The sequence below is a fragment of the Cibotium barometz genome, chromosome 11 (assembly GCF_041138505.1).
Source record: "Cibotium barometz isolate CiBa-2024 chromosome 11, ASM4113850v1, whole genome shotgun sequence".
Lineage (NCBI taxonomy): Eukaryota > Viridiplantae > Streptophyta > Polypodiopsida > Cyatheales > Cibotiaceae > Cibotium > Cibotium barometz.
Window position 1 is genome coordinate 4,578,275 of NC_141056.1, and position 72,089 is coordinate 4,650,363.

A 72,089-nucleotide genomic window follows, 5' to 3' on the forward strand; every position below is an offset into this window, starting at 1 on the left:
TACTGCTCATTCTAGGTAAAATCTTGCTCTACGCACTTTCAATCACATCTAGGGTTTGCCTTCTATTGTACATTGGCATTATTTTTCTTAATACTATTGTACATTCAAGGCTTACCCTTGCACTAGCTCTTCACTTAGCTTTCAACATAGGTTTTCAACTGATACGACTCTTGCTCTTTGCTGTTGTTCAGTAATTCAACTTTCTTTTGACATTTGACTTCTATGTCCATCAGCTTTGAACTATCAACTTCTCGCATCCTTCTTAAGCATTTGACTTTTACATCAATTGATTTTTCTTTGTTAGCTCATTTAACTGCATCGGCAATATTACCTTATCTATAGCTCAGCCCTTTGATTTTTACATTCAATGTCTGGCTATCAGTTTTTAGCATTCAGTGCTTTGCTCTACCCTTTTAGTGCATGTCTTTTGGCTTTCAGCATTCAGCACTTTGCTCTACATTTAGAAATTTTTTATTTTGTCTATGATTTCCTATCTTCAGTAGTCAGTGCTTCGCATTTCAAATTTAGCAATTGGCCAGGTTTACTCTTTTGATTGGGGTTTACTTTCAGCAAAGTCAGATTACACATCTGCTACCGATTCAGACCTGTTGACTCCACCACGTCAGCTTTGGATTTGCTAATGCTACATCACCTTTGAAATTGCTAACTCCACGTCAACATCAGACCTGCTGACTCCATGTCAGCTTCGGATCTGCTGACGCCATGTCACCTTAAAAATTGCTGACTCCACATCAACATCAAACCCGTCAACTTCGAAGTTTCTCCTTCCAGCCACCTTCGGACCGCTAACTCCATGTCAGCATCAAACCTGTCGATTCTACGTCTTCTTCTGTCTAGCTAATTCCACGACACCTTCTAGTCAGCTAATTTCAATCTGTTGCTTCCCCATCTGACTCCGCACTTGCCAATTCAGCAACTTGCTTTCTGGTGAGTTTGCACATCCCTCTACAAACATTTAAAGTACTTCCACTCCCAGGTAATCCCTCTGTGTTAGATACACTTCAGTCTGTATATCCTTTGGTATGCAACATGTCCAAACACCAATGATTCGGCATGATGTCCATTAAGGACAAGTTGGATGGAACCAACCATTCCATATGGGTATAATGATGCATCATGTTCTAGTGGCAAAGAACATGTGGGTATATGTATCTGGTGTTGACACGCGGCTTGCTGGACCCACATCCTATCAGCACATCCTCTGGATCTGCTGTTGGAACCACTGAATCTACTTCTAGTGGCAATATACAACCTGCCATGTTCCTCCTACACCGAAACAACTAAGATGGGATGCCAAAGATGCACAAGCATATGCACTTATTACTCTCTCCTACAAACGGCAAGTTATTCCTCGCATCCTATCATGTTCCTCTGCTAAGAGTGCATAGGATGTCCTTGTCTCTCTATATCAAATCCATAATGAAACCCGAGTTGCCTATCATCTGAAAAAGCTTTGACTTGGAGCATCTGACAAAGGATGAATCTATGGATGCATTTATGACCCGTGTCAAGGATCTGTGGGAACAGCTGATCAATATTGATGAGGTTATTCCAAATAGTTCTCTTGTCTCTATCGTTCTCAATGGCCTTCGTAAATCATATCACGGATTTGCTACCACACTCCACCCCTCCTGATAAAGAGCAATTCAGAATTGTATACTTTTGATGAGTTAGTGGCTCTCCTGCTTCAAGAAGAGTAGTCTCGTTCTAATTAGAACAATATGCTTACTTTCGATCAGGCATTTGCTTACTTGCTTACTTTCGATCAGGCATTTGCTGCCTCCTATCGTGGTGGCAAAGGCAAATCTGGGGCTCCCCCTTGTGTTAAGCCTAAGGGCAAAGCATGAGCCCAATCAGATAACCCTAAGACGACCAAAGAGAAGCTAGTTGAGAAGAAGAAGAATGCAATTACTATCGAGAACTTGGTCATGTTTTAGAGGACTTTCGGAAGCAAAAGAAGAGTGAGAAGCAGTAAGGAATGGTTGCCACCACTACAAGTGATAATGCAGAGGAAGCAAATTTTGCACATGATGGTTATGCACTAACAGAAACATGTAGTGATTTGCCTATCTCCTATTTGTCCTTGTCAGACGCTGACTGGTACTCTGGTTCCAGTGCCACCAAGCAAGAAGTTGTTTTCTACCTTGAGAGATGTTCCGTCAAGTCAAACAATTTTGTGTGCTAGTAATGCATCCTATGCCATCAAAGGTATTAGAAATGTGGCAGAGAGAAAAATATCCCATTTTTGGATTTAAAAAATCAAGTAATCATGAAGAAAAAAGTGCCTCCTTGAGGTGGCATTCTCCCCTTACTAAGGTGTAAAAAATGCATCATTTCTCTTAAATATCTCATTTTTTAACTAATATCTCTTAATTTTTAACTAATAAACCTTGTACTCAGTCAACTCTTCATCTTATGTGAACATTTACTCATTTTTGGGTATTTTCTTTTATTCTTTGGTTTATCTTATCCCAACACTTGGATTAATCCTATTGGCCCATATTGGAACCTTAATTGGACCATAATCTAATTTTTTTTTAAATGTAGACCCTTAGGCTAAGGTCCCTTATACCATTTTTAATTGATTCCTAATGCGCATTGGAGAATTTATTTTGAACATCTGTTTCAGGGAAATATATTTTAGATATAAGAAAAAAAATTTATCCAAAAATATCTCAATATTGAATTCTCTCTCTCTAGAATTTTTCTTCTCTCTAGGCAAAAACAAGGAAAAATAATATTTTCTTACATTCTGAAATAGGGAATGACTACAGGGGATTGAGCTAAAAAATTATTCATTATTCGGGCTAAGGAGAAATCTTACAGGAACAATTGTATCGCGGCATGTCCATAGCCCACCAATATTGCCGTCTCATACATTGAGGTATTGATTTTCTAGAGCCATGTTGCTCTATGTATATATTGTAAACCTTATGTAAATAAAGAATGTTTTGTGAAAAACTTCCAGTTGTCTAAGTGATTTTAACTATCACTTTGCACCTCCTAAAAGACATCAAGGTCCCAATCACAGAACCAGGAGATGGGAAGTTTCAGAATGGAAGGAAGGCCTTTTCCTCGTAGCACATTTTCTGGAACTCCGGCTCTTTCCAGGATGCAGAAGGATGAGCTTTGAAGTGAGAACAAGTGTTTTGGACACAAGCTCAAGGATTACCCAACTCCTTCTATGACAATGGGCCATGGAAGCCAAGGTCCTAGGATGCCGAGACTGACTCCTTTGTATCAACCTAATCAGGGTCCCTCTTGCCAAAATCAAGGCAACCCTAGAAGAGTGCCAGCTCAACCTGTAGCCTCAATGTCAAGTAGTCTCAAAACTCCCTCCCAAATTTGGGAAAGCCAAAGAGAGAGAGTCCCACCCCCCAGACAGCAATTACCATAGCAGTCACAACAATAGCTGATGCGATGGAGGAAGAAAGAGGACAGATTTATGCCGCCATTGAACATAGGGCAAAATCATCAGTTCTCAGTCCTTCAAACTCTAGCAGAGTACAAGGGTAAGCACTTTAAGCTTTTGATTGATTCAGGCAATACACATTCTTTTATTCCCCCTGGATGCTTGTGTAAGTTAGTCCTAGATTAGAAAACAGGGAAACCTATGCAAGTAGAATTGGCCAGTGGGAAGATTCTTTTCACACACCATGAGATAGACTGCATTCAATTTAATCTAGATGGGAATGCGACAGACTACCAGTTCAGAGTCTTACCCTTGGAAATCTACGACGGAATCCTTAGAATGGATTGTCTCCATAAGAATTAGGCTGACATTCACTGTCACAATGAAACCATCTCATTCCTCAACCTTTACGGCAATCAAGTTCAAGGAACTGAAATTTATGGATCCCCAGTTCTGCAGTTAGTAAAAGCTTCTAAATTGCTGAAGGGAATTAGAAAGAAGCAAACTGTCTATGTCGTTAAAATGAATCCAGTAGACAGAAAATGCAAGGCTAAGGAACAAGAATGGCTAAGTGAGTATGCTGATGTATTCCCCAGAAGAGCTGACTGAGATGCCTCCAACTCGTGAAGTAGATCATGAGATAGAGCCAACTCCCGGAGCTCAGCCAATAGCCCAATGTGCATACAGGATGCCAATTCCAGAAGCCATTGAACTAAAGGAGCAGTTATAACAGCTGCTAGAATAAGGATTCATAAGACCCAATGTTTCACCTTGGGGTGCACCCGTTCTCTTTCAGAAAAAGAAAGATGAAACGTTAAGACTCTGTATTGATTACAGAGGATTAAATCAGTTAACAGTCAAAAATAAATATTCTATTCCTAGGATTGATGAACTTTTGGATCGGCTAAGTGGAACCTAAATGTTCACAAAGATAGCTCTCAAATTTGGATATTACCGAATTAGAATTAAAGATCAAGATATCCCCAAGACAGCCATCAATACTCGATATGGACATTATGAATTTACAGTCATGCCATTAGAATTAAAGATCAAGATATCCCCAAGACAGCCATCAATACTCGATATGGACATTATGAATTTACAGTCATGCCATTAGGACTAACAAATGCCCCAGCAACATTTAATCGCCTCATGCAAGACATCCTCAAAGAATACTTGGATGAATTTTTTCTTGTCTTCTTTGATGACATCCTGGTATACTCTAAGAATGCAGCAGATCATGAAGATCATGTGCGCAAAGTCCTGGAGATCCTAAGGAAGCACCAACTCTCTGCAAAGAAGAGCAAGTGCACTTTTTCTACTGACCATGTCGAATACTTGGGATTTATAGTATCTAAGGATGGGATTTCTCCTAACCCTGCTAAGATTCTATACCACCTGATTTATAGTATCTAAGGATGGGATTTCTCCTAGCCCAAGACAGTGAAAGAAGTTAGAGGATTCCTAGGATTAATCAGGTGGTATAGAATCTTTATACCGAGGTATGCTCAAATAGCATCCCCTTTGACTAACCTTCTCAAGAAGAGCACCCTATTTCATTAGACAGCTATGTGTCAGAGTGCTTTTGATAAGCTGAAGATAGCTTTAGTAACCAACCCTATCCTAAAATTGCCAAGTTTTTCCTTACCCTTTGAGGTAGTGACAGATGCCAGTGGTTTTGCCCTAGGAGGTGCACTTATGCAAGAAGGTCATGCAGTAGCCTATGAATCCAGAAAACTCAGAACGCATGAGAGGAATTATGATGTCCATGACTTGGTGTTACTCTCAGTAGTTTATGCTCTAAAGTTGTGGAGACATTATCTCTTGGGAGACAGAGATTCACCTTGATGAATAGATTATCAAAGTCTGAAATGGATCTTCACCCAAAGGGATCTCAAAATGCATCTAAAGAAGGTGGATGCAAACCCTACAGGAATTTGACTTTGAGATAAAGTACCGACCAAGGAAAGAAAATGTGATAGCTGATGCGCTCAGTAGGAAGGCCTCCTTGCTTGCAATAACATTAGTGTCAAATCCATTAATCAGTGAAGCAAGAGAGAAGACCGTGCAGGACAGATTCTTTTCCCCTATTGCTACCCTATTGATGTAGGAAAGCAAGACTCCTCAGGAAATGAGTCGAGTTCTTGGGTACAAATTGGATGAAGGATGCATGTATTACAATAATCGCATATGCATTCCTATTGAGGAAACAAAGGAAAAAATTCTGAGAGAAGCCCATGATAGCCCGATAGCTGAACATCCAGAGTTCATAAAAACCTACATGTCTGTAAAGAAGAGATTCTTCTGGCCAGGACTCAAAAGGGATGTACTCAATCATGTACGTCAGTGCTTAACATGTCAAAGAGTCAAGGCAAAAAGGGTTAAGATGCCAAGAAAGCTGCATCCCTTAGACATTCCATAAATGAAGTGGGAATGTATCATTATGGATTTTGTTACTAGATTACCATCAGTGCAATCAGGTTATAACTCCATTTTTGTGGTACCACGGTTGCCCATCTGATTCCAGTAAAAGAAACCTACTCTGCAGAGTGGATGTTGCCATAGTCTTCCTCAAAGAGATTTTTAGGCTGCATGGCTTACCCAAAAGAATAGTGAGTGACAGAGATTCTAAGTTCACTTCAAGGTTTTGGATTGCATTCTTCGAAGCAGTGGGGGAACTTCCTTATATCTCACTACAGCTTATCATCCTCCCGAGATAGATGGCCAGACTGAAAGAGTAAACCAAGTAATTGAAGATATTCTTCGGTCATGCTATGGCAGAGAACCCAAGAAGTGGCTAAGCTACTTACATCTAGTGGAGATTGCTTATTTATAATGCCTCTTATCACCGAAGTATTGGGATGTGCCCATTCAAAGCTCTATACTACGGACAAGATTGCCTCACACCATTAACTTGGTCCAACCCATTGATCAGGGTCAAGATGTACAGACAGATGCTTGATATGGAGCAACAAATGCTGGCAATCCGCAAAGATATTAAGGCTGCTCAGGATACACAAAAGCAGTATGCAGACAAGAAAAGAACGGAGATAGTGTTTGAAGAATCAGATATGGTCTTCATTCATGTACGATCCAAGAGAAGTTCTTTATCTCTATGGAAGTACAAAAAGCTATCTCGAAGATACTGCGGGCCGTACGCCATTACTAAGAAAGTAAGAGATCTAGCTTATGAACTTCTTCTACCTCCCCATCTCAAGGTGCATAATGTGTTCCATGTCAGTTTACTTAAAAAGTATGTACCCAGCTCGAGTCATGTGCTGGATGATGAATAGTTGACTTCTCAGTCGCTAGATAGAACTCCAACCCAAAGAAATCCTTGATGTTCGGGAGAATGCTCTCAAGAGTCCTTAGAGAGTTTCTGGTTAAGTGAAAGTTCTATCCTTTAGAGGAGGCCACTTGGGAGAAAGAAGAAGAACTGGTAAAGGACTACCCCCACTTTGCTACATGAGGATATCTCACGTTTTTCAAGTGGGAGAGGATGTAAGGTTCCTCCTCAGCCCTAAAAGATGTATAACCTATCCTCTTAGTTCCCTGTAACCATCCCCTATTTTAGAATACAAGAAAACATTATTTTCCTTTGTTGTTTTAGTCTAGAGAGAGAAAATATTCTAGAGAGATATTATGCAATTTTGAGATTATTTTGGATATAAAGTTATCCCTTTTATTTAAGATGAATTCTCTTGAAACAGAAGTTCAAAAAGAATTTTCCAATGTACATTAGAAATTAATTGAATATGTGTATTAGCCTAAGGGTCCACATTTTAAAATTTTTTTGACTAAGATCCAAAGAGTGTTCAAAAGGGCCAATAGGATTAATCCAAGTATTTCAATAAGAATAATTCAAAGAATAAAAGAAAATCTCCCAAAAATGAGTAAATTCTCACATAAGATGAAGAGTTGACTAAGTACTAGATTTATTAGTTTAAAAATGAATTTTTGACACCTCAGTAATAAGGAGGGAGGGGGCTTATGAAGGAGGCGCCTATTTCACATCATTAATCCACATTTTTAATTCAAAAAAATGGGATATTTTATCTCTCCTCCTTCAAACTGGATAAAAAAAGTGAGCTAAACTGGTCTAAAACTTGTCCAAAATGGATCAAACTGAAGCTGGAAGCCTCTAGATCCCACTTGGACTTGGTTAGTGGCCTCCCTCACCTTTAAATAGACCCTCATTCCTTTGTATTTTCATCTTTATGTACATGCCAATATAATCTTTATGTATTTACATGCCAATATAATCTTTAAATTAGTGTAATTTTATTATCCCTCTATTTTGCCTCTTCTTGGGAAGCTTTGAAGCTTCATTAATCTTCATCCTCTCTTGGAGATTACCCTCTACATCGTGGTCATTCTAATGTAAACATTTTCTACTTATTTAAGAAAAACATTATGAAAAACTTGATTTTATCCAATAATCATTCATCTAGGATAAAGAATGGTTGGATTTACTAAAGAAGAGAGGGGAATGCCTTTTTTCAATGAGGCATAACATCATAATCATTTTAGAGAAGACAAAAATCATAAAAAACCATAAAATGAAATTGAAAAGAGAAGAATCTCCAACTTACAAGGAGAATTTGAGAGCTTTCCTTTGGCTTGATGGTTTGAGGGACCTACTCTTGTTTGAAACAAGAGTGGCCACCAATCTTTAGAAAAGGGAAGGTCAAAAACTAATGAATTATGAGTAAATTCACAGTTTTTGGCTCTTGGGAGAAGCAGGGTAACAGTGCAAAAAACACTATTAAGCTTCAACAAAGGGGGAGGCTTCTATTTATAGGAAAAAGTGAGCCTCTAACCAAGCAAACTGTTTCTAGAATTTTCCAGATCAGTTTGGTCAATTTTTGACCATTTTTAAGTCAATTTAGCTCACTTTTTGGATCTAGTTGAAACAGGAGAGATAAAAATATCTCATTATTTGGGAGTTTAAAACTCTCCCCCACATGTGAAATAGGTGCCTCCTTCATGAGGGGAATTCCCCCATACTGAGGTGTCAAAAATGCATCATTTCTTCTAAATATCTCTCTTTTTTAACTATTAACCTTGTCCTTAGTCAACTCTTCATCTTATGTGAGTATTTATCATTTTTTTGGGAGATTTTTCTTTTATTCTTCCATTTATCTCCTCCCTACATTTGGATGAATCTTATTGGTTCATAGGAACCTTAATTTAAAATTTCGAAAAAATCTTGACCCCTAGGATAAGTCCTCTTGAACAGATTATACTTGATTTCTAATGCACCTTCTGAAAATCTTTTTGAACTTCTATTTCAGGGAAACTTATTTTAATAAGAAGAGATATTTTTCCATCCAAAAATCTTTAAAAACTGAATTACCACTCTCTAGAAGTTTTTCTCTCTCTAAGCCAAAACTGGTAGAAACAAGATCTTTTATATTTCTGAAGAGGGATTTGACTACAAGGGAAGATACTGGACATCCTGAGAGGCTAGGGAGGAATCTTACATTCTACCCCACTTAAAAAATGCGAGATGTCCTCATCTCGCAGGTGGAGTATGATCTCTTTCATCTCCTTCTTCTTCAATCACTTCCAGCGTTACTGCCTTGGAGTGGACGGCCGATTTGGGAACAACTCTCTTTGACTTCCCCTATTCTGAGGTGGAGGTCTTGCATTACTTTGGATTGAAACTGCAGGTTAGATAGAGGGTCTACCTCTAGGATTTCCCTGACTTTGGCAAATAGAACCCTGATTACTCTGGAAGGAAGGGACTGGAGTCTGGAATCTTGATCCCTGATTTCCCTGCCCTGAAAACCTTGATCCAAAAGGAGTTGGGCAATCCATACTGCGATGTCCAAATCCTTAACAGTTATAGCATTTCACTCTCTTGTTCAAGGGTGGAACTTCTGAAGTTGAAAACCATGGGATTGAGTTTCGGGAAAAGGATATTTCTTCCTTTCTGGAACTTCCCATATCCTGGGTTTGACCCTGATGTCTCTTAGGCAGAGGAAGGTTGGAATCATCTTCTGGGAATAAAAACCTTTTGAAAGTGATGGTGCTGGCTTTGGCGGAATTTTGACATCAAAGGCTTTGGCGAAATCCTTCGCCATCCGATCTGCTTCGGCCATAGAAACTGGCTTGGCATTCTTCACTAGGATATTCAAGGGTTCGTTCAGTCCCCGAATGAACCTGGCCATCAGCTGTTCTTCATCCAATGGAGGCGAGTATCTGAGGAGGAGGGCGAATGCTTGGTGATATACCTCAATAGTTCTACTCCCCTGGGTTAACTCTAAGAATTCGTTCATCTTTGTTTCTAAAAAGTTGGGAGGACAGAACCTCGTCCTTAGGTAAATTTTGAGATTAGTCCAAGTTTAGGTATTTCGGTCGAGACGATTTGTCTCGCAGTGGTTTCTCCATGCCACTCTAGCTGTCTCCACTATCTTCAGCCTTGCAAGAGCCATTTTGCTCTTCTCATTGTACCCGATGTCATCGAAGTATTCTTCCATTGATTCGATCCACTTCTCCACAGCCTTGCCCAAGTTTTTCCCTTCACCCTTCAAAGGTCTAGGCTGCAAACTATGAAGAGTTTTATGAACATCCAGGTCGAGCTCTTCTTCATCGAGTTGGGGGTTAACATTTCTACCACGACGACCTCGATCCATGTTCCTATCAATACGAAAATTCTTGTTAAGTCTCTTTATTTATGATTCAATCTGATTTTTTATTCAACTGATTCCGGGGTTCTCTAAATAGGTCGGCTCCCCACAGAATCAAGGGATAAAGATACTCATATAGAACGTATTATCAGTTAATAATTCATTCATAATATCTCATTCATATCTTTAACACAATAATGGTCCATCAGACTAATTTTTTCTATCTGAACAGTCCATGGGGATTTCAAATTTTTAGATTTTTAATTTATCATCCCTTAACTTGATCAAACAGTCATTTACAAACAATTCACAAATACAGTTTCTATAATGAACTCTCATCTTTCCAGATTGTTCCACAGCAATCCATATTACTTAACCTAAATCCAAATCATATGCGTATCCATTCTTAACCAGATACATCATTTTCCATCCCATCACATCATATTCATTCACTTCACATAACATCCATTCCTATCTTTCTTAAATTACATTACGTCTCATCACATCCATTTCTCATTACATCTCATTCATTCATATCTTATATCATTCATTCACATGACATCTCATCTCATCCATTCGCTCATATCGACGTCATATCCATTCACATACATATTTGCATTCATTATTCCACACACATCCACATTCGTACATCCACATCCACATCTACATCCATACATCCATTTTCACATCCACATTCATACATCCACATCCACATCCACATTCATACATCCATATCCACATCCACATTCATACATCCACATCCCCATTCACATTCATACATCCACATCCACATCCACATCCACATCCACATCCACATCTACATCCACATCCACATCTACATCCATACATCCATTTCCACATCCACATTCATACATCACATCCACATCTACATTCATACATACACATCCATATCCACATCCATACATCCACATCCACATCCACATCCACATTCATACATCCATATCCACATCCACATTCAAATCTTAGCCCCTAGGATAAGGCCTCTTGAACAGATTATACTTGATTTCTAATGCACCTTCTGAAAATCTTTTTGAACATCTGTTTCGGGGGAACTTATTTTAATAAGAAGAGATATTTTTTTCATCCAAAAATATTTAAAAACTGAATTATCACTCTCTAGAAGTTTTTCTCTCTCTAAGCTAAAACTGGTAGAAACAAGATCTTTTATATTTCTGAAGAGGGATTTGACTACAGGGGAACTGGACATCCTAAGAGGCTGGGGAGGAATCTTACATTGCCCAAATAACTATGCTTTATGCCTAATCAATCCTACCCATAACTTCTTCTTATGCTCAACACCTATGGATCCTTGCCACCATCAACTACCACTCCTATCAACTACCACTCCTATCAACACACGATCCTAGTCCCATGAGCTACGGAAATAGAAGAAGACAAACCACTAGAAGAAAAAGAGAGAAATTAGAACCCCAATAAATCAACACCCACGGGAGCCACGATGCTCATTAAGGTGTCTTTATGAAGATGCTAGAGCTACATGCACATCACCATTGAAATATAGCATCTTGATGCTCATTAAGGTGTCTTTATGAAGATGCTAGAGCTACATGCACATCACCATTGAAATATAGCATCTTGAAGTGCAAGCAGTATCCATGCGAGTTATCTCCTTATCTCCTTATCCCTTGAGAATCCCCCCTCTTACTAATGCCATTGTTTTACTAACCCCTCATTCACACCACCACCTAACACTTGGATATACTGGTTATTAAGTATTCCATGCTAGTCTACTCATTCAAGTACTCTGACTTCTCTTAAGAGGATGTCCAGGTGCAAAAAAGGAAATGGAAAATCAAAACAACATAAACAAAATAAAGAGTACAACTCGGCACATACAAGAAAGCAAATTCATAAGAGCCCATATGACTAGATAGAGACTTAATCGCAACACTCCTCTAAAATATTTCCATCATACTAACCCCCCACCCCCCTCTCATTTCTGGAGAGACAAGAGAACCAACCAAGTGCAACACTTCCCAGTGTGCCTCTATAGCCTTGTACCAATCACGAGGGCACGATCAAGTTTAGGAAGGGGAGTATGTTAACCACATATGATTAACACATCTCTATGACAACGAGGGCACGATCAAGTTTAGGAAGGGGAGTATGTTAACCACATATGATTAACACATCTCTATGACAACTATGCCCGCACACTTATGTAATGGGCACCCACACTATATTGTACATCCCATCATTTGATGATGGAAATGCCTTAAAGATGCTCCCAAGTCTTGAGATTTGAAAGACATACAAGAGGATCTTGGTCAGTGGGCCAAACCATAGAGAAAAACCTTATCACTATGTTTTGGGCACCTCAGGTCACTTACTCTCGGACGGCCTAGCGAAAAAAGGCTTGGAACTATAAAAACCAATTTCTCTTATTTTTAACTCATTTTCCCATTTGTGAAATAGAAGTGGAGTGTTCTCTCTCTCTCTCTCTCTCTCTCTCTCTCTCTCTCTCTCTCTCTCTCTCTCAAATCTAATCTTCGTAATCTATGAGCTTTTCTACCAGAAGGTGAATGTGTGGCCCCAAAGTATGATATAAATAAAAGGTGCATCCAAATAAAATATCCCAAAATAAAAAAATAGGCATCCCCATAGAGCTTATGACTAACATTCCCTCTTGCTTAGGTTGCAATTTACCTCAAGTGTGTGGATAGAGTAAGAGTGGATGAGATTTTGGTAAGAACATAAAAACTTTTATGTCATCCATGTAGCATCTTCAATAGGATGGTTCTTGAAAGTCACAAGACACTTAACATAAGTGTTACCTGTGTGTGTAGTGGTGGTCTCATGGTCAATAATAGAGTCAAGCATAATATATTCTTCTTCATCTACCAATTCAGGAGGATATTCTAATGTAGAATGAGATGGTAGAGGTCCTCTAAAAGCTCTCAAAAGACTAATATGAAAAGAGTTATGAATATGCCAAGTAGAAGGTGGCTTCAACTTATATACATTATCATTGATCTTTGCTATTATCTTGAAAGGTCCATAATATCTAGGACCTAACTTAATTATAGGGTTGGTCTTTATAGATTTAAGTCTTCTTTTCTCAATATGAAGAAGCACATAATTGCCTTCATTAAATATAACATGTTTGCATTTATGATTTACATACTTTATGTATTTCTCTTGAGCTTTTTGAATATTCAACTTTACTATATTCTTCATGAATTTGGTCAAAGTCTCTAACAAAGGAATTTGCAGCCTCTATAGAATGTAAAAGTCTAGTTGCAGAAGTAGGCAAAGCCTTACCATAGACTATCTCAAATGGTGCTTTCTTAGTAGCAATATGAGGATAATTATTATATGCAAATTACAAAAATGTAAATATTTATCCCATTGCTTAGGCTGAGATGAGACATATGATCTAAGTAAATCAAGTATTGTGCTATTTGTCACTTGAGTTTGTCCATTAGATTTAGGATGAAAAGCAGTAGAGAAGTTAAGTTTTGTTTCAAGATTATCAAATAAAGTAATCCAAAAATCACAACAAAACTTTCTATCTCTATTAGAAACAATAATCTTTGGTAAACCATGATGTACAACACTTATTTAATAAATATGTGAGCAGCTTCATAGGCAGTCAATGTCTTTTTGCAAAAGGATAAAATAAGCTTGTTTGCTAAATCTATCAACTATAGTCCAGATCATATCATTCTTGTGAGGTCAAAGGAAATCTAGTTATAAAATCCATACTTATTTATTTCCATGATTCATTAGGAATAGGCAAAGGCATAAGCAACCCAAACTTCTTTCGTTAATAACTCTTAATCTTTTGGCAAATAATATACTGAGAAACAAACTTAGCAACATCTTTAGGCATAGTAGGCCAAAAGAAACCTCTGGCAACTATTTGCAAAGTAGATGATACTCCTCTATGGCCAACAAAAGAAAGTTGATGAGATTCTTTAATAATAGCTTGCCTAAATGCTTTAGTAATGCATGATCTCTTTTGGAACAAAGAAAACCATCATCAAAAGAATAATCAAAATGTGGATATTTTAGAAGATATGTGAATACCTTTTATGGTTTTATATTTAGGCATCGATTTTTTTGTAAGGCCAGGGCCTCATACCTTTGTACATACCAAATAGTATTTTATACTTTTGGTAGGCCCAAGATTTTATATTACTATATTTTTATAGAGCTTGCACGTGCTCATAAACTTAAAAGCACGTGTGCTTTGTTTTTAGAATTATCTTTTCAGAAAGCAAGCGCTTTTTCTAATACATATAAATATGGGTGATTGTTGGTACAAGGGCCACACTCATCCCAGGGGAGATTTAACACACTCTTGTGTTGTGACGACGACCTCTACTCTATTCTACATCTCTCTCTTGTTTATTTTGTTTATTAAGGTTTATGCTTTTAATTTGTGCAAGTATATGATATGCTCTAATTTTTGTGTTGAGAAATTAGAGTTTCCTTCTCCAAGTGTCTTAAGGTCCAAAGGTATGAGGCCTTAGCCTTACAAAAATATTGATGCCTAAATATGAAACCATTAAAGGAGTTCACATGTCTTCCAAAATATCTCATAGCGGTCCACCACATGTTCCACCCATGATTAACACATAATCTGCTGCTCATTCTCTTTGCCTACATCCAAAATAATATTAGTCAATGCACATCACTGATTAAACACATTAATCCTGACCATACAACTATTAAACATAGCAGTCCATGTTCCACCCATGATTAACACATAATCTACCACTCATTCTTTGCCTACATTTAAAATAATATTAGTCAGTGCTCACAATGTAGCTTGCTAAGGCACTCCTTACTCATATTATGGTATTTGCAAGCTTATATGAGCCTCAATGGGACCTCCCCTTTATGCCTTGAGAAAACACGTGGGGCTAAGCTTGGACATAGAGTTCTTCATTCAAACATCAAGCATTCAATCAACAAGGGGTGAGATTCATCAATTGCTATGCTATTTTTGGCTTCAATGGTGCTTGGAAATGATTTGTGCACACACATTTGGGGGGTTTTTGGTTACAAGAAAAATAGACCATAAAATTACGGTTTCATAAGCCTAATTAGTGGTTTATAGCTACTAGTAACATCATTGGCTTACCTATGAGTAATTTTGGTTGAATGTTGGCCCATACCACTCTTATGCTTCCATTTGAACAAGCATTGATCTATCTACATACTATTAGAGCCATTCAACATGACATTGATGGCATTATGCAAGTCCTTATACTCTCACATCATTGGCTTTCCTATGAGTAATTTTGGTTGAATGTTGGCCCATACCACTCTTATGCTTCCATTTGAACAAGCATTGATCTGTCTACATACTATTAGAGCCATTCAACATGACATTGATGGCATTATGCAAGTCCTTACTCTCACATGAGTCACTGGCCAAACCCTAGGTAAATATTTTGGAGATTTTGATAAATGCCAATAAATCTCATGCATTTAAGGGATTCTATGGCTACATACATGCTATTGATGATGCCACATGCTTGATTTTATATCATGTTGATGCCCTAGTTGCCATTCATAGCCATCTACATGCTATGGAAGTGATGCAAAAAGGACAAAGGGCATACATACCAATCTTCTCAGAATGATGCTTATGTACCTAACATCATTGGCTTACCTATGAGTAATTTTGGTTGAATGTTGGCCCATACCACTCTTATGCTTCCATTTGAACAAGCATTGATCTATCTACATACTATTAGAGCCATTCAACATGACATTGATGGCATTATGCAAGTCCTTACTCTCACATGAGTCACTGGCCAAACCCTAGGTCAATATTTTGGAGATTTTGATAAATGCCAATAAATCTCATGAATTTAAGGGATTCTATGGCTACATACATGCTATTGATGATGCCACATGCTTGATTTTATATCATGTTGATGCCCTAGTTGCCATTCATAGCCATCTACATGCTATGGAAGTGATGCAAAAAGGACAAAGGGCATACATACCAATCTTCTCAGAATGATGCTTATGTACCTAACAAAGGTCATGGTCATCATCAAGGTTTCATGGTGGGTATGAAGATCATTAAGAAAGATGTAAAGATGAAAATGTTCATGCTCATGGGGATTAACATGTGGATTGAGAAGAGTTTAGAGGAGTGAAAGACAAAATCATGTTTACCAAGTTCAATGGCGAAGCTACCTCTAAAATGAAGATTTTGAAGAGTGGATCAATAAGATGGGCCTCTACTTTAAGATGAATCCTTGAAGTGAAAGGGCCAAGATCTATTATGCTACCTTGCACTTGGAAGGGTATGCTCATGCTTGGTGGAGGCATATCCAATCACAAGAGTACGAAATCACAATATGGGATGCTTTCAAGGAGGACATGAAAGCTACATTCACTTCTAAGTTCCACAAGAACAAGCTTGTTTGTGAGTGGGATGTTCTCCAACAAAGATATTCAAGTGTGAAGGAGTACACTCACAAGCTCCTCAAGCCTATGCTTCACGTGAAAGTGTTTAGTTAAGATTTCAAAATCGTGAAGTATATCAAGGGGTTGAAGAACACTATTAGAGCGGATGTCAAAGCTCAACAGCAACCGACCACTCTCAAGGAAACCATTTTATGAACAAAAATATGCTAGATGGCCAAACTTTGGCTCAAATGCTTCCACCACAAGGGAAGTAAGGGATACTCACATCACTTCGAGTGTGCCCAAGTTTCTACCTGTGTAGGGTAATGGCAGCAACACTTATCATAAGCCTTCACAAGGGAATGGAAAGTCTTACAAAAATGGGGTTCACAAGAGAAAATTTGTGAAGGAGAACCGCATCAATAAGGTCTATGTTACAAATGCGGTGAGAAGTGGCACAAGGACCATGTCAAATCATGCAAGATACGTAATGTCACTATCAATATGGTGTTCTTGGAAGTGATGGATGAGGAAAAGGACAAGGATGTGGAATCATTTGATGATTTCTTTGAATATGTGGATGCCAACAATGACATAGAGTCGGATGGTGAGTTTTCATTTGATCTTAGTGGTGCTCTATGGAAACCTTGTGATGAAGATGATGGTTTACTCACTACTTTGTGTGCTATAGATGCATGTGCACATGATGCTACTCTATGCTCAATCTCCTATAAAGCATATGCCGGTTGCAAGGGTGCAAAATACTTTGAGGCTTAAGGATATGGTCAATGGAAGAGTGGCATTCATATTGGCGGATAGTGGGAGCATACATAGTTTTGTGCATCGACAATCATTGTGCAATATTAAATTATACCTGGATGCCTTGGCTATTAATAATGTGCAAAGTTCAAGTGGTAATGGGGATGCTATGGATTGTACAATGGTTTGTAAAGATGTGGATGTAGTTCTTTCAAAAGATTACACTTGTTTGCAAAGCAAATTTACTAGTATTGGACATTGGGCCAGTTGACATGGTTTTTGGTTGTCCACTCTTAGGAACTTCTCCATGATCAAGGCTTCATGAGTTTTATGCATGGATAAATGAGTGTCACTTTTCATGGATTTTGTAGCTCAAAGTTGAATTTGATTAATGGCACCACTCAACTCAAGAAAGAGCTCAAAAAATGGGACAAATGTATGTATTACAGCTTTGCATAGATAAAGACCATGTGGAGGAGATAAAAAATACACATAAGGGAATGATAAAACTCTTAAAGGACTATGAAGATATTTTTCAAATACCTAAGTGCTTGCCACCCAAGCTTGATGTGGATCATGGGATAGATCTTGAGCCTAATGCTAGGCCCGTTAAAACAAGCCTCCATATAGATTTTCAAAAGTTGAGAGCGATGAGGAAAGCAAGTCAAAGAATTGATGGAAATGGGTTGGGTGGAGCTAAGTCAATCACCATTTGCATCACCCGTGCTTCTAGTAAAGAAGATGGTACCTTTTGCATGTGCATCGACTATCGTGATTTGAACAAGATCACTATCAAGAATAGGTATCCAATCCCAAGGATAGATGATCTTTTCGATGAGTAAAAAGGGGCCAAATTTTTCACCAAGATTAATTTGAGATCTGACTACCACCAAATTAGGATAAAGATTGGTGATGAATAAAAGGACCGAGAGGGGTCTCTATCACTTCATGATGATGCCTTTTGGACTATGCAACACACCCACCACTTTTCAAGCCTTGATGAACATAGTGCTTTAACCATTCCTCTTCAAGTTTGTATTGGTCTTCTTTGATGCCATATTGGTGTATAGCAAGAGTGGAGAGGAGCACTTGGGTCATGTGCGTAAAGTCTTGGATGCATTGAGAACCAACCATTTGTATGCCAAAGAGAACAAGTGTATGTTCATGGCAAATGAAGTGGAGTACCTTGGTCACATTATGGGCAAAGATGGCATAAGGGTGGATCCCAAGAAAGTGGAATGTGTAAAGAATTGGCCTACTCCCACCAATATCACTCAATTGAGGGAATTCTTGGGTATTTCATATTTTTATTTAGAGGTTCATTGATAAATATGCTCACATAGTGGCTCCATTGATGGACAAGTTGAATAAAGAGGCATTCTTTTAGGATGCTACAACCCATAAGAGCTTTGAAGAACTGAAAAAGATGCTTACTTTGGCTCCTATTTTGGTATGCCCAGATTTCTCCAAGCCTTTTACTATAACAACGGATGCATGTGGAAGAGGCATTGGTGCCATGTTGTACCAAGATCATGCGGTGATTGAGTTGCATGTTTATGACCAAGAGGTGATTTGCAATCTTGCATGCAATCAAAAAATGGCATCACTATCTCTATGGAGGTAAGTTCTTTGTGAGAAGTGATCATGAAGGACTCAAGTACTTCTTATCACAACCTAATCTCTCACCTAAGCAAAGAAGGTGGTTGGTTACCCTTCAAAACTATGACTTTGAGATCACTATACGAAGGAAAAGGATAAAAAGTGGTGGCAGATTCACTTTCTGGAATGTGGGCATGCTTATTATCGACCATCATAGAAGTGCACAAGGATTGGATTGATGACATCCTAGAGGAGTATATGATTGATGAAGAGGTATCACAAATGGTACAAAAATTATAGCATGGTACTTGTGATAATTCACCTCATTTCTGATTGCATAATGGTTTTTTATACCGTATAAGGAGAGGGTGTATCTTGTGCCTCATTCGACTTTCAAGCAGAAGGTTATGCATAAGATGCATTCTTCTCCCATGGCAGGACATTTGGGTTTGTTCAAAACCTATGATGCCATAAGGAAGAGCTTTCATTGGAATGGCTAATGGAGAGATGTGAAAGAATATGTCCCCAAATGCATGCCATGTCAACTCAACGAGGATTCTACACAAAATCCCGGTGGTTTGCTTCACCTCTTACCTATCCCGGGATGGTAAGTGGACACACATTGCAATGGATTTCATTACCGGCTTGCCTCCTACCAAGAGAGGGTGGGATAGCATCTATGCTGTGGTTGACTGTTTAATAAGAGCTGCCCATTTTGTGCCGACAAAAGTGAGATACTCGGCATCCATGGTTGCACATCAATCCATGGAATATGTGTTCAAGATGCATAGTATACCACAATAAATAGTGAGTGATCCTTATACAAAATTATCCAATAAATAGTGAGTGATCGAGTGGGCACATTTTGGCATACATTATTTGAGAGCATGGGCGCTAGATTGACTCCAAGCAAGGCCTATCACCTGGAAACTGATGGTAAAACCGAGAGGCTAAACAAGTGGCTTGAGACTTACTTGAGGCATTATTGCTATGAGACACAACATGCATGGGATAAATGGCTGAATTAGCCTATAATAGCACATATCATGTGAGCATTGGAATGTCGCCTTTTGAGGCTATGTATGGCCACAAGGCGCATGTGCCAATTGTCGCATTCAAGCACGATGATGCGAATCCCCATGCAAAGGATGAAGTGGAAAGGATGCAAGCTCTCTTGCAAACATACAAAGAGAACATCAAGAAGTCTCAAGAGAAAATGAAACATTATGAAGATGCACACCGAAGACCATTGGAATTCAAAGAAGGGGATTTTGTCTTCTTGAGGGTACCTAAAACTAGGTATGGTTCTCTCAAGGGCAATACTAACACAAAGCTCGCACACTGATTCTATGGTCCATACAAGGTATTGAGAAGAGTCGATGAGGTGGCTTGTCAATTGCTACTTCCATCCACCCACCAAGCTACATAATGTCTTTCATGTATCACACTTGAAGATATATGTTGGGCTGACAGTGCAAGTTTTGGATGAGCTTCCATTTGAGTTCCACCTATGAGTGAAGATGGCATGGTGGAATATATCCCCAAAGAAGTGTTGGGAGAGAGAGAGAGAGAGAGAGAGAGAGAGAGAGAGAGAAGGTACTTCGCAGCCGTTCTTTGCACGAATACCTTGTCAAGTGGAAGGGATTACCTTAAGATGAGGCAACATGGCAGCCTGCCTTTATGTTGGAGGGTTTTGAGCACCTTTTAAATGCATCCGAAGAGGTTTTGTGAGCTAAAATAGAAAAAAATGGCTTGCTGTATTTTTTTGGAATTCAATGTTATGAGGCCTAAAATAGATGCAAATGGTGGTGCACTTCATGAAAGACATGTACTATCAAGTACTATACTTTGGAGGTTGCCGGAGAGCATAACATGAAGATTTAAAGCCATAATGCTCAAGTATACCCTCTTGGATAATTTTGTATAAGGATAAGTGTTGGCGGCTTCCTTTGATACCTCACTCACACCTTACTCATACAATGGTCTTTGACATGATACATGCTTCGAGGATGAAAGTGGGGATGGTCTGTAATAATGTGGGAGCTCGGACACATGTAAATGTAATAATCATAGGCTATATGGGTCAAAGTCTTAAGTGAGTATGAACATGGGGCTAATAAAGGATAATTTTGTAACTTTACTAATCATCATTAATCACTACTAATCACAATTATATCTTTTCAAGCTTTCATGGCTTTCTTAGCCTCTCTTTGCTTAAGGATGGTGACCTACACCTATGCCTACTCCATGCCCTGAGTAGCCCCTCTCTTGGAGAGAGAGAGAGAGAGAGAGAGAGAGAGAGAGAGAGTACTGCCTTGCAAAGCATTTATAAAGAAAGTTTTTCTAGATTTCTTGCTAGAAATAAACATTTGATGAAAATCTAGGGTAAAAAGCATAACTGAAGATAGAATATTGCATGAAAAGGCTGAAAAACATTTTGGTTCTCCTTTGTCCCGTGCAAAAACTAACCTCGTTGTGGAAAAAGGAGATGCTCTTTTTTCATTTGTTAATTCCTGTCCTGCCAAGGCTAATGGGGGCATGAGGAGCAAGCGGTGAAGGAGATGTCCCATGCAGTATTAGAGGAAGTAACAGAGTAAAAAATGAGATGTGAGAATGGAATGGATTGGCGAGCTGTCACACTTGCAACAAAGGAGATAGCTGTGTTATCGTAAATATAGCTCCTTTTTTAAAATATTGTAAGGGTTTTAGAAGGGTTTGAGGTTGAAGGGAACAACTATTTTTGGCTGATTTTTCAACCCTACTACCTCCTAATCCTCCTCCTGGTGTGGGACATAGCTCTAAGTTGAGCCATTTCTAACTATACTAATGAATGAGGGCTTAACGTTTATTTCGAGTGGAACTTGTTAAGTCTTGTGCGGGAGGAAGCTCTTTTTTGGCTTTTTCTTGTGCAAATGAGGTTGGCCATAGCAATGCTCTAGAAAAACGGCATTCTAGTGTATTGTACCGGGAGAATTATGAAAAATTGGTTGAGATTTTAAGTAGTCTTTATTTTAAAAAATATTTTTTCATATATTTTAGTTATAAATCCGACATAAAATATAGATTTAAGAGTTGTTCTTATTTTGATTGGTTGAAAAATATATATTTCGAGCATTGGGCCATAGGCAACTTTTTTTTTTTTTTTTTTGGTTTGGCTTTATGGCCGTTGTTGCAATTGAGCGTTCAAAAAGCAAGTTGGCGCCTACGAAGATGGGCCAATGAAGATGGACAAGGGGGTTAACGGTCCGGAACTCAAAAACTTCAAACCAGGTTTAATAAACGCTAACCCTTGAAGCTGCCTCTGTTCGGGAAGGAGGGGAATTTGAGTCGCAGACTTTCGCGGGTGAGGTGGTGAAGCTTTCTAGAAACACGTATGTTTCTTTTAAGAAGCGCCTGTGGGAGAGAGGGTATTTTCCGCTGCCATTCGATAAGCAGTCTTTGGTAAGCTGTGTGTGTGTGTGTGAGAGAGAGAGAGAGAGAGAGAGAGAGAGAGAGAGAGAGAGAGGGGGAGGGGAAAGCAATAAAAAATAGAAGGGCGAGGGGGGGAAGGGGCTATCTCACAGTGTGGTTCTTCAGGAATCCTCGGTCTACCGGCAGCGCGCTTATGTTTCCAGAAAGGGTTCCGGAGATTTTGAGGGAGCTGAAATGGAACAAGTTTCAGCTGGAGAAACTGGATCGACCGGATGTCTGCTCGATTCACAGAGCAGGTCTGTTTTTACGTCCCATAGTCTATGGTGTGCATTATGATTTAAACGCTTCTACTTTATCTGATTTGGTTGGAGGTTCGGATGTCTGTTCAGACGGGTTCAAAGCCATGTGCTCAGCTGTACAGTCAGAACACACAACAACACAATTGTAGTGTGCTGGAATCAAGCAGGCATCTAGTCACAAAGAGGTTCTGCTTATATCTAGGCCTACACAATTGAGCACTCACATAGTTGATGGTGGACAGACAAGATATTTTCATAAAAGCTATGCAGAATCACCAGAGAATTCACCAGGGAGAGCTGCTAACATACTTAGAAACGCAGTCTTAACACAGCAGAACCAGTTCAAGGGTAAGAAAACTTGGACTGTCGAGAAAACATCTGTTATGGAGGGGGAAGAGAATCTTGCTCATGAAACTGCACATAGAAAAGCAGATCCACGCCCTATGGACCAGAGCAATAAGGAGGCAAATACAGAAGTAGTTTTCATAGAAGGAGAAACTCTTGCATCCAAGATGACGGAGCAGGTTTGTACAGAGGAAGAGCATGCCCATTTTGTATTTGGAGAGGAGAAGCTGTGTGATTGCAAGTCCAAACAAAGCCTTATGCAAGCGTTGGAGCAATCCCAGAATAAAGCTGCTGCTCTTGAAGAGGAGTTTAACAAAAGAACTTCTGAGACACTTAGATTACAGGAATTGGCTTGGGAGAATGAAAGAGGAGGGCTTCTTGAACCTTTGACTAACTGTGAGAACATTTCCAAAGCAAAGGAGGAGCGAGTGCAAGGGCTTCAGGAAAAGCTCTCAAGGGCTGAATGTGCTGTAGAACGACTTACCAAGTCCAGGGCAGAACTCGTAGAAGAAGTTTCAAACATGCAACTTGAGGTGCATCAAACACATGAGAAATTGACAGAAGCGGAGGTTGCTGCTCAGTCACTACAAAAGATGAAAGAGAATGAGGTCGGATTCCTGTCTGGGGCTCTACAAGCTAAAACCAGAGCACTTGAAAATGCACAAGCAGCTTTAATAGAGAAAGAAAGGGAAATTGATGCATTGTCCACTCAGCTCACAAGACTACAGGATGTCCAGCAGCAGTATGCTAAGCTACAGCAGGAGTGTTTGATCAAAACAAGAGAGCTGCAATTGCTATCCAAATCTCAAGAGAACTCAAAGCATCATCTCCAGCATGTAGTGGAAGGGCATGGAAGAGAAATGGATAGCATCACCTGTAAACTACAAGAGGCCTTGGATTCTCATGCACTAAAGGAATCTAAACTGGAAGCACTTATGAGTGAGCTGCATGAGTTGCAATTTGCATTAAAAACTGCGAAGACTTCTAAGACGGAGGCGGATCTTGAAGCCAATAAACTGAAAGAGGATGTTATGATGGCTCAAGAGGCTCAACTTGCCAACCAGCTTAATGTGGAGAAGGCTGTCAAAGAGATAGCTGTATTGAAAGAGGCTTTGATGGCCAAAGAGAATCTGATCTTAAATTTAAAAGCTCAGCAGACTCACAAAGAGGAAGAGCACCACCAAAGAGAGTCTTTGGAAAAACAACTACTGAAATGCAAGTCCATAGAAGAGGAGCTTATGCAAGCTTTGGAGAAAGAGCAGAGGAAGTTCACAGCCCTTGAGGAGCTCAGGAGAAAGGATTTCGAGGCAGTCAGGACACAGGAGATGAGCTGGAGGGATGAAAGAGAAAAAATGCTTATGGATTTAAATAGCATGCATGACCTCGTAAGCACAAGTGAAGTCCATTCGCAAGGGCTTGAGGAGAAGCTTTTAAGGGCTGTGGATGCTACCAAGCGCGTGACAGAATCTAGGGCAGCTCTTCTAGAAGAATTCACTGAGTTGAAAAGAGAGACACAACAAGCACACATGCGAGTAAAAGATGCGGAGTTTGCCATTGAGTCACTGGAGAAAACTAAAAACAATGAAATAGCATCCGTATCCGACATTTTGCAGGCTAAAATGAGAGAGTTGGAAAATTCACAGCACGAATTAGTACAATATCAGACAACAATTATCGCATTGGCTGCTGATATGACAACTTTGCAAGAATTCCAACAGAATCACGCATCCTTCAAAGAGGTGTTGAAAATTAAGGAAGAGGAGCTACATGCCTTGACGTTGTCCCAAGAGAAGTCCAGGCTTCGTCTAAAGGCCATGGAAGATGAGTACCGCAGAGACACCAATGACCTCACTGCTCAGCTAGAAAAGGCTTTAGAATGTAAGAACATAACAGAAAAGAGGTTGGAGGAATTTGAGGGCGAGTTGGGACGGCTACACGTGGCACTGGACAAAGCACAGGCTTCAAGGACAGAGTCAGAGATCGAGACAGGAAAACTGATGGACAGTTTAGCAAGGTTGCAGGAGGAAAACTTTGTGCTACAACACAATCTAGATACTCAGGAAGAATATAGCAGAAAAGAGATAGAAGCATTAAGAGCCTCCATCAGTGGAAAGGAGATAGAATTAGAAGGGTTGAAACAGCACATTGAATGTCTGGAACTTAGTGTATCCCATGCCAAGCAACAGGAGCAGAAGTGGCGGGATGGGGAGGCTGAGCGTGAGGCCCTTAGTCAGGACTTGAAGAAAAGATGTCTTCTATACAGTGAGCTGTATGAGCTGCACCAGAAGAAATTACTGCAGTGGTCAGAGAAGGAGAATATCTGGCTCACAGAGAAGGAAAACCTGATTTCTCAGAATCAAATGGCTGAGGAAAAACTTGCAATGAATGAGAGCAAGCTTCAAACTACACTGTCTGACTTAGACGGTCTGAAATCTAGGTATGGAGAACTTGAACAGCAGCTTGCCTCATGTGAGGGGCAGATTGTCCAGCTTTACCTGAAGTTGGATGAAGGCAATGTGCAATTTCAGTCAAGAAATCGAGATCTCCAAAATCTGCAGGACAAGCTCCACTCGACATCCTCCACTCTTACAGCGGCATTACAGGAAAAGGATTCTGCTCTTACACAAGCCAAAAAAAAGAAAGATGAATTAGAATCAGAGCTGCTTCAAAAGGCTAATGAGAACCATTTATGCACACTTCAGATAGAGACCTTGGAGAAGGAGGCACATATATACCAAGATAAGATTGGGGTCTTGGAGGAGAGCATTGCTCTCCTGAAGACATGTTTGTTGGAGAAGGCAGAGGAAATTTCAGGAGCCAGAGAGAGTAAGGAAGTAATTGAGGCAAAGCTTACCAACAGCAGGGAAGAGCTGAGGCTTGCCAAGGTTGAGTTTGAATTGCAGATGCAGAAGCTGAAGGACAGACTCTCTGCATCGGATGGAAAGCTTCAACAGACTCTTGAATCCATGCAGAAGAAAGAAGAAGAGTTCGAGGCATTGTTGACATGCTTAGACAACAAGGATAGTGCTCTCGATGACCTGAACACTATAAAGAGGACTCTTCTACAAGAGAAAGAGGCGCTCAAGCAGTCGGTGAACGCCTTGCAAGAGAAGACGCAAATGCTTTCGCTGGAAATCGAAAATGAGAAGTCTACAACAAAGCAGCTGTGCAGTGTTGTGGAAGAAAAGGATAGGAACATTGCATTGAGGTCAGAAGAGGTGAGAGATTTACGACAGTTGCTCAACAGTTCTACGTCAGCAAAGCAGGACATAACCAAATATGAGGACAAACTGAGAGGCCTGGAGGAGAGTCTTGCAGAGGCTTCAGCATCTCTACATGAGAAGGAAGACAGGCTTATTGCCTCTGAATGGGCGGTCCAACAGCTAGCCAATGAAGTTGCCAAGGCTAAGAATGGTTTGGCTCAAAAAGAGAGGGAAGAGGTGCTGCTGCAGAACCGTCTTTCTGATGTGGAAACTCGTTTAAAGGCAAAGGAAAGGGAGCTTATGGAGGTGGACTGTTATCTCCAGAGTCTGGTGAAGAAAAATTCACTCAAGCACTCGGAGGTTGAGAAACTCATTCAAGCTGTTGAAAAGATGGAAAGCAGAGAAAGTGAATGGAAAAAAGAACAGCAGGAACTGATATCTGAAATAAGGCGAATGGGCAACATGCTAGAAGATAAGACGGTAGAATTGTCAGATTCTCAAGAACAGCTCAAGCAAAGGCTAGAAAGGGAGAATATGATGGAAGCTGCTATACAGAGCCTGAAGTCACAGCTTGCAGACCACGCCCGTCTATTGGATGAACAGCGATCTCAGTGTGAACTGTTGGTCCACGAACTCGAGGCCACACGAATCAAAGAGAGCTTGGTAGTGGGGAGTTTAAAGGATGCAGAAAGCAAGTTGGAGCAAGTAGATCAGAGATTCAAGGAGCAGATTGAGAAGCTCCAGTCCAACTTATCAGATACACAGGAAGAGCTGGTGTCCTCTTCCTCAAGACAGCTTGGCCTTGAAACAGATCTGCTTGCTGCCCTGGAGAAAATTGCAGTGCAGAAGAAGAAGTGCTGCGCATTGTCAGAAATAGCAGCTGCAAAGGACAGCTCTTTAGAAAATTTGCAGCGTAAGCTTGATCTTTTACAAGAGGATGTAGCGGAACAAAAAAAGCTGATGGACCACAAAGAGACAGAATTGGTTCGCACTAAAGAAGAGCTTAATTGTCACATTGACAAGGAGAGAGGGCTTCTGGAGAGAGTTTTTTTTCTCAATGCTCAGCTCCAAGATGCGCAGAGCCACTTTGAAAAATTGCAAGAGCAAAAGGAAACACTCCTTAGTAAGCTTGACATAAAGGCCACTGAAATGGCCATGAAAATTGAAGAGATACAACAGCTCAAAGTGAAACTAGAAAACATGCAAATTGTGTTCGCTGAAAGAGAAGTACTGAATGATCAGCTAACAAAGCTTAGCGAAGAGCTTGATGGTTCTTCAAAAACGGTTCAGGATAGAGAGGCAGCAATAAATAGCTTGAGAGAAACATTGAAAAATACGGAGATCGACTTAGTAAAGGTAAGGGAAGATACGCTTACAAAGGACGATGCTCTTGGTAGAACTTTGGCTAAGTTGAATACTGCTGAAGAAAATTGCCTGACACTGAAGGAAAAAATTGATTGTCTGGAGAGAGATTTGGAGAACACAATTGTGGAGTTGAAAAACCAGGCCCAGAAAACAGCATCCTTTTCTGAATTGAACGGATACCTTAAAGGAGAACTAGAGGAAAAGCAGAAGATATTTGAGGCCTCAAATGCAGAATTGAAAAGTGCTCTAGATGACATGAATTTTAAGCTGGATGCGTACTGCAGAAAGGAAATGGGCACGGAGGCACAAGCAGCAATGCTGATAAAGGTGGTAAAAGACATGTTATACCTATCCAGAGAAGATGAAGCTGAGGGGGTTTGGTCTTTGAAGTCAATGTTAACATTAGCAGATATGGAACAATTACACAACGATGGAGGTGTTGAAGCAGAAGTCCAAAGAAAGGAGCTCGTAAAGATGGGGGAGGACAATGACTGTGGACACATGCAACAGTTGCATCCAATGTGCAAGAAATCAGAAGAGCTTCAGGGCTCAAATATGCTTCTGGTCTTGCAGACAGTGGTGGAAGAACTGCAATCAGAACAACATAGGAGAAGAAGCAGAGAAGCAAGTGTTGTTGAGAAGACAAAGTGTGCTTTGCTGAAGCTAGCTGCAAAGGGGGGGGAGATTCAAGAACTGGTAGCTGAGGTTCAAGCTCTCAGGAGAAGGGAGGAGGATTGCGGCAAGTGGGTTGAAGAGATGCTGGGTGCACAGCTAGAACTTGAAAAAGAGATGAGGATGGCTATGACTTTGAATAATCCAACAGGCGTTGCAGAGTTATGCCTACCACAATGGCAGAGTGTTTATGCACAGCTTCGCATGCAAGTCACAGCTTCGATTGCCGAAATAAGTCAGCTGGGTGACAGGTGGAGATACATTGCTGCAGTGCACGAAGAATGCATTTTATCGGTGATACGCTCTGTCAAGGAGGATTTTGGAAGCCGCCGTTTCAAGTTTCAGGAAGGAGATCATGGTGCACTGATCCACTCGGGTTTTTTGTCAAGGGAACTGGAAGGAGAGCTAACACAACTGAAACTGGCATTGAAAATGTTGGTTCAGGAGGCAAACCAAAGAGATTCTGAACTTGCAGATGCAAGAATGACAGTGGAAAGACTGCAAAGTAATCTCCAAGAGAAGGCCGAAAAAGAACAGGGCGCAAAGGGAGAGATTTCCACCTTGCAGCTTTTACTGAAGGATTTACAAAGTGCTCTAAGCAAACAGCATGAAGAGCTTCAGCGATCAAATGCATCGGTAATGGACTTGCACAGTGAGCTCGAGAGTTGTAAAGAAAAAGAGGAAGCAGCCTCTGTGGAGAATTGCTCTTTGAGGTCAGAGCTAGAGAGCGCTTCTCTGCTTGTTGAAGGATTGAATAGACGGATTAAGTTTATAGAACAAGAACGGGATGCGGAGTTGGCCAGATGGAGAGAAAGAGCAAAAGCTGCATCAGACTTCAACAACGCTTTGGCTGAAGAACTTGCGGAAGTGAAACTCAAAGTTGAGTCCGTTGAAAAAAAAGAGCAGCTTATGGGAGTGGAACTGCAAGATTGGAGGGTGAAAGCGGAGGCTGTGGCAGACGATGCAAGCAGTCTGAGGTTGCAGCTGAGGAAGGCAGCCGAGGCGATGGGAGATTTGAAACTTCAAGTTGACAGCAAGGAAGAAGAACTGCGGTGTGTTCAGACATTGATGCACGACTGGAAATTGAGGCTTGAGGCTGTGACTGACAGTAAGCAAGGTATGGATGTGGAACTTGCAATGTCTGCCAAGCAGATTGAAGATTTGAGAAAACAAGTTGGAGATTTGATAGAAGAACAGGTTTGTATTCAGAAGGGGCTCGAGGAATGGAAAGAGAGAGCATGTCTTGCTTGTGATGATAAGCTGGCCCTGCAATCCGAACTCTGCATGGCTGGTCAGAGCAGTCGGCAAGCGTTGGAACATTTTGAGGCAGAAAAGCGATGTCTTCAGCTTGAGCTACATGGTTGGAAAGAGAGAGCAGAATTGAGTACTCAAGACAGCTCAGTGCTAAGGTCACAGCTTGGAACATCTCGTCAAGCTAATGATGACTTGCAAAGGCGGCTGGAAGCAGCTGAGAAAGAAAAGCAGCACCTTCAAGACCTGTGCCAGAAGCTGGAGACAGATCTTGTGTGTGCTGGGGCTGCAAGTGGACAGCGGGAAGGGGTGCTTGGGAGTGCATTGGCCAAGCTCAAGGCGAGCTCCCAGGAAAACCGGATGATAGTTGAAGCAAGGCTCCAAGCCCTTTACAATGCGATGACGCATGATGCCAATGATGACGGTGATCATCAGGCTGCTGCTGGGAGCATGCTGCAAAGGAAGAATAACTACGGTGATGACGATACGGACAGGATTGCAGCCGTAAAGGATATTTATCTTCCTGGTCACCAAGTGTTAGCTGGAGCTACTTCATCACAAAGGGCTACAGATGAAGATGATGTATGTAACAAGGATCGCACAAGTATGTCCCTCATCCTTGCCAGTGCATCATTACCATCAAGTACATTGGAGTTGGAAGGAAGACAAAGCATCGCAGATCCACAGCATGAGCTAGATCATTACCTGGACCTTTGCGACTCTCTCATAAGGTATCCATTACAACAAAGCATCTATCTGCGAACTGTTGTTCTTCTCAAGCCTTGGATTCCTAGAGCTAAACTGTGTTTGGGGCGATTGGTTGCAGGAGGCATGCCCAATTGGAAAAGCAGCTGGAGAACTTGACGACAAGGTATGGCTCCCTTGCCTTTGATAGCTTACTGACGTATAGTAGTGACAGGTAGATCTAACATAGTTCAAACCATGCACAGTGCATCAGAGCAACACCAGCAAGCAGGGGGATCTTCTTCATCGTCTGGTCAGGCAGTGGTGGAGGCGGCGGCTGCAGTAGCAGGAGGGAGTGAGAAGAGGAAGAAGAGGCTGCTCACAGTGGTCAGCGTTGGTCATGAATTGCAAGGGAAGGGGGGGGCTAGGAGGCCTTTGCAGCCGGTACTCTCTCAGGTGGCGGTGGCTACCACCCCCAGCCCTTGTGCTAAGAGAAGGCGCAGCAACAGCAGCAGCAAGAGCTGTCAAAATCAGAACGAATCTCCCTGGGGCACCTCGCCACCTCATGGTGGTTGCATAACCTCTATGCAAAAACGCTCGTCCTTCTCAGAATCAGAATGACTCTGCAATGTATGTCGCCTGTGATTGCATTGCCTCTATGCAATGTTAGACATTTCCTCGAAATCTTGCTCTAGAGATCTGGATTTCTGCATGACAACTTGAAAATCCTTTGCCACATTAAAACCAGAGTTCGCCATCCAGGCCTCTAGAATGTTTGTGTCTCTCTGGTTCTTACTCTGCACGCCTGCCTGCCTAAGGGTTTTTATCTAAAATTGCTTTCGACGCTTCTTGTCCAACTATCTCTTCTTCATCTACAGCCTCTAACTTGTTGGCCGTGTAGTGTTGGTAGCCAACACGCTTCATTATCGCTGCAAGAGCTTATTTTTCCCACTCTCAGCATGGGGAGATCCATACAGAATACAGAAGAACTTGTGTTGACACAATATTGCTTGAAATATCTACTTTAGAGAACTTTGCTAGCTTTTAGCATTGAATGTAAGTGGTTTGTTTTGGAGGTCTTTTCTTATTTGGGTGCTGCTTCAACAGTGTCCTGGAATGTGCCTCTTGGGCATTCAATAGCTTGTACCCTTACCATGTTTCTTGAACAATACTGCAAATTGGTGGGATTGCTTTATTTCACAGGGTGCCGAAGCATCTTGCACTAGTCACATGCGTCATAACACTTCTCTCTTATTCATATGCTGGAACCTTGTGACTGAGCTTCCCACCCCTTGACACGAATTTTTCAATAGTCATTATTTCTTCTCAGAAGGGACGACCAAGGCTTGTCAATATATGAAGAAGTTCGTGAATGGCAAGAAAATGATGGCATTGATGCTAAGTTTAAGGTGGCAACCGAGAATTAATGGACATGGGTTGGGTAGAGTCAAGTGAATCTCCTTTTGTTTTTCCCGTGCTTTTGGTAAAAGAGAAGTATGGTAGCTTTTGAATGTGTATCGATGGGTAGAGTCAAGTGAATCTCCTTTTGCATCTCTCGTGCTTTTGGTAAAAGAGAAGTATGGTAGCTTTTTAATGTGTATCGATTATAGAGACTTGAATAAAAGACTTGAATAAGAGACTTGAATAAGATCTCTATCAAGAATTTGTTGGATGTGAAAGAAGATGCTTTGCATAAACTCACAGACAAAACACTCACACGAGTTTAGAAAGCCAAAGACAATCAATCATGATAGTTGGAATATACCATGAAAAGATAATGAGTGAGTGGAGTATAACTCTAGAAGCCCTAGCACTAGGGTTGATGTGGTTGATAATACACTAAGGGTGTATTCTCAAGGGAAAAAAACCCCTACCCAGTACAGGGTAAAAAGTGCTCGTGATCAACTCAGTTCATACTTGAGCTTCTTGAAGGTAGAAGACTATCCTGGTAGAGGTAATAAGTTTAGAGCTTGTAAAAAAAAAAAGCGTCAAACTTCTCCTTAGGAAGGAGCTTGTAAATCCATTTGCCATATTGGCTTGTGTTGACACGTAAGTCATGGCTCTCTCTCTAGTATGGAGCCATTCCTTGACATAGTGATAATGCATCTCAATGTACTTCGTCCGTGAATGGAAAATTGGATTCCCCACAATTGCTAATACGTTCTGACTTTCAATGTAAAAGGTGGTAGCAGATTGCTGTTCGATACTAAGAATAGCCAAAAGACAGTATGAGGTGACGAGTAGATCAGTCTTTGTCTCCACAACTTTTCTTTGTCAATCCTCAACCCTTAGAATATATAAAAGGGACACCCTAAAATTTTTAGTTGAACCCCAAAACAACCATGCACATCCCACATCCAAGTATCTTTAGCCTTTTCCACAAACAACAACCCACCAAGACAGATATACTTAACTTGACTAAGAGGGTAGCATCTATGAGACATATTACAAGTGGATTGCCAAAACACAATCAACATATCAAACATCCATATCCAACATATTCACCACACGAGCAGGGGATTAGAAATGGCTCGTCCTCAAACAATTAGAAGCATAGGCTCATCATACATCTGAATTTCGTGTAAGGAGGCATCAAGGGTTGTGAGATGGCATATGAAAACACCCCACACACTATCTTGCATCAATTCAAGTAATGGGCAGCAGGAACGGGCCACCAATACCCAAGATCTTCTGAACCTTGTGCTTGAATTGATCTCAAGCCTTCTTCAAGCTCCAACACCTCTGATTTATGCAGTCGAGACTGTGTATAGCCTCACAAACAAGGGCGAGTGAGCAGCTCTCGATCACCAAAGCGCGTGAGCAGGAATGGGCCACCAACACCCAAGATCTTCTAAATCTTGTGCTTGAATTGATCTCAAGCCTTCTTCAAGCTCCAACACCTGTGATTTATGTAGTCGAGAGAGAGTGTATGGCCTCACAAACCAAGGCGTGTGAGCAGCCCCCAGCCTCTCGATCACCAAAGGTTAGCGCCATCGTGCGAGCAGGAATGGCCCACCACCTTAGACAATCGTCTGAGCAGCAGTCCCCAACTCTATTAAAGGATGTGTCAACATGAGCAGCCCTCGGCAGCAAACATTAAAGTGAGTAACATTGGAAGCAAAGATATCTAACTGAATGTTAACTAACTGTAGAGCGTACTTGGTTCTCTTAGGGAAAAAACCGGCAGTGTTTTCTTATTTCATTGCAAAAGCTCTCGACCTCAGGATTCACACCATGACTTTATAAATAAATCAAAATCGAGCACTTTAGGAGGCGACCTGTTCTTCCCTCGTTATTCTTTGATGCCGACGGTGTCGGCTTCCTTGCTTCTTCACATTCCTCAGTCGGCAGCATCACCCTCCTCATGCTGCTCCCATGCACCTGCTATATCAGTCTTGGCCGCTCCTTCTTGGTGATCCAGAACCTTAGTACTGTCCTTCGCAGATTCTGCTTGCTGTCGTCACCTTCAACGTGCCAATTTTATGAAGTGCTGGCCACTAAGGTGCTTAGTCAAAAATGCCTCTGTACAAAACTTTATATACATTAAAAAAAAAGAAAACTGTCTTGTTACCACTATTAACCAACCAAAACATTGGTCATGCCTTAATGCCACCCAACCTCGGCCATCACCAAAACTTATCTCGTAGAAGAAGCCCCTCACAAGATACATCATCATTTTTTGGCCTGTCGTGTCCACCCATACAATGAATAATGCTATAAATATACAAAATGTCAAGATGCATTCAAAGCACAATCCCCTTTACTCAGATGAACAAACATGCTAAATACCCACCCCAAAATTCAAATACAAACCAACCATCATTGCTGGACACACAAATACCAAAATTCTATACATATATACATGTTTTATTGGTTTGTTTTTCGAGCCTCACATATTTTGTGCTCCCCCCAAATTGCTAAAGCATTTATGCTCAGCACGAGAGAATAGAGTACATATGTCAAAATCTCCTTCTTCTTCTTGTTGAGAAAAACCTTCATTTGTAACTTAGCCCCAAAACAACTCATCTTTCATTATGGTCATGAGATGAGCCGTGTACTTCTTAAACCTAAACCCATTTACTCTCTTGTTGTGCCACTTCCCATCTAGATTTCCAAGTTGATAGGTTCCATTTTTGAATTTTTCTGTTACACAAAATGGTCCTTTCCACTTGATTTGGAATTTTGTTTGAAAAGTACTATCCAGTCTGTTGTTATATTTGAGTACAAGATCTCCTCTACCAATGTCTTTGTCTTTGACTTCGTGATTGAACCTCTCTTGATTCCTCAGCAACATTTTAGCATAATGCTCAAAAGCTCTAAGCCTGTCAAGTTGTAGTTCCTGCAAATACAAAAATCTTCGTTGTGAGGCATTACTACATACTTCTTCATGCTTCATCAGTACCTTTACTGCTCGTATCTCCACTTCTATAGGTAACAAAGCCTCCTTTCCAAACACCAAATTGAAAGTAGAAAACTTGGTTCCTTCTTTGATTGCAACCCTGTAATTACAACCCACAAAACACCCGGCAACTCTAAGTCCCAAGTTTTACCATAACCTTCCATCATCTTGGTCAACATCTTCATAAGTTCACCATTGAATATTCCATTACATTGAGGATAATAAGGAGTAGTGTACTTATGTTGAATTTTTAAGCTAGCACACAAGTGGGTCATGAGATCCCCTCTAAATCCTGATTCATTATGTGATAGAAGCTCCAAAGGCACACCAAACTTACAACATATGTCTTTATACACAAATTTAGCTACTTCTTTGGCTTTAACCTGCTTCACAGCTCAAGCTTTCACCCATTTTAAAAGATAATCCACAACAGTAAGAATATAGCATTTCCTTCTGGATGTCATGGGAAAAGGCTCCATTGTACAATACCCCATCTTTCAAAAACATTAAAAGACAAAAAAGTATGCTTGAGCTTATACTTTAATATCCTCTTACCCAATTGTTGACATTGTGTGCAAGACCTACACCAATGAGATACATCTTTTTGGATACCAGGCCAAACATAACCCTCCAAAAACACTTTATGCAAAGTTATCTTCATAGCATAATGATGGCTTCAAGGATTTTGTAGATTTTCTCTCTCCATGGTACTCTCCTTAGTACCAAGTCTGCACCCTTCATATGCAAGACATCATTAATCATAATGTACTTTGTTGCTCTCTTGACAAAACATATTTCTTGGATTTCTCCAAGTTCTCTGGAACATGACCTGTCAACAAAAAATGCTCATCATGCTCTAAGCTTTCCCTTCCTAGATACAAAGGAGAATTAGTCTTTACAACAAATACCTTTGAAATGCTTCCCTTCCTAGATACAAAGGAGAATTAGCCTTTACAACAAACACCCTTCTTAGTACCAAGTCTCCACCCTTCATATACAAGGCATCATTACTTAAATGTACTTTGTTGCTCTCTTGACAAAAGCATATTTCTTGGATTTCTCCACGTTCTCTGGAAGATGACTTATCAACAAAAAATGCTCATCATGCTCTAAGCTTTCTCTTCCTAGATACAAAGGAGAATTAGCCTTTACAACAAACACCTCTAAAATGCTTTGCTGAGTTGCTGCATGAGCTTCTTCATTCTTTTTCCTCTCCACATGTCTTAGAGACCATGCTTCAAACTTGTTTAACAATCTTTTAATTTGTTGACACATCTTTTTGAAAACAATATTTTTGCTTTGCCACACACCTAATACTTGTTTTACAACAAGTAAGGCATCATCTTTGATTTTCAATCTCTTAATACCATTTCTAGTGCAAAGAACAAACCTTTTTTCAATGTTTTATATTCATCTTCATTGTGACTTGTGACTTGCAACTTCACAGTCCATTGTTTCACTTTGTTTCCTCTAGGATCATATAAAACAATCTTGCCCGAAGCTTTGTGATGATGATGAGCCTTCCTGTAAGAACCATCAAGAAAAATGATAAAAGAATATTTCATCTTTGCATCCTTGACTTCTTCTATCCTTGGTTCCACCTATTTATGATAAATAGGGCCCTCTTTATATGTGAGTATATCAGCAAAAGTAGCTCTAGTTGACTCCTCTACTAGGAAAGAGTATTGTAACTCCACAACCCACTTTTCATTCTTTTGGATAGAACCACATTGTTTATAAGTTGAGGAAGTAAAGCATAGCTAGTTAAGAACACAAAAGGCTTTGGAAGGAGATAATGTCGAAGCCACTGATCATCACCTGTTTTGCTTCACTATAGTTTCTTTCCACTGCAACTTTCACCCTGCTTGCATAGTAGATAGGCTTCATGTAAAAACTTCCTTTTCCTTGTTGGAGTAAGGCTGCTCTCACAACATCAGCATGTATTGAATGATACACATAAAAAACTTTGTTCCAATTAGGAGCTTGCACGGATGAAAGGCTACAAAGCACCTCTTTGACCTTGTTAAAAACCTCTTCACATTCATAAGTCCACTTTAGAGGGTCATATTTGACAACTTATTGGAGAGGATACAAGACTTGAGAGGCCAAAAGAATAAATCTTCCCATATACTTGACCTTGTGAATAAAAATTGTAAATAAAAACCATTAATTGCTTTGTGTCTTTAGAAGGAGGTAAAAGCATTAAAGCCTTTACCTTGTCATCACCTGCTTCAATACCATTTTCTGAAATAACATATCCAAGTAACTTGACTTTACATTGAGCAAGGAAACAATTTTTTTTTTTGGTTAAGTTGACCACCGCTCCTATCCAATATTTCAAATGCAAGCCACAGCTTTTCATAGTGCAAGATTCTACTACTATATCTGCAAATGTCATCAATGAAAACTTTGATGAACTTCCCAAGATAAGGTGTAAACACAACATTAATCCTCCTTTGAAAAGACAAAGGCCCATTGGTAAAGCCAAAAGGTAACACTTTGTAACAGAAACACCCCCGATGGGTTATAAAGGTGGTTTTCTTTTGACCCTTGGGAGCAATTTGAAGTTGGAAATACCATGAATAACCATAAGAGATACTATACCTTCATGACCTGTACTGAATCCAAAACTTCATCTATATAAGGAAGAGGATAGTGGTCCCTTTTTGTAGCTGCATTGAGTGACTTGTAGTCCATGCAAATTCTCCATCTTCCATCCTTTTTTGGTCGAATGACCGTTGGACTCACCCATTCAGAAGTTGTAACTGAATAGATGAAGTTGGCCTTTCAACAACTTTTTCACTTTGTCCTTTAATGCATCTTGTTGACCTTTCCCCAAAGGCCTCAGCCTTTGGCACACTGGCTTGGCACCTTACTTGAGTTCAATATGAAGACTCTCTCCTTTAAAGCCTCGAATCTCTTCATATGATGTGATGAAGAGATTAGAAAACTCCTACAACATAGTTTTGTATTCATGTTGTTCCACTAAAGTAAGATCAGAACTTAACATTTTGTCAACAAAATCCATCTTTACATTCTTTTTTGGTTCAAGAAATTCCTCTATCTCTTCAAAAGATCTCCTCTCACTACCTGTCACTTGTTCTACATCCCCTTCACTCATGGTTTCTAAAGTAAGCATAGATACATCAACATCACTTGAGTATGAACCTGTGCTCCCCTCATCACTATCCCTTTCACTCATCCTCACTCTCAGTATTTTCCTTTTCCTTTTCCTCTTCCTCTTCTTTCCTTAACAACTTTTTATTAATCATGCTAAACTTTCTCCTCATCCGTTTTTTTATCATAAAGTGTAATGGTTCCCTTTTCCTAATCTTGAATTGCACCCACTAACCTAAGCCATGGCCTTCCTAAGATCAAAGGAAAAGCACCTATCCCAGCAGGCATAATGTGACAATTCACTTCAACATTTAAACCAAAACCTTAACATCAAGATCTTTTAGAATACCTAAACACCTTACTTTAGCATGATTTGCAAATCGGATTCTAAACCTAGAAACCCCACTTGTCTCTAATCCCAGCTTTTCTACACAAGATTGTGTGATCACACATATTTGTGCACCCCCATCAATGTAAGCTTCTCCCATACCTTGTCCTTTGTGCCAAGCATCAATAACTGGGCATATATCAGAAAGGTCCTCTATTGAGTGCACCTTGACAATGCCTTTCCTTGGTTCTTTGCCTTTTGGATTCACCAATCTTTTCCACTCTCTTCTTAGTCGTGGACAAAGATCCATGAGTTGGCCATATAATATATCCACCTTCTTGTTGAGAAGATCCTCCTTTGGCACATAATTTGTTTGACCATCTTCAAGAGGCAAGTCTGTTGCTTGATAGTGTCTTCTTGGCTTGGATTTCTTTTTGCTTGTTGAAACTTCTTCTTTAAATTTTCCCTTCTTGGCCTTTGCTTGATCAACTTTAGACTCCTTCTCTTGAGTTCTTTCACAGGCATAACATCAAGCTCTTGATTAGTACTCACCTCTTCCACTTTTATTGAACTTACACCTGCTTTTCCTTTCTCCTCAATTGTCAAACCACTAGAACTTACACTTGCTTTTTCTTTCTCCTTAGGTGTCAAACCACTAGAGCTTGGCTTGTCCTTGATCTCCACGGCAAAATCATTATTATGATTAGGCAAGGTTGATAGTAAAGGATACATATCTCCCCCTCTTCTAGAAGGCTTATCACAGATAGGGCTTGTATGGTCCCATTCATTGCAATTAAAACAATTATAAGGTTCAAACCTTCTTCTAAGCACTCCTCTACCTCTTCCATTCTCTTCGCTATGTCCTTCACCGTATTCTTTAGGTCCTGGACGAGGTGGCCTATATCCTCTATCTCTTCCTCTTTCACCCCCTAGCAAATTCAAACTAAGGTTCTTGAAGAGGCTGACTACTTTGTGTATCTCCTTTTTTAATTCATCATCATTTTGGCTTTTCACTAACACTTCAGGTGAGGTTTGCACTAAATTCTTGACTTCTCCTTTGACCCCCTCCTCCATAATCTCCACACTATAGTTTACGTCCTTCCCAAGCTGACCCAACCTAATCATCGTCTATTCTTTTTCCCCAGCTAATTTCACAACTTTAAAAGTTTGAATATTTTTCAACTCTACTTTCAAACATAGACGAAGGGATTTCATTCTCTAAAGCAACTCTACTTTCAAACATAGACGAAGGGATTTCATTCTCTAAAGCAACACACCACCTATCCCAAAACTTTGTGAAATGTTAAACATAAATATCCACATTGTCTTTTTGAGTTAGCCCTAGAATTTTAGTTTTTTGGTAATGTTGTAGGAATTCGTGCTTTGTAGTTTCATAAGTGAGCTCTTGTGGAGGGTCTCTTGCTTGAAAAGGATCTTCATAACCCTGCAACCATTGTCGAGCGGTAACAATGAATCCTTAGTATAAAGATAGGCTCTTGCCTATTTTTGATCAATCGCTTCACGATTTTTTTTAGCATCTTCATGCGGTAATCCATGGAAAAGTGAAAAATATTGAGCCATATTAGCACAATTGACAAACCAAAGGTGTTTGAAATAGGATCCTCAATAGGGGTACCAAAAGGATGTGAGGTGATGATGAGCAGCAATCAGTCTTTGCCTCTACAACTCCTCTCGGTCAAACCTCAAATCTTAGAATATACAAGAGGAACACCCTAAGGTTCTTTGTTAAACCCCAAAATAACCATGACCAACCCTTACTGAACAAACATGAACCTCCCAAGAAGATTTCACAATGATTTTTATTCCAAATAAGCAGATATGGTATAATGCTAGATATTGGGTAAGTGTACATCCAATTGACAAGCAAGCCACTGACACACTTGAATGGAATAAAACCACAACTCTTAGCCTCACACATAAAGTCCCATCATGAGATGATAATAACCAACCTGTCACCGTAGCCATACCAAGGAAGACAAACACTCTTGACATATAGTATGAAAATTTGGATTTTATATAGAAGATTGCTAGGTATAACCATGAGGTAGATACATGACTTTATTTACTAAATGATATAAAACATCCACATAAAGTCAGTTGCTATCCACATCTTCCTCCACTATTTTTGCATCAACTACCCATTCTGGTAGATCCCTAACAATATGTACATTACCCAACCTTGGTGATAATTGGAGTATGACAAACCATTCATAGTCAGTGTAGACAGAGCCTATAATGTTTAGTGGAAAGCCCACAGTTGATATGTGTTGTAGCCATGGTTCCAGTACAAGAGAGAGAATCATGGTGTTAATCTTTTGACCACCCCCACACACCTCCTACAACAAGCATATAACACTTTGATGGTTACAAATTGTGAGTGTTTAATGAGATGTGACTCCAGCTTATGTTAAACCCTTCTCTCCTTGAGATTGACCTTGCCCTATTAACTCAAAACCCAAACTCTTATGATGCCCATAAGAAGTTATATTAAGAAAATGCACTCATACAATACCCAACACATCCCACATCCAAGTATCTTCAGCCTTTTAAGACAAACTTTCCACAAACACCAACCCACCAAGGCAGATACACTTAACTCGACTAAGAGGATAGCATCTATGTTAGACGAGGAGAGATATTACAAGTGGATTGCCAAAACACAATCAACATATCAAACATCCACATCCAACATATTCACGACGTGAGCAATGGATCAGAAATGGCTCGTCCTCAAACACTTAAAAGCATAGGCTCATCATGCATCTGAATCTCTGTAAGGAGGAATCAAGGGCTGTGAGATGGGATATGAAAACACCCCACACACTATCTTGCATCAACTCAAGTAATGGGCAGCAGGAATGGACCAACACCCAAGATCTTCTAAACCTTGTGCTTGAATCGATCTCAAGCCTTCTTCAAGCTCCAACACCTCTCATTTATGCAGTTGAGACAGTGTGTATAGCCTCACAAACAAGGGCGTGTGAGCAGCCATGAGCCTCTTGATCACCAAAGGTTAGCACCATTGTGTGAACAGGAATGGCCCACCACCTTAGACAACCGTCCGAGCAGCAGCAACGAAGGTCCCCAACTCTAGTAAAGGATGTGCCAACATGAGCAGCCCCCAGTAGCAAACATTAAAGTGAATAACACTCGAAGCAAAGCTATCTAAATGAATGTTAATTGTAGAGCATACTTGGTTCTCTTAAGGGAAAAAACCGACAGCATTTTCTTATTTCATTGCAAAAGCTCTTGACCTCAGGATCCACACCATGAGTATGTATAATAAATCAAAATCGAGCACCTTCCTTTCTTGCTATTCTTTGATGCCGACGGTGCTGGCCAGGTTCCTTCATAGGCTTCCTTGCTTCTTCACATTCCTCAGTCGGCAGCATCACCCTCCTCACGCTGCTCCCATGCACCTGCTATATCAGTCTTGGCCGTTCCTTCTTAATTGTTGGTCACTAAGGTGTTACACACTCTATAGTAGCTGTGAATGCTTTCTTGTATAGATACATGTTTTTTTGGTTTGTTTTTTGAGCCTCACAACAGTGGAGCCTATCCTGTATTCAGCTTCACAACCAGACGTGGCTACGTGGGCTGCTTCTTGCTGAGCCATGAGATGCATGAGTTGCCAAGAAGGAAACAGTATCCACTAGTTGACATTCTTGCGTCAGAACATCCTGCCCAGTTCAGTGTCAGTGTAGGTAGACATCCTGCCCAGTTCACTGTCAGTGTAGGTAGACAAGCATAAATAAGATTCATTGTTGTAAAACAATGCATAGTGCTGTCAGTGTAGGTAGACAAGCATAAATACGATTCATTGTTGTAAAACAATGCATAGTGCTGAGTGCCTTGAAGATAGCGTAAGACACGCTTCACTGCTTGTTGCCAATGTTAAGTGCTAGGTCAATGCAAAAACTTGGTCAATTGTGACATTGCATATTGAACATCTAGATAGGTATTACATAGATATATAAGGCACTCGACAGCTTGCTGTAGGTGGCTACATCAAAGGACTCACAAGAGTTCTCAATTAATAGTCGGAGATCGGGTTCCACAGGAGTAGAAACAAGTTTTTGCAATCTGTCATTTGAAAGTGTTCCGAGAGATGTTGAATGTATCTTCGTTGAGTTATATAACATGATGCCCCCCTCATTTTGGAACAAATTGGATACCCAAATAATAACATAGAAGACCCATGTCAAAAATGTCAAATGTATTCCGTAGGTTAGAAAAAGATCCATGTCAAAAATGTCAAATGTATTTTGTAGGTCAGCAACGATGAAAGCTGCAATGTGCCCCTTGTTAGGGCCTGTCACGAGTAGATCATCCACATAAAGATTGAGGATAAGAAGATGATTTTTATCTTTGTGGACATAAAGACTGCTTTCATCAGTGGGACTATTCTGAAACATGTAAGAGAGAAAATATTCATGTATCTTCTGATACCAAGCATGAGGAGCTTGTTTAAGGCCATATAGTGCTTTGCGCAATCTACATACTTGATGCTCTACACCCCGCTAAACAAAGTGATAAGGTTGTGTGACATAAACCTCTTCCTGCAAATCACCATTCAAAAATACAGTTTTGACATCCAACTGATGCACTTTCCATCCTTAATGCACAACCAATGTAACTAGAGTCCGAATAGTCGTCATACATGATGTAGTTCAAAAAGTCTCATCATAGTCAATGCCTTCCCTCTGGGCATAGCCCTTGGCAACTAATTGAGTCGTTAGGATTTCGTTTCAGCTTAAACACCCAATTGGTGCCTACAGGACGCTTGCCGATAGGCAGATCACATAACTCCCATGTATCATTTTTGGAAATAGAATCTAATTTTGAACACATGGCTGAAACCCAATTGTCATCCTCCAAGGCATCAAAGTGAGAAAGTGGTTCCTCATTCAGTGTGGTGGTGAATGACAAGGGTTGTGTCTACAAAATGAGATGCATGTGAGGTAGCTCATGTCCGTCCTGGCAAAGGTTCAGGCAGCTTGCTGACATGTAAAGTAGCTCGAAGCAAGCATGGAATTCGCTGAGAATCATGAATTATTATGGCTGCATTCTCTTAAATTAATGCATCACCCATCCGGATTAAAGAGTTGCTGATCTGGAGAAATAAGGATATTGTTGAACTGCTGAATCTACTGATGGATTGTAGTACTAGGTGGCTGAGTCAGAGCCAAGGCTCAGAGGAGTTAGCACCAGTACCAAACAAAAGAAACAATGTATCAAATACATGCGCGGCATCAATGGATGGCTATAGGCTGACATGAGAGCATGGGTTGAGATGCATGTTCATCAAAGATGACATCTTTGGATATAATCAGCTTTCGACTAGATGGAATATACAGTCAATATCCTTTGCTCTCAATGCTGTACCCCACGAAGCAAAGCTTTTGCTTCAAGCTTATGTCTGTTGTTTTGTGTTGGTACATGCACATAAGCTAGACAACTGAATACATGCATATGAGTAATGATTGGAGTTCTGCCATTCCAAGCTTCATAAGCTATTAGATTTCAAAGCCTTAATTAGACAACAGTTCAATACATAATTGGCATACATGTGATGACGCTTCAAGCCAAAATCTAGAGGGAAGATCCTTGCTTTTGAGCATACATCTGGCCATTTCCATAAGTGTCCGATTCTGATGTTTAGGTACACCATTATGTTGTGGTGTATAAGGAGTAGTGCACTGATGAGAAATGCCATGGGATAGCATGAAAATAGCAAACTCATTTGATAAATATTCTCCCCCCCTCTGTCGGTTTAATGCAATGTCAGAAGCTTGTGAGTGCAAGAATTTTCAGCAAGGATGAAAAGCTAAGAAGGCATCTAACTTGACTTTCAGACCATACACCCAATAGAAGCATGTATAGTCATCAATAAAAGTCATGAAGTACCGAAAGAGGGAGCTCACATAGGACCACAGAGATTAGTGTTGTGCACTAGCTGCAATGGGTGAGTAGCATAGATTATGCCATCTTTCAAAATGGACTAACGATGCATCTTTCCCAATATACATCCCTCGCATACATGCTTGTGGGGGAGCTGCATACGTGAAAACTCATGAAAAGCTTGATGCTATAACCACAGAAGAGATGGAAAATTTAAGTGACCAAACCAAGCATGCCAAAGCTTAGTACTAGATAAGAGAACCACATTAGAATCATTTCTATCATGAATGGAACAACAATGATCAGAAAATTGAATTTTCAAGGTAGCTTTGGCAAGTCTGAGAGATAGAAATGAGATTCTTATGGATTCCGAGTGCATACAAGGTGTCAGCGCAAGAGTATTAAGAAAATCTGGATGATGGGAAAAGGGTTTTATGGAATCAAACTCAAATCGGGAATTCTACTTGCATAGAACCTCTATTTTTTTTAAAGGACCATTTTACACTAGAATGCTGGAGGAAGCATTTGGTTTGTGATTAACTAGCGGGGAGTCGTCGAGGGACGTCGCTTGCACGGCAAAGCCTGCCGAGGTCTTGACCAACCTTGGTATGGTTAAAATGGTACGCTTCCGGTATACAATGGGCAAGGACCGACAAAGCGATCCCTAAGTGAAGTGCTAAGACACCTAAGTAGGATCCTAGAGGGTTCTAACCAGGTGATGCATGGGCTCACGGTTGCTAGGACACCCATGCATACGTCAAGGAAGATATGAATGAACTGGAAGGAATTATTTTTGTGAACTGGATTTTGATATTGGATCTTGTTGGTTTGGTCTTCAACGGAGAGTCCTGATGATAATTTTTGTAAAACAATAGACTGGATATTTTGGAGGATTATGATTAGTAATACTATGGTTTCATTGAAAGATTGTTTTATAAAGACAGTCGAATCTGTTAAAATGGCAATTTCATATTTTGGAGGATTATCATTAGTAATACTATGGTTTCATTCAAAGATTGTTTTATAAAGACAGTCGAATCTGTTAAAATGGCAATTTCATATTGGGTGTGTAAGTGGTGTGACTACTTGAATTTTGCTTGAAGCACCAGTTAGGGGGCCTGGGAACTCTTTTCCTCGGTACTTGGGCAAAACGTAACCAAAATTTTATAAAGGGATCCCACCAATACAGTGGTTGGGAGAGGTTGGATAACCCATGGGCTGGTTGGTAGGCTAGATCAGAGGATTCTTGCGATACAAATAGTTACGATTAAGTTACGTTAGTTACATTAAGTGCTAGGAAGACCCTTGTTCTGTGGGAGGGAATCAGTGGATGTGCCTTGCTAAAGGGGAAAAAAAGCGGTGATTCTATGGACCAAGTGCAAGTCTTTTCTTTGATCTGACCATGTGACTTTCGAGTTTAGTTGGGATCAGTTTGGTTAGCTAAGACTTTGACTCATTAGAGCGATTCCCCCGTTAGATGATTTTCTTGGTGGAGTCATCCGTGCCTTCCGGTCGAGGGGAGTTTTTTCGGGTTTGGTTTCAGAGGAACCGCCGGGCTAGTCTCTTGTCTGGACATCCGTGGGCGAGGCCTCGAGTGCGAATCCCTCCCCTTGCGCGAGAGGCTGATGCTGCTTTCGCCCGCCATAGCACCCTCGGAGGAGGCGGGGGTCTCACAATTCCCTTACCGCTATTGGTGCTATAATCTTACTTCTTAGGATAAAACGGTTAAGAAGTTTGAAAAGTTGCCAAGTAACCCTAAAATCTCGAGGTGTGGGGTGATAAAGGATAACACCACACGAGTCACCTTTAACCTTAACAAGACCATGGCTAATGAGACGTTCGGCATGCATCGGGGCGCTAGGTTGCAAGAGGTGTAAGATTCCTCCTCAACCTGAATAATGAATAGGCTCTACTTCAATTCCTTGTAATCATTCCCTATTTCTAAATACAAGAAAATATTGTTTTTCCTTGTTTTTGCCTAGAGTGATGAAAAATTATAGAGAGTGGTAATTCAATATTGAGATATTTTTAGATAAACAAATTCTCCTAATATCAAAAATATGTTTTCCTAAAACAAAAAATCAAAATAAATTTTCCAAGGTGCATTAGGAATCAATTAAAAATGATTTAAAAGACCTTAGCCTAAGGGTCAAGATTTTTTGAAATTTTTAAATTATGGTCCAATTAAGGTTCCTATGGGCCAATAAGATTAATCCAAGTGTTGGGATGAGATAAATCTAATGAATAAAAGAAAATACCCAAAAATGAGTAAATGCCCACATAAGATGAAGAGTTGACTGAGTACAAGATTTATTAGTTAAAAACTATGAGATATTACTAAAAAAATGAGATATTTTAGAGTAATCATACAATTTTGAAACCTTGGTAAGGAGGGGGGAGACTTCAAGGAGGTGACTATTTCAACATGTGAATGAGTTTTAAATTCAAAAATATTAAGATATTTTTATCTCTCCTCTCTCTTGGATCAAACAAGGGAGCTAAACTGGTCTAAATCTTGTCCAAATTCAACCAAACTGAAGCTAAAAAATTCTAGAACTTAGTTGGACTCTTTTGTATTCTCATCTATGAACTAGACCATGCCAGTATTACCTTAAAATAAGTATATTTTCTATTATCCCCTAAAAATCCTCTACAATTTGGAGAGATTGGAGCTTCTCTCTCTCTCTTCAACCTTCCTTGGAGCTTTCCTCTCAACATACTAACCAATTGATTGGTTGGGGGCTTCTTCTAAGAATAGAGAAGCAAGCAAAATAAGAGGTAAGATGTGACTTTATGGTTTTTTCTTTAATCTTCTAAATGTTTTCACTTCTCAACCCCTCTCAAGCTTGAGAAGTATTCAAATGAATGGTTTTTCAATGCAGATGAAGCTCTCCAAATAATTCTAATGATTAATCACAAAAAGTTTACATTTATGCTTAATTAGGATGTTTTTTAAAGCATATCTCTCTCTCTCTCTCTCCCAAAGAATGGTCATTCCTATGACCAATTCTCTATTCAAATGATGCTTCTCATGGAACAATTATCAATAAATCAAACTCTATGCTAGTCAAGCTAGAAGATAAAGAAATGGCTTTTTAATGCTTTAATGTTACATAAATTATGATAAAATTATGATTTATATCCATAAATTGGATTTAGATCTATTGATAGTTTATCTAGTATAAGTATATTACTAAGTCTTATGCTTTTCAAAATTATTAAAAATTATCAATAATAGCAACGGAGCTATGGTAAAATTTTTAGAAATTAACACATAAATAATTTTTATGCATAATGTGAAAAGAGGACTTCCTACCATATTCTAGGATTAGTCATCCTATGTTAAATGAATAATTCTCGTCATATCCATGGAAAATTAATTTTTAATGTTTATGTATAAATAGTTAATTAGAGAAAAAGAGAAATTTTTAGTAATCTCATTTTTATGATAAAAGAGGAATTTCCATTATAATGGAGATCCATGCATTTCAATGGAGAAAGAGAAAAATTAGAATATTAAAATAATGGATATTTTATTTAAAATTAAAGAGAAATTTTAGTTAAATTTATTTTTATGCATAAAAAAATTTAAATGATAAAAGAAGAATTTCTATCATATTTAGAATTCAATGATTTAAATGAAAAAAGTGGAATTCTTGTCATATTAGAATTAATGGATATTTTTATTTAATTTTAAGTGAAATTTTAATTAAATTTACTTTTATGCATAAGAAAAATTTAAATGATAAAAGAGGAATTCCCATCATATTTGGAATTCAATCATTTAAATGAAAAAAGTGGAATTCTTGTCATATTAGGATTAATGGATATTTTTATTTAATTTTTAAGAGAAATTTTAGTTAAAATTATTTTATGCATGAATAAATTTAAATGATGAAAGAAAAATTCCGATCATATTTGGAATTCAATCATTTAAATGGTAAAAGTGAAATTCTTGGTATATTTAGAATATTGAATATTTTTATTTAATTTAAAGAGAAATTTTAGATAAATTTATTTTATGTGATAAAAGAGGAATTCCCATGACAATTGGATTGCACTCACTAAATGAGAAAAAGAGAAATTTTAAGCTTATTCAAAAAAATGGATATTGGTATTTAGTTAAAAGAAAAAAAATTATGATTTTTAAGTAAAGAAAGATTTGAATTAATTTTTGGTGTCAAAAGATGAATTTTCACCATAATTCTACGTAGGAAATTAAGGTTGTGAAATTAAGTGGTAGAAAGAATATCTTTAGATATTGATGTGGCTAAATTGGTATTTACCCAAAAATAGATATTTATATAAAGAAAATCCTTGTTAGAACTAAACCGAATGATTAGACTACGAGAGGGATCGACAGTAAACCTACTTGTCCATCTCTCGATCTGAATCAAGTAAAAACTTCGTGACCAAATTCTAGTTCCTAAATACAAAGAATAGACTATCGTTGAACTAAACTAGTTTTCCTTTGATCGAAATCACCAAGAATCTAGTTGGATAGTTAGACAAATGATGGGTTGATTACCTTGATGAGAGATCAAGGATTCTCATAAACGAAATTGTGGATTAAGGAAGAAGGGTTTTGTGGAACCAATCTCAAATTGGGAATTTTACTTGCATAGAACCTCTGTTTTTCATTTAAAGGACTGTTTTATGCCAGAATGTTGGAGGAAGCATTTGGCATGTGTTTTACTAAGAGGAGATTCGTTGCAATAGCTGGTGGGGAGTTGTCGAGGGACGTCGCTCTCGCGGCAAAGCCTGCCGAGGTCTTGACCAGCCCCTTGGTATGGTTAAAATGGTGCGCTTCTAGTACAATGGGCGAGGGCTGACGAAGCGGTCCCTGAGTGAAGTGCTAAGACACCTAAGTAGGATCCTAGAGGGTTCTAACCAGGTAATGCATGGGCTCACGGTTGCTAGGACATCCATGCGTGCATCGAGGAAGATATCAAAATTTTGATATTGGATCTCGTTGGTTGGCCAGCTGGTCTTCAACGGACAGTCCACAAGACACATTTTGTAATACAATGGACTCAAAATTTTGGAGGATGATGATCAGTAATATTATGATTTTCATTGAAGGATTGTTTTAAAGACAGTCGAATCTGTTATAAATGGTAATTTCATATCGCGGGTGTGTACGTGGTATGCCTACTTTAATTTTGCTTGAAAGCCGGCTAGGGAGCTTGGGAACTCTTTTCCTCGGTACCCGGGCAAACCATAACCAAATCTTTATAAAGGAATCCCACCAATACAGTGGTTGGGTGGTTGGCTAATGGTTGGAGGCTAAATCGGAGGATTCCTGCGATACCATTAAGATAGGATTAGTTGCATTAGTTAGATTAAGTCCTGAGAAGACCCTTGTTCTGTGGGAGAGAATCAGCGGCAGCTGTGCCTCGTTAAAGGAGGAAAAAAGCGGTGATTCTATGGACCAAGTGCAAGTATCTTCTTTGATCTGACCATGTGACTTTAGGTTTGGTCGGATTAGTTTAAGTAGTTAAGACTTTGACTCGTTAGATTAATTCCCCCGTTAGAAGATTTTTCCATGGCAGAATCAATCGCCCGTGCCTTCCAAGAGAGGGAAGTTTTTCCAGGCTCGGTTTCGGAGGAACCGCCGGGCTAGTCTCTAGTTCCAGACATCCGCGGGCAAGGCCCTGAGTGTGGATCCCCACCCGGCGCGAGAGGAGGCTGATGCTGCTTCCGCCGCCAATGCCCTCAGAGGGGGCACCGTGGAGGAGGGGTGGGGGATCTCATAACTGGTATCAGGGCTTTGTTGAAAGCTAATAAGGACAAATGAATTCTTATCAAAATTATAATAAAAACTCAAAAAGAGCATTTACATATTGTATTTTCATTCCTTAAGCTTCATTAATGAAGATTTTTAATCAAAGAATTTGATTTTATAGATGGAAGTTCCACACTTATCTGGTGTTCTCGACCTCACTCACTCTCACAAGACATGACTGTGTTCGCCTTCGAGCATCTCATCTCTTCCGCTACAACTTGAACGAGCCAAGCCAGACTTGCAGGCCATTTTGAGGATCTATATTTCCCTGACCCAGTGGAGAGACGGTAGCACAAGTGGTTTGCAAGGCAGTATGTCCACGCCTCTTGCGACCAGCGTACGATGCTGAGGCAGAATCTCTCATTGGCCATGATTCTGATGAAGCTGAAAGTGATACATGGTGTTATTTTATATCACTCAAGGCCAAGAAATTTCAGGCTTTCCTGCTAAATCTACAGACTCCTTAGTCGCTTTATTCATTGGCAGTAAGGGAACATTTGTATCAGGGCATGTCTATAGTCCCAATACCATCGTCTTATGAATATCTTCCTCGACATACGCGTGGATGTCCTAGCAGCCCCACGAGCCAGGGCATTGCCTGGTCAGAACCCTCTAGGATCCTCCTTAGTTGTCTTAGTACTTCACTCAGGGACCACTTCGTCGGCCCTCGCCCATCGTACTGGAAGCGCACCATTTTCAACCATACCGAGGCTGGTCAAGACCTTGGTAGGCTTTGTCGGCGCGGGAGACATCCTTCGATGGCTCCCCGCCAGCTGTTGCAACATAACTCTCCTTAATTAAACCATAAGCCAAATTCTTCCTCCAGCATTCTGGCGTAAGATAGTCCTTAAAAAAAGTTTCTATGCAAGTAAGAATTTCCCATTGAGTTTGGTTTCACGAGACTCCCTTATTTTCAACCCAGGCTTTCTCAATGAAAATCACGAATCTCGTATCTCGGTGATCCATCCATCAATTACAAATGAATTTCTAACTATTTCTAGATGGTTTCGGTCTTATGAAAGACTTCTCTAAGTCAGCCGGTTATCCATTCTTCGTACTGAAGAAATGGAAATGGTCACAAGACTTGGCTTAGTTTCTGATTTAAGAGATGGGCAGGCATCTTACAATACTGACCCACCTTTCTCACGCGGTCGTGGTCTAACCTTGAATTACTCGGATTTAATCCTAGATTATTTCCTAAAGATTTTTCTCCTATTTATCTGATAAAATAACTGTGATTTTCAATCGTAAAGGATAAAAATCCAAAATTATGAAAATTCATTCTTTCTTGGACATAATAGAATTATGAATGATTCTATTCGTAAATAATGGAATTTAACAAGAATATTTATTTTTCCAATGATCCTTTTTGTAAATATGTATACATCTTTATTTAAAATGTTCACATAGAATTATACTAAAATTTTCTTTTCTCTATTTGAACCTCGGCATTGACATACCCTAAGTTATCTACGTATTCTGATTTAAGAGATGGGCAGGCATCTTACTGACCCACCTTTCTCATGCGATCGTGGTGTAACCCTGAATTACTCGGATTTAATCTTAGATTTATTTCCTACAAGACATTTATTCAGACTCGGGAGAACATTCCTAACTTTACGATTTGGTGTCAATGTTGATCTCATTGAAGAGAAGAATTTGGGTGAAGATCAACAGTCTTTACAAAAAACAAAAATGTTTATTCAGACTCGGGAGAACATTCCTAACTTTACGATTTGGTGTCAATCTTGATCTCATTGAAGAGAAGAATTTGGCTGAAAATTAACAGTCTTTACAAAAAACAAAAACAATTCAAACCAGCATGCCTTCTACACAAGTGCAGGTAGAGGAAGAGGTAGAGGTCGTGGACATGGCCAAGATGGTGGTCCAATAGGTAATCAAAATTATGGTCAGCAAGCAGTAACAGTCCCATGATTCACAACAATAACACACATGTGGAAGAGTCTAGTTTTTAGAGGCAGGGGGAGTCAATGAGGTCGTGGTAATTAGCAAAGGCAGCATAATGACACGAGGCTGTTTTTATTGTGGTAAGCCTGGACATTTGCAGACAGATTGCTATAAGAAGCAGAGTGACATGCGAAATGTAAAAGTGTAGCAACACAACTACTCATCCTCTAGCAAAAATAATGAGGATAATGAGAGGTTGTTTGTTATGAAACATGTAGTTAATGTTGTGTTTGGAAATGATGTAGAAGCATGTAAGGATGATATATGGTATGTTGATTAAGGTGCTTCAAACCACACAACAAGTCAGGGTGAGTGGTTCAAGGAAATTAAGAGTCTTGTGAAAGACTAGGTTTTGTTGAAACAAAGGATGACACTGCTCATTTGATTACCCATGTTGGAGATGTGCCATTGTCTATGCAGGATGGTAAGGTGAAGTACCTTGCAAATGTACTTCATGTTCCAAACATTACAAAGAATATGTTTTTAGTTGGCTAGATGATTGAGCAGGGTTTGCAGGTCTGGTTTAACCCTGATGGCTATTATGTTGAAGACTTTAAAGATAAGTGCAGGTTGGTTGTAAAAGGCAACAGAGTGGGAAGAATGTTTACATTGAATGTAAATATGCCTGAAGTGAGTGCTGTAATGTTTGTAAATGGTTCGGAGTTGTTGCAGATATAGACATTTGGCACATAAGAGAATTGGGCATCTAATTGTGCAAAGAATAAAGTCTATGCAAACTAAAGAAATTGTGACAGGGCTGCCTAAGTTTAAGGTTAAAGGTATGCAAAAAGTATGTGAAGCATGTCAATTTGGAAAGAAAACAAAGCATGTATTTCCACATGACAGAAATGTGAGCAGGAATAAAGTAGATGTTTGTGCATTCATATGTATGTTATCTTGTGAAGACTATGTCTATGGGAGGTTGTAGGTACTATGTAACATTCATTGATGTGACCACACGAGAAAAGTGTGGGTGTATTTCATGAAGGAGAAGAGTGAAGTGTTCACTCATTTTTAAAATTTCAGAGTAATGGGGCTGAAAAATAGATAGGAAAACATGTGAAGTGCTTAAGGTCAGATGGAGGGGGAGAATACTTCTCCAATGAGTTCTCTGAATTCTTGCAAAAGAATGGCATTCAGAGACAATTTACATGTAGATACACTCCGTAGCAAAATGGAGTTGTTGAGTGGAAAAACAAGCACATTACAGAGATAGCACAAGCATTGATGGAAAAGAAGAATATGCCACATAGCTATTTGGCTAAGGCTATGTCTACAACAGTTTATATCATGAATAAGACTCCTACTGTAGCCATACATGATGTAACACCAGAGGAGAAGTTTACTAGCAAGAATTTTGATTTGTCTCACTTAAAAGTTTTTGGATGTATTGCATATGTGCATGTGCCTCATTCAAAGACAAGAAAATGTGTGTTTATTGGGTATTCCCTTGAGAAAAAGGGACATAGATGCTATAATCCTACTACACGTGAATTAAGGGTAAGCAGAGATGTTGTATTTGATGAGATGGGTAGCTAGTATACTGCTGAAAAAGATGTTGTTGGGGCTGATGTAAGTGGAAGCGTGGTTACACAGAATGCAAGTCAGCAATCATAATCATTGAGTGGACTAGGAGAGTCCTCGTCTAGTGGTTCTGTTGATAGGTCATGGAATGGAAGGCTACATCATAATACCAATCCTAGAAATGTAGTTGGTACATCACATAAAGGCAAAGAGAAAGTGATTGAGCCCCTTGGTATGCCTGATATTTTTGTAGGGCATTCTCTTGTTGATGGAAAGAGTCTAGTGGCTTGGAGATGAGCCTTGATGAGGAGCTTGGGATCCCAACAATGAGGACATCTAGTGTGAAGAAGGATATGGAAGCCATGAATGAAAAGTTACAAAGATCTGGAAGAGTCAAAAACCCTATGTAGAGGTTGATTTATGATGATTATGTGGCATATCACTATGCTTATATGGCAAAAGTTGTGCAAGTTGTAGAACCCACATGTTTTGATGAGGCTATTGGAAATGTGTGTTGGGAGAAAGCTATGGATGAGGAGATGGATGCATTGTATGGAAATGAGACTTGGGATTTGGTGCCATTGCTTGAAGGCAAGAAAGCTATTGGTTGTAAGTGGATGTATAAGGTGAAACGTAACAGTGATGGTAGCATAAGTAGAGGTAGAAGGCTAGATTGGTAGGCTAGCCAAAGGATATGCACAAACACATGAGATTGATTATGAGGAGACATTTGCCTCGATTGCAAAGATGGCAACTGTGAGAGTTGTGATTGCAGTGGCTATAGTTAAAGGCTGGTTTTGACATCAGATGGATATAAAAAATGTGTTCTTGCATGATGACTTGCAAGAAGAAGTGTATATGGATCAGCCACCTGGTTTTGAGGACATATGTCACCCGGAGTATGTATGTAAGCTTTGTAAGGCTTTGTATGGGCTGAAGTAAGCTCCATGGGCATCACATGACAAGATTGCTGAGTATCTTGTCACTATTGGTTTTCATATGGCAGATGAAGATCACTCTTTGTATGTGCTCAAGAGTGATAAGGATATTGTGATCATCACCATTTATGTAGATGATCTTATTGTTGGGGGTGAGAACTTGGATGAGATTGAGCATGTGAAAAGTCTTCTCAAAAGGAAGTTTGAGATGAAGGATTTGGGATATCTACACTACTTTTTGGGAATTGAGGTCGTTCGCACACCTGATGGTATTTGGCTGTCACATAGATAGTATGTATTAGACATGTTGTCCAAATATGGGATGATTGGTAAGTTAATCTCGGTGCCATTAGATCAAAATGGCAAGGGCAGTGCGAATGCAAGTTATGTGTTGGAGGATCCCACTATGTACATGAAGATTGTGGGGAGTTCGATCTATGTCACGATCAGCAGGCCAAATTTGAGTTACATCGTTGGCTTAGAGGGCTAGTTTATTGGGCATTGAGGTCATTGACACACCTGATGGTATTTGGCTGCATAGAGACAGTATGTATTGGACATGTTGTCCAAGTATGGGATGGTTGGTTATAAGCCAATCTTGGTGCCATTAGATCAAAATGGCAAGCTTAGTGTAGATGCAGGTTATGTGTTGGAGGGCCCCACTATGTACAGGATGATAGTGGAGAGTTTGATCTATGCCACTCACGATTGGCAAACCAGATTTGAGTTAGACTATTGGCTTAAAGAGCTAGTTTATGTAGGTTTCGCACAAACCACATCTTGACAGTGTGCGACGCACACTTCGGTATTTGAGGGCCACTTTTGATTATGCATTGTTTTATACAACATGTGTACCATTGGAGCTATATGGGTACACATATGTAGATTCGGCACGTAGCATCTTGGACAGGAGATCTACAAGTGGATTTATGTTTTCATTGGGGAGTGTTGCTGTGACATGGAGCAGCAAGAAGCAGCCCATAGTTGCCTTGTCGAGCACAGAGGCAGAGTACAGAGGAGCTATGGTGGTAGCATGTGAGATAGCTTGGTTACGCAAGCTACTTGTTATTACTGATTTGGGGTTGTATGTGGAGAGAAAGGTTGTTATATATTGTGACAATCTTAGCAGTATACAGTTGGCCAGGAACCCAGTTTTCCATGTGCGGACGAAACACATTGAGGTACATTACCACTTTATCAAGGAGAAAGTCCTGGCAGGCGACATCGACTTGACCTATGTCAACACACATGATCAAGTTGTTGACATCTTCACACGAAGGCCTTGGGAGTTGAGTCTCTCTGTAGATTTCAAGATATGCTTGGAGTTCATGAGTTAGAGTTGATCTTGAGGGGGAGTGTTGAGATGTCAAGCTCAACATGAGCTGACACTCACGAGGTGCCTACATGACCATTTGGCATTTACATCACTAGCGGGTTTGGTAGCTAGCACTGACATATCTTCACCAAAGATTCTACAACTGGACTACACCAACTAGTCCACACCTACCCACTCCACTTAGCGTATTAACATTATGGACCGCTTGTATATACTCTGTTATGTGTGTTAGTCACTTTATCTTCTTTGTAGACCTCTTTTGTTGTGTGAAGAGGAAGAAGAATTTTCAGCCTCTCACCTTGTGTGTTCTCTTCTAGGGTTTGTGTGAGTGTGTGTGTGCTTGCAAGAGCTCAAACTCTCTTCTCCCTGCATCTTTTCAAAAAGTCCACGACAGCACATAAGTAATAAATTCAACACTTAGTTCCAACTATCCCTAATTCCATATGTCCTTCACATGGAATATTTGGAATTACCCAAGTGCCATGCTAAGAACATAGTGGTAATTAGACATCCCCAATTAACTACAGAAGGATGGACAGACAAGGGAGTGCATCAAGTGTAGCTAGGATTTTCATCCAGTCATGGTCGGCGTCATTGTTATTGACAGAAGCGACTAGGGATGGCTCCCATGTCATGAAGGGTTTGATGACAAGCTTCACAAACAAAGAGATTATTAGTCCTTGCTACGGTCACAAAATCTTCAACAAAGGGACCTTTGACCATGGGATGTGTCTTTCATTTACATAAGTTAATCCCATTTGCGGATGTAGACATGATCTGTGGTGATGAGCTCCGCAACCCCTATAACTGCCGTTACCCGAATAAGTGATTAATCACTCCCAAACCATAACCCTAAGCACACCACACATGCTAGATTAGAGTTACAAGAGACAGAGAGAGAGCACTCCACTTCTATTTCACAAATGGGAGACTGAGTTACAAACAAGAGAAATTGGCTTTTATAGTTCCAAGCCTTTTTGCACTAGGTCGCGCCCGAGAGTAAAAACATAGTTACAAGGCTTTTCTCTATGGTTTAGCCAATTGACCGAGATCCTCTTGTCTGTCCTTTGAATCTTAAGACTTGGGAGAATCTTTAGGGAGTTTCCCTCATCAAATGATGGGATTTATAATATAGTACGGGGTCCCATTACATAAGTGTGCAGACATAGTTGTCATAAAGATGTGTTAACCATGTGGTTAACATACTCCCCTTTGTAAACTCGATCGTGTCCTTGTGATTGGTAAGAGGTTGTTGATGCATGCTAGAAAGTGTAGCACTTGGTTGGTTCTCTTGCCTCTATGGAAAATGAGAGGGGGTGGGGGGGTTAATAAGGTGGAAAGAAGTTAGTGGAGTACTGGCGATATTAAGTATCCATCTAGTCATATGGGCTCTTATGAATTTGCTTTCTTGTATGTTCCAAGTTGTACTCTTTATTTTGTTTTGTTTTTTTGCTCTTTTGTCACCTTTGTGGCTAGACATCCTCTTGAGAGGAGTTAGATTACTTGAATGAGTAGACTAGCATGGAATACTCAATGACCAGTATCCAAGTGGTAGGTGGTGGGGTGAATGAAGGGTTAGTAAAACAATGGCATTAGGAAGCAAGTGGCGAGGGGGGGATTTCCAAGGGACAAGGAGGTAAGTCACATGGATACTGCTTGCACTTCGAGATGTTGTATTTCAATGACAATTTACATATAGCTCTAGCATCTTCATCAAGACACCTTAATGGTCATCTTGGCTCCCATGGTGGGTGTTGATTTATTGGGGTTTGGTTTTCTCTCTTTTTCTTTTAGTGGTTTGTCTTCTTCTACGGTCGTAGCTCATGGGACTGTGATTCTATGTTGATAGGAGTGGTATAGGTGATGGGCAAGGATCCATAGGTGCTGAGCATAAGAAGCAGTTATGGTGGGTAGGATTGATTGGGCTTGAAGCATAGTTATTTGGGTGAACTAGGGGTGATTAAGAAGATCCAGGTGATGGGTTGTACCATTCACCACGTGTGCACCCTCCATAGTCCCCCCATCTGGAAATGTACCTAGATGACTGCTGTCAATGATGAGGATTTGTGTGGGGTGTGCGCAAATGGTAGAAGCCCAATGAGAATTGCAAGTGTTATGCATGGGCGAGGGCAAAAGGTGTGCCCATGGTCCTAATCACCTACATATTTCTAATCACCTAGAGACTCTTTTTCTTTTTATTTGGGTCCTCATGTGGGTGAGGACTTACATGTGTTTATTGGGCACAACACCCCAAAAGAGGGCTTTGTATTGACTTAGTCCATTTGGCTAGATTTATGAGCTTACCCTTGAGGTTATCTTTCAGTGGTTAGATCATCTCTGACATTTGTGGCACTGCGCTTTGGGTTGGTGATGAAGGCAAGGGAGGGGAGGGATGGAGCATCATGGGACAAGGGTCTTTTGGTTGAAAGGATGGGGAGGGGTCCTTCACCAACATGTGGTTGTGAAGCCTTGGATTGTACAAGCCCAAGAGGTAACGGTCCATTAAGTGCCTGTCGCTCAATTTTATCCTTTTTTCACGACTTAAAATCGAGGTACTTGTGTGTGCGATGCCGCGCAAGGTTTCCTGTGGTTTTTGTTCCAATTGGAACAATTGGATTACGTGGCTCCATTTGGTCCCATAGGGTGCAAATCCAAGATTTAAAACTCTCACTACTTTGAAAGTGCCTTTATGCCGAGGGTCCAAGGACTGGAACCATTGCACCGCCTTGCCTTCAAGGCTGAGTTCAAAGAGATGGACCTTTATTACATCATCAAAAATTTCAAATGCCTAACAGATTAGGTTAAAGACCTTGAAGTGGGATACAGGGTCTCCAACTCTGTGGAATTTTGGCATAAGTTTGAAAATTTGTGCCCACATAGGTTATGTATGTGATGTCTATGGGTGCATTTGTTGTGCCACTCCCCTTCCTATAGCTTATGCTAAGCTTGCAATGTCAATTTGGGGATTAAGGGGAGGTGGTACATGGGTGGGGGGTGAGAATAGATTCGTGGTTATAGGAGGAGGCACTTAGGTGTGCTCAGGGCATCCTATCCACGTCGAGGTGCATGTACAGAGGTGCACCATTAGATGAGGGCTCTTCATAAATTGTTTCGTGCTCGTGGCCATGTATGTGGCATGGTGGCCGCATGTGAATGTTCAATGGCCCGGGTGTCACCCAATGGAATGGAGGAACTTGGGGCATGCAACCATGAAAGGAATCTGTCTATGGCATGCATTGAGGCTTAGAAAAGCTTCAACAGTGTGCGCGCGAATCCAAAAAAGAGAGGTTTCAGGTCTCTTTTTCCTTGCTTGTGAATGCACCCTTAAGGTGAAAAAAGTTCTTTTTAGGTGTTTCATGTGAGTCGGGGAGGTAGACCTTAGGCACCTCTAAAGATTTAAAAATTTTAAAAAGTTGATTTTTTTCTGAGTTTTTTTTTAATTTTTTTTTCGGAAGGTGCGCCCATATGCTTATGAGCAATGACCGTGGCTTTAGGAAGGAATGGCCGTGGCTTAGGTATGAACGTCCATGGGTGTCTAAGTTTTTTCTTTCAAAAAAATATTTTTTTTTTCGGGGAAGGTATGCCTGTACACTTATAAGAGTGAATGGACGTGGCTTAGGTGGTGTGAACGGTTGTATCTAAGTTTTTATTTTAATTTTTTCGAGGAAGGTACACCCATATGCTTATGAATAAATAGCTATGGCTTTAGGAAGGAACGACCGTGGCTTAGGTGTGAACGGTGTCTAAGTTTTTTTTTAATTTTTTTCTGGGAAGGTACGCCAGTATACTTATGAACAGTTGTGGCTTTAAGAAGGAACGGTTGTGGCTTAGGTGTGAACAGCTGTGTCTAAGTTTTATTTTATTTTTTTTTAAAATGTCGATTATGTCAAAAGAGGAAAAATTAGGCTAATGAGACCTAATTAATATTAATTCTCACTAATTATAACCTAATTAGTACTAATTCTCACTAATTATAACCTAATGGGCATGGTCTAGGCATGGAATTAGGTTAAGGCAAGTGTTGAGAACACTAATGCCACTCCAATTAGTCTAATTTTCAAGCAACTAGGCTCTTTTTATTTATTTTTACTCTCTTTAAGCTCACTAATCACACTAGCTAGTAGATTAGTGAGTGATTAGTGAAAATTAAGAAATTATTTATAAATTTTTAGGTTTTTTTTAGTTGATTAGGATTTTATCTTACATTCCTAAGCTACCTATGTATACTAATCTAACAAAAAAACATGTTTGAAAGCAAAAAATTAGCAAAAAAAACACTGTATGTTTAAGCAAAAACCCTATTCTTTGAGCTCTCTAACTTAAATCTCTAGATTTTTTGCTCAAGCACTTGATAATCCTAATCCCAACCACAAGCTATGCACAAAATCTTAAAAAAGTTAAAAAAAAAATTCAATAAAACAAATCAAACAAACCAAAAACCGAATGCCATAATTACTTACTTCGCACCGGGCTATGGAGACTCCATCGGATTCGAATCAAAGAAGGCTTTGACAAGTAGTGGATTGGCACCCCCTGATAGTGACACCAAAGATGTTAAGCTCACCCTAATGTGTCGTGGAAAGTTATCGATTCGCCGAGCTTGAGCTATGCTCAAGAGCTCCATTATAGCCGCTCATCACCGCTATCCTCTCGCACTTGTTGTGTTATCACACTGAGGCGGTTCCTAATCCAATGGGTGGTGAAACCTTTCTCACAAATATCATGTGGGATCTCTGTGGGGAAGACGATCGCGATAGTCTAAACACTCAAGCAAGAGGGAGAGAAGAAGCAAGAGAAAACAAGTGATTAGCACTAATCACTCCTAAACCCTAACCTTAGGCACACCACACATGCTAGATTAGAGTTGAGAGAGAGAGAGAGAGAGAGAGAGAGAGAGAGAGAGAGAGAGAGAGAGAGAACACTCCACTTCTATTGCACAAATGGGAGAATGAGTTACAAACAAGAGAAGTTGGCTTTTATAGTTCCAAGCCTTTTCCCACTAGGCTGCCTGTGGGGGAGGCCAGTGGGGTAATTGGGGATTTTATGGTGCAAATCTATCTATTGTTGCACGAGAGGTGGACGAGTGCAAGGTGGAAGTAGTGTCATGTAGCATAAGTATTTTTGGAGATGGTCCTAAGAATGTGGTAATTTTTCCCTTGCCTTTTTTTAGGTTTGCGTTAAGGGTCTTTGTGTTGCTAGGAAACCTTGGGTTGCCATTGCCATCACTCATTGGTGCTTTTTGTTGTGACTAAAAAGGTTAGGGTGGCCGATGGTGTGACCTTAGGCACCCAAATGCTTATGTTACCTATATAATACTCTTGGTCCACTAGAAGTGTGTTAGGCACACCTACCATCTTTGTGGAGCACATTTTTGTGGAGGTTGGCTTGCTCGATGGGGCATCGTGAATTGCACTGCTTTGGGTAGCCAGAGTTGTCTTTGCTGCCTAGCATAGTTGCTTGGGCCTTCACCCAGCATATCTGATTTGATGAACCATGTTTTTGGTCTAGGATAGAGGTTTGGTGTTTTGGTACATGGTTCAATTGCTGGCATGGCTTTGTCAGATGCTCAACCTTTTGCTTAGGTACCTAGATTTTTAATTGCCCTTAATAGTAATCTTGGACTTGGAGCAATACTTTTGGTACCCACCAATTGTCGTCCTTCTCATGGAAACATTGGTGCTGGTGGGGATGGACGGGTGGTTTGGATTCTACAAGGTTAGATGTGTTGGTGGTAGAGTAATGTTAGTTGGGTTAGTTTTTGGAGAGGCCACTTGCATCGTGGGGGTACTTGGTTGATGGTAAAGATCTTGCATAGGCAAGGCTTTTATCGGAGCTTAATTACTCACCCTTGAAGGCCAAGGATATGAGAGACCTCTTTTTTAAGTAGCTTGATTGGGGTATGGGGTACCTTTGGATGTTCAATGGGTGCAAGCACTTCTTTGATGGTTGGGAGAATGATTCTCTAGTGTTGAAGTTTGATAAGAACTAGAATTCTCTAAGGACAATTACCTATCTGTCGATGGTTAGTTGCAAGGTAGCAGTTTGGGAGTCCCAGCCTATTTGGAATTGATGATTGTGTCCCATACATTCGCATTCGAGAAGCACTTCTTCACGCGTGGTACCTACAAGCATGACATAGAACTTCCCTTCCAAGAGGTTGTTCGTAATGTAAAACAACAATGAATGATCCTGTGCATGGGGTTTTGACTATGTCTACTCCTTTAACTCGCACATTTGTGGGTGTTAACTATGTTAGTTATAGCACACACCAAGTTGCATGGGACATTAGGTTATGGCTCGCCCCTATGTTGACACGAGTGTAAGATTATGTTCTAGGCCAGTCTCTGTGATCATGCCCAACAAGAGTCTAGCAGGCTTCACTTGGGGTTTGGCTATGTCTACTCCTTTAACTCGCACATTTGTGGGTGTCAAAAATGGTAGTTGTAGCACACACAAAGTTGCAAGGGACATTAGGTTATGGCTTGCTCATGTGTCGATGAGATGAGGGTAAGCTTGTGTTCTAAGCCAGTCTCTATGGTCATTCCTAGCTAGAGTTTGGCAAGCTTCATCTGACAATCCTCCTCTTCTCGGTCTATAAGTTGGGCCATGTTAATTGAAATGTGGTAGTTGCATAGCTTCTCTTTGCAAGCCTTAACTTCTTGTTGCACTAGGCCTCTCATTTTAGTGCAGCTTCTTTTATTTTTTCTTCTTTTTTCTAGTGAATGTCCTTCAAGGCATTCTCAGTCAAGGTCCCATAGTAACATCTAAGTTTTCTACCATTAAAGAAGCCTTGCATTTTGATATTGCTACATGTTTCAATGCACATTGATCCTTATGGGGGCTGAGTTCGTAGACGAGGAATGGTCTGAGCCCCTTATACTTGAGCTTGCGCTTTTGGTTTTTTGTGTTGTTTATAAGAGAACCATGTCCCCAACTTTGATATCTTGTCCATTGCACCTCAGGTTTTTTATTATCATTATAGAGACAACATATATTCGAGCTTTATCGAAGCATTTAAGTTCAAATAATTGGTCAGTCATCAGTACATTCCTTGTGAACCTCTCCTTGATGGCAATTCTTAAGTTGGTACCAAAAATTCCATGTGCATGATAACATGTGTTTTGTATGTTAAGTGAAAAGGTGTCATGTGGATGGTGACTTTGTAGGCCATTGTGTAAGCCTAAAGAGCAACTGGTTAACTTCAATTCCTAGTCAGTACGTGAGGCTTCTATGTCTTGGTTAGGATAGCATAGATACTATTATTGGTGCTTTCCACTTGACCATTGGCTTGGGGATAGTATGGTGATGAGCATTTGCAATGCATGACCATGAATTCACTCAGCAATAACTTGATTACATCATTGATGAAGTGGGTTCTTGTGTTGCTTACTACTACTAGTTCAAGCAGACACCCAAATCTAGTAATTATGTTCTCATAAAGGAATTTGGTTTGTTACCCTTGCATTAGCCTTTTGCGTCCGATATGGACATCTACCCACTTGGTACAATAGTCTATGATGATAAATCATGCTTGAGTACCTCAATCTGCTAGACTAATTAGTCGAACAAAGTCAATGCCCCACTTTTCAAATGGTTGAAAAGACACTATAGGGTGCATGGGCATTTTATCACATGATTGTGAACCAACAAAGTACTAACATTCATTGCAAATTTGGTTGCATCTCTCCAAATAAAGTGGACCACCACCAGAAGCCTACCAGTAGAACTCTTTTAGTGGTGGTGTTTGTCGGAGAAATTTCCTTTAGCTACCCTAGAATATGCTTACTCAAGGATGTTAACATATTCAAATTCTTGGGGGTAGTGCCTCATGATTCTGTCTTGGCCCAACTTATACAGTTGTTCTGCAATCAATTGGTAAAGGGGATACCTTTTTGTTGAGGCATCGTGCTCTGTCATGATTGATGGGTCTCTCTTGGGGAAGATCATTAGTTAAATAATGGGAGATCTCTTAAGCCCATTTTGCAGCAATGCAAACTCTGAAGGCATCAGGAAGTTTGTCCTCTACTCTAATCAACCAATTCTCCATTGGGTATGTGCAAGATAAGTGATTGACATGCACATGTTATGAGCTATGCACGATCACATTATGAAATAAAACTCTAGAAGGTCCACCTTCATGAGTAGTAGCTCTCCTCCTATTCTACATTCGAGTCATAACATTGAGAGGAACTATTTATAATAGCCCATCCATGATGCTTAGAAAACTAAGGTTGATACTTGGTTTATGCTCATGGACTAAACTTGGATTGGGGATGCTCTTAATGGCAATCCATGTACATGTGGTCAATGCCACACATATAGGGACTGGATAATAGAAAATCCTTGTACATGTGGTCAATGCCACATCCGAACCAAAGTGGTATGAAAGGCTATGGGTTGGTTGGTGTGGATGCCATAGTCTTCTTGATGGAGCACTCTGCCACTTGGTGGTCCCTTATAGTGATATCACTATAATGGCATGTGGGACCTTGGGCATTGATGTCCCTTTCCCTATTTGATTGTAGTGTGATAATATATACAAGGTAGACACTACCACCATCTTGAACATAGTGGCTTATGATCTATCTTTGGAGACTATGAGCCTCTAGTGGTTCTAGGTAGTTCGTGTCCCCTACTCTTCCATCTTCCTCTCCCTTTTTGAGGGATTTCCACTAGTGTCAATTGGTTCATGGGGGTCACTCGAGGAATGGGTGGTAAGGGTAGTTATAGGACTCTTAGGAATTATCTTTGGGGCATATACTACCCTAGGTGAGTTTCTTTAGCAAAAGAGTGGGTCTTGTTAGTGGAGCTAGTAAGGCCACATGGGGCTAGTGCAACCATCGATTGTTGCTAATGTAACCGTCGATTGTTGCTACCTTTGTTGAGGCTGACTTTTGGAGAAATGGATAGTGCCATGGTTTCTCATCCTCATGCATTATTATGTGCACCAAATATCTCCTTACCTTAGTCTTAAGTGGGGGAATTCCGTTCTTATATGGTTGGCACGACATATTAAACACTAGACCAACTCATGTCTGGGGTTGTAAGATTCCTCCCTCCAGCTTTTGAGGTGTAAAGGTGTAAGAACCTCCCCTTTTGTTCTTGTAATTATTCCCCTCTCTGAAATAGGAGAACGATCTTGTTTTACCTTGTTTTGGCCTAGAGAGAGAAAATGTCTAGAGAGAGAGGTAATCCAAAATTGAGATATCTTTGGATATAAAAATCCTCCTAGTGTTTAAAATGGTTTCCCTTAAAACAAAAATTCAAAATGAACTTTCCAATGTGCATTAGGAATCAATTAAAAATGATATAAGGGACCTTAGCCTAAGGGTCTAGATTTTTAGAAATTTTTGGATTATGGTCTAATTAAGGTTTCAATGGGCCAATTGGATTAATCCAAGTGTTGGGATGAGATAAATCCAAAGAATAAAAGAAAACACCCAAAAATGAGTAAATGCTCACATAAGATGAAGAGTTGACTGAGTACAAGGTTTATTAGTTAAAAACTATGAGATATTACTAAAAAAATGAGATATTTTAGAATAATGATGCATTTTTGACACCTTGGTGTAAGGAGAGGGGGACTCTTGAGGTAGGCACCTAATTCACACATGTGGATGAGTTTTTAATTCAAAAAAATTGTGATATTTTTATCTCTCCTCTCTCTTGGATCAAACCAAATCAAAAAGGGAGCCAAACTGGTCCAAATCTTCTCCAAATTGAGTCAAACTGAACCTGGAAAATTCTAGAACCCAGTTGGACTTGGTTAGTGGCCTCCCACACCTATAAATAGATCCTTAGTCTTTTGTAAAAAAATCTGTGAACTATACCATGCCAGTATTACATTAAAATTGTAAGGTTTCCCCCTTCCAAAATAGGGGAAACACTGAAGATAGTCCACAGTCTTAACTTGGAGAAAAATTTCCTATTCATCGACACCTTGACCATGCAAAGATTCAAGGATACGATTCATAGGTAAGACCTAGTCCTATCCCACAGGGGGAGTGTGATCTTCTAAAAATCAAATCACCTATAGGGTAATTGATCATAAATTGGGCAACTACTAGACTTGATTTCTAGAGGCAACGTTTTTTTCCTCATCCATGCAAGGCACAGCCGTTGGCCTAGTCTTCTAGAATAGAATTGCCCAAGAACCTATTTATCTAGTGTAGGGCTTTCACTTAATCTGTTGGAAAGCTACCCGACTAATCGGGTCCACCTGTCTATAGGATGGTGCCGTCGAGGCAATCCATCCTCCCACTTTCCACCCTACTCATGCGTCAATTTGTTTTCTAATTAATCCTACCACACTGTTTGACATAAATAAACATGTTCCTTAATTAAGGCCCTTTTCACAAGGTTTGTTAAAACAGCCTTTTTCCAGAGTATAATAATGCCAAAGACAAGATTTATACATGAATCAATTCCATACAAGCCAAACCGGCTTTCTTATTCTTTTCCTTCATATTGCCGATGATCTAGAATTTGGCCTTCCAGCCTCTACATGCTGGGCAAAACCCTACGGAACCATACACCTCATCGTTGACCGCTGTGGTGAGGACTCAAGCCAGCCTGTCACCCTCTCAGGCTCCGTCGCTCGATCCTCCCGCCCCTCAGAGGGATGTCTATGCACTAGGGTGCGCTTATTCACCGCACTAGCCTGGGCCCTCAGAGCTAGACATCATCATAATCTCTCACCTCAATCAGCAAACCTTATTCTCTCAATGGTACAAGGGATACCTTGGGCCATTTCCAGGCTTTGCTACGACGCCGCCTGGCTACACAAGCACGGAACGGACTTAGCGTCGAAGCCAGGAAAAACTTGAACTCTTTAAAGATAACAATTTCAATACAATTCATTGAATACAGCATCACTTCAAATCGTAGCTTCATACAATTTTATTTCATTATTTTAAAAGGAAAAGACATATTTATTAACACTAATATTAAAAAAAACTCTTCTTTAGAAGATAACCAAACTAAACTAGCCACCATTTCCTTGAGGAGCTTGTAACGGGAGGGTTGGGGCCGCATTAGGAGCATCTTCTCTAATCTCATTGTTGCGCACTCCTCCCGAGGTAATATTCTAACATTTCTGAGATGGGGCCATCTTGGACGTCGCCTTATAGGGCTCGCTGTCATGGTCAAAACGCTCCAGTCAAGATCTCAATTCTAAGATTGTTTGCTCACCGTATGAGCAAAAGACCACAACGCATGAACCCTCTCTAAGGCCAAAACCTCTTGTTAAAGTCCATGCAAATGGGGGGGAGGGGGGGATTTTGAGATGTCCACACAAAAACGTTTTGCTGAAGGGGAGAAGGGTGCTGCTGTAAGTCTCTTCACACGGGGAGGAGAAGAGTTAAGGACACTGCCTTCTAACAAGGGGGGAGTAGAGGAAAGTTGCCTTATCTGAAAAGTGGCAAATGAGGGGGTGTGGAGAGGGGCGACAACAAGGGCGGCTGCACTGTAGCAAGTTCACTGCATAGGGACAGATGGCAGTGCGGACGGCGACACGACAAAGTATAGGCTATGCAGAAATGCAGCTGTCCATGGAGCAGCACCCCATGGGTTCATATAGCTGTGGGATACGGGTGTGGGTGCTGCACAAAGCAAGCTCGAAAGGACGGTGTGCCGGCAAAGGCGGTAGATCAGTGGCCTGCATGGCTCTGGGGGAAAGGTACAGTGGTGGTTAGCAGAGGGAAAGGAGTGGTATGCATGTACCTTATCTGGTCAGAGGCAGCATGGGTGTCCACGTAGCGGTGCGTGTGAACCACATTGTGGGCAGTCGACCTTTGGTTCTTGTGCAGCCATCGTACGGGCACCCTGGTAAGTGTGTACGGTCCCTTTTTTGGGCGAGGTCTCCAAATTTGAGGCGTCGACCTCGATTTGTGTGTCGGACCGCTCGGGGGGGGGGGGGGGGGATTTTTTTGTTTGGGATGTTCCCCTGGTCGTTGGGGTTGCAGACCGTTTGTCGAGATCGAACGCCCGATCGTGCATTTATTAAGGTTTAAAGGTCGTCGCTTTTAACTAAAAATAACCAAAAATTTATGTATAAGCTTGATCCGGTGTCCGTTTTGGATGCTGTAAAATCCTACATTAGGGTAAAATCACACGCAGATTCTACATTTGGGCTCAGATTTTGAAGATTCTAGGTAGAAATGGATCATTTAATAAATCATTAATTTTTATACCATAAAAACTCATAAATTCATCTATTACATGGACATTTCTTTATTAGTGAAGATGGGTATGTTACAAAAATAATGATATTTTTTATTATCTCCCTTAAAAATCCTCTACTTTTGGAGAGATTGGAGCTTCTCTCTCTCTTCAACAATCCTTGGAGCTTTCTTCTCAACATACTAAACCAATTGATTGGTTTGGGGCTTCCTTCTAAGATAAAGAAGCAAGCCAAATCTAGAGGTAAGAACTAATTTCATGGTTTTCATTAATATTCTCAAAAGATTTCACTTCTCAACCCCTCTCAATCTTGAGAAGTTTCAAATTAATTGTTTTCAATGCAAATCAAGCTTTCTATAAGAATTCTAATGATTGATCACAAAAAGATTTCACTTCTCAACCCCTCTCAATCTTGAGAAGTTTCAAATTAATTGTTTTCAATACAAATCAAGCTTTCTATAAGAATTCTAATGATTGATCACAAAAAGTTAATCTTTATGTTTAATTAGGATGCTTTTCATTAATATTCTCAAAAGATTTCACTTCTCAACCCCTCTCAATCCTGAGAAGTTTCAAATTAATTATTTTCAATGCAAATCAAGCTTTCTATAAGAATTCTAATGATTGATCACAAAAAGTTAATCTTTATGTTTAATTAGGATGCTTTTTATGTATATCTCTCTCTCCCAAAAGAATAGTCATTCCTATGACTAATTCTTTATTCAAATGGATGCTTCTCATTGATAAATTCTCAATTCAAAAATCAAACTCTATGCTAGTTAAGCTAGAGGTTAAGAAAATGGCTTTTTTATGCTTTTATGCTAATAAAATTATGTTAAACTTACGATTTAATTTAGTAAATTGGATTTAAGTCTAAGGATAGTTATTCTATCATAATTGTATTACAAAGTCTTATTCTTTCTAGAAATATTAAAAATTATCATAATAGTAGCGAAGCTATGGTAATTTTTTTAAAAAATAACACATATCTTATTTTGATGCATAATGCTAAAAGAGGACTTTCTACCATATTCTAGGATTAGTCATCCTATGCTAAAAGAATGATTTTCATCACATTCATGGAAAATTAATTTTTAGTATGTATGCATAAATAATTAGTTAAGAAAAAGAGAAATTTTTGGTAATTTTATTTTTATGCAAAAAGAGGAATTCCCATGATAATGAAGATCCATGTAATTAAATGAAAAAAGAGAAATTTTGGTATATTAAAATAATGAATATTTTTATTTAAAGAGGAATTTTAGATAAATTTATTTTATGCATGAGAAAACTTAAAATGATAAAAGAGGAATTCCCATGACAATTGGAATTCAATCATTTAAATTATAAAAGTGAAATTCTTGGCATATTTGAAATAATGGATATTTTTATTAGAAAAGAGAAATTTTAGATAAATTTATTTTATGATAAAAGAGGAATTCCCATGACATTTGGAATTCAATCATTTAAATGCAAAAAGAGGAATTTCCATGATATTTGAGATCCAAGAAATTAAACGAAAAAAGAGAAATTTTTAGCATAATTCAAATTATGAGTATTTTGAGTATTTATCAAAAGTAGAATTTTGAGCATTATTGGGAAATATGGGTAGAATTTATTTTTGTAAATCCCATGAATCTTTTACTCAAAAGAAGAATATTGAATATATTTCACTTGAGAAATTTGAGAAAGAATATGAAAATATCCATCGAGAAAAAGTACCTTTAACTAGGCCAAGCAATTGGCAAAATTTTAGAAAAAGTCCCATCATTGGTATCGAAGTAGAAAAAGCTACTAAATGTGAATAGATGTGAATATGATGTGAATAAGATGAGAATACGATGTGATAAGATGTGAATGCAATGTGATAGGATGTGAGTGGATGTGAGTGGATATGATAAGATGTGAATACGATGTGATAAGATGTGAATGCAATGTGATAGGATGTGAGTGGATGTGAGTGGATATGATAAGATGAGAATACGATGTGATAAGATGTGAATGCAATGTGATAGGATGTGAGTGGATGTGAGTGGATGTGAGTGGATATGATAAGATGTGAATGTGATGTAAATGGATGTGGATGTGGATGTAAATGGATGTGGATGTGAAGATATGTGGATGGGATGTGATGTGGATGTAATGAATGTGATGGATGTGAATGGATGCAATGAGATGTGAAGATATGTGGATGGGATGTGATGTGGATGCAATGAATGTGATGGATGTGAATGGATGCAATGAGATGTGAATGGATGACATGTGATGTGATGTGAAATGGATGTGAGATGATGTGATGTGAATCGGGATAGATGTGAGAATGAATGAGATGTGATGAGAATCGGGATAGATGTGAATGGATGAGATGTGATGTAGATGTAATGAATGTGATGGATGTGAATGGATGTGATGAGATATTAATGGATGACACGTGAGGTGATGTGAAATGGATATGATGTGATATGATGTGAATCGGGATAGATGTGAATGAATGAGATGTGATGTGAAATGGATGTGTTGTGATGATGAGAATCAGGATAGATGTGAATGGATGAGATGTGATGTAAATCAAGATAGATGTGAATGGATGAGATGTGATGTGAATGGATATGATGTGAATCGAGATAGATGTGAATGGATGAGATGCGATGTGAATGGATGTGATGTGATGTGATATGGAAATGGGTAGATGTGAATGGATGAGATGCGATGTGAATGGATGTGATGTGATGTGATATGGAAATGGGTAGATGTGAATGGATGAGATGTGATGAGATGTAATATGATGTGACTAGATGAGAATGGATGAAGGACAATGGGAATACATATGATTGGATGTGGATTAAGCAATGTGAATTGATGTAGAAGAATGTGGAATAACGAGAAATGATGTGGAACAATGTGGAAAGATGAGAGTTCATTAGAAACTGTATTTATGACCTATTTTTAAATGACTATTTTATGTCAAGAATGCTGGGGAAGCATTTTGACCATCTTGTGAATGAGGTTGTGGGGAGACCTAATTGATAAAGTTGCAACAGCTGACGGAGAGTCAACGGAGGACGTCTCACGTAGCTAGGTGGTTGACCGAGGTCTTGACCAGCCTCGGTTCAATTTAAATGGTGAGCTTCCGGTACAGTGGAGGAGGGACCAAGGAAGCTACCTATGAGAGTGAAGTGCTAGGTGACCTGCGAAGGATCCTAGAGGGTGCTGACCATACGGTACTCGGGCTCTGGGTCACCGAAGATACCCACGCGTGCATTGAGGAAGGAAATGGAACAAGGTGTTAGAGTTGTTTTCTGAACTTGGGCATGGATCTGGTTGATTGTCCTTGCTGGTCCTCAATGGATGAGTCCATGGCTCTTTTATATGGATCTGTTGGTTGATCTTGTCGATCTTCAATGGAGAGTCGATCTAGATTTTCTTATGTGATTATATTGTCGAGTACTATGAGCTAGGAACTATTGAAAAGGCCCCTGAGTAAACAGGTGGTGAGCATTCTGGTTGCCAATGATGCCATAGGTACACCGATGAAGGAATGATTGGAAATTCGAATTCAAGCTAGATATTTTGGAGGATTACGATAAGTGACTATGGTTTCATTAAAAGATTGTTTTAAAGATAGTTGAATCTGTGACAAAGGCAATTTCATATTGGGTGTGTAAGTGGTGTGACTATCTTGAACTTTGCTGGAAGCGCCGGCTAGGGCGCTTGGGAACTCTTTTCCTTGGTACTTAGGGCAAAACATAACCAATTCCTAAATGGATCCTATCACTATAGTGGTTGGGGTGGTTGGCTAACCCATGGGATTGGATGGGGTTAGGCTGAACTGATGGATCCCTAAAATGAGACTCAATTCTGTTAAGTTACGATAGTTGAAGTAAATCCTGGATAACCCTTGTTCTATGGAAAAGAATCAACGGTTGTGCCTCTTGATGAGGAAAAAAACGTTGGACTCTATGATCCAAGTGCAAGTCGTTTCCTTGATTTGACCATGTGACTTACGGGTTTGGTCGGATCAGTTTGGTTAGTTAAGGCTCTTGACTACGTTAGAATAAAAATATCATGGAGGAATCGCCTATGTCTCCTGGGCGAGGGAAGTTTTTTCAGGTTCGGTTTTGGAAGAACTGAGGGATTAGTCTCTTGTTCGGATATCTGTGGGCAAGGCCTCGAGTGAGAGGTTCTGCCCTATGCAAGAAGTGCTACTTCCGCTGCTAGCACCCCCGAATTTGTTGCACGGAGGGGCCAGGGATCTTTTAGTGGTACAGATGTGGTTAGCCTACATTATCTTTCCTTATTCTAACCTTCCACTGCTCAATCATTTATTGTTGCATGAGTGCGGCCGCTTAGTCTTCTATGGGTAGCATGGCCAATGTCTCTTTCCCTTTTTGATGCCTACCTTGAAATGTACTATACTAAAGGATGCGTCAAAAGGGGTTCCTTGAAGAAGTTCCCTCATGTAGTTATTGTCAAAGTCTATGTGGTACTTCTATAGCATGGCTTAAAGTTTTTATGCTTTTATGAG

General features: G+C 39.9%; 1 protein-coding gene across 1 annotated transcript; it reads left to right on the top strand.

Annotated features, from left to right (window-relative positions):
* Positions 1–22,097: 22,097 nt before the first annotated feature.
* LOC147633676 (uncharacterized) lies at positions 22,098–31,110 on the top strand. Its single transcript, XM_086804657.1, has 5 exons — positions 22,098–22,278; positions 22,414–22,544; positions 22,638–30,114; positions 30,210–30,254; positions 30,334–31,110. Exons 3-5 carry the CDS (start codon positions 22,931–22,933, stop codon positions 30,686–30,688), a joined length of 7,584 nt encoding a protein of 2,527 aa, XP_086660783.1. The 5' UTR covers positions 22,098–22,278; positions 22,414–22,544; positions 22,638–22,930; the 3' UTR covers positions 30,689–31,110.
* The last annotated feature ends 40,979 nt before the right edge of the window (positions 31,111–72,089 follow it).

Excerpts from the sequence above, each read along its gene's own strand:
- LOC147633676 (XM_086804657.1), top strand. The coding sequence starts at position 22,931 with ATGGAGGGGGAAGAGAATCTTGCTCATGAAACTGCACATAGAAAAGCA. Across the intron at positions 30,115-30,209 it reads CTTTGCGACTCTCTCATAAG|GAGGCATGCCCAATTGGAAA; the intron begins GTATCCATTACA and ends GATTGGTTGCAG. Across the intron at positions 30,255-30,333 it reads CTGGAGAACTTGACGACAAG|TGCATCAGAGCAACACCAGC; the intron begins GTATGGCTCCCT and ends AACCATGCACAG.